At 35.9% G+C, this 72,089-nt stretch overlaps 6 protein-coding genes across 7 annotated transcripts; 3 read left to right on the forward strand and 3 right to left on the reverse strand.

Moving 5' to 3' along the window:
- Positions 1-6,269: 6,269 nt before the first annotated feature.
- LOC116002103 lies at positions 6,270-10,474 on the reverse strand. Of its 2 annotated transcripts, none has more exons than XM_031242128.1 (8): positions 10,324-10,474; positions 9,734-10,133; positions 8,674-8,871; positions 8,299-8,571; positions 7,784-7,886; positions 7,589-7,707; positions 7,298-7,465; positions 6,270-7,102 (listed from the first exon to the last, which is right to left on the reverse strand). In XM_031242128.1, exons 2-8 carry the CDS (start codon positions 10,025-10,027, stop codon positions 6,356-6,358), a joined length of 1,902 nt encoding a protein of 633 aa, XP_031097988.1. In that variant the 5' UTR covers positions 10,028-10,133; positions 10,324-10,474; the 3' UTR covers positions 6,270-6,355. The 2 variants fall into 2 exon arrangements, with proteins under 2 accessions (XP_031097988.1, XP_031097989.1); XM_031242129.1 differs by having other exon boundaries at positions 10,340-10,462.
- A 1,690-nt stretch (positions 10,475-12,164) lies between these two features.
- Positions 12,165-13,354, forward strand: LOC116000942 (dnaJ homolog subfamily C member 14; the record flags this gene model as incomplete). The annotated part of the gene is made up of 4 exons (XM_031240816.1): positions 12,165-12,206; positions 12,312-12,363; positions 12,462-12,529; positions 12,837-13,354. Coding segments are annotated over 4 exons (552 nt in total), but the record flags the coding sequence as incomplete, so codon positions are not given.
- Positions 13,355-14,005: 651 nt separating this feature from the next.
- LOC116002074 (WD repeat-containing protein 43) lies at positions 14,006-19,382 on the forward strand. Its single transcript, XM_031242084.1, has 14 exons — positions 14,006-14,133; positions 14,216-14,307; positions 14,777-14,920; positions 15,038-15,153; positions 15,284-15,438; positions 15,618-15,706; positions 15,844-16,378; positions 16,787-16,891; positions 17,063-17,226; positions 17,338-17,417; positions 17,756-17,867; positions 17,971-18,045; positions 18,134-18,280; positions 18,899-19,382. The coding sequence occupies exons 2-13, from the start codon at positions 14,218-14,220 to the stop codon at positions 18,269-18,271; spliced, it is 1,803 nt and encodes a 600-aa protein (XP_031097944.1). The 5' UTR covers positions 14,006-14,133; positions 14,216-14,217; the 3' UTR covers positions 18,272-18,280; positions 18,899-19,382.
- A 163-nt stretch (positions 19,383-19,545) lies between these two features.
- LOC116002075 (extensin-3-like) lies at positions 19,546-22,138 on the reverse strand. The gene is made up of 3 exons (XM_031242085.1): positions 21,996-22,138; positions 21,804-21,897; positions 19,546-21,423 (listed from the first exon to the last, which is right to left on the reverse strand). Exons 1-3 carry the CDS (start codon positions 22,011-22,013, stop codon positions 19,862-19,864), a joined length of 1,674 nt encoding a protein of 557 aa, XP_031097945.1. The 5' UTR covers positions 22,014-22,138; the 3' UTR covers positions 19,546-19,861.
- Positions 22,139-24,289: 2,151 nt separating this feature from the next.
- On the reverse strand, positions 24,290-33,645 carry LOC116002774 (phospholipase D zeta 1-like). The gene is made up of 20 exons (XM_031242940.1): positions 33,397-33,645; positions 32,298-32,399; positions 32,031-32,155; positions 31,787-31,928; positions 31,468-31,638; positions 30,674-30,841; positions 29,878-30,120; positions 29,676-29,792; positions 28,498-28,637; positions 28,201-28,350; positions 27,871-28,027; positions 27,262-27,789; positions 26,786-26,896; positions 26,489-26,635; positions 25,985-26,182; positions 25,736-25,837; positions 25,413-25,544; positions 25,234-25,299; positions 25,042-25,103; positions 24,290-24,949 (listed from the first exon to the last, which is right to left on the reverse strand). Exons 1-20 carry the CDS (start codon positions 33,643-33,645, stop codon positions 24,700-24,702), a joined length of 3,360 nt encoding a protein of 1,119 aa, XP_031098800.1. The 3' UTR covers positions 24,290-24,699.
- Positions 33,646-34,792: 1,147 nt separating this feature from the next.
- On the forward strand, positions 34,793-35,802 carry LOC116003105. The gene has a single exon (XM_031243277.1). The coding sequence runs from the start codon at positions 35,017-35,019 to the stop codon at positions 35,617-35,619; it is 603 nt and encodes a 200-aa protein (XP_031099137.1). The 5' UTR covers positions 34,793-35,016; the 3' UTR covers positions 35,620-35,802.
- Positions 35,803-72,089: the final 36,287 nt, after the last annotated feature.

Here is a 72,089-nt window from a genome sequence, read left to right on the forward strand (position 1 = left end):
ACATTTTAAAAAATTCATTTTTATAAATACTTTTTGTTTCGTTACCACTTCCTACATATCATATCGTTTTTGTGAAGTCTAACACATCAATGGCAATGCAAAAAGTGGCACGTGAAGAAAAGGAAACAAGAAAAAAAAACATTATTTTGAAAAAAAATCATGTCATAAGTAATTATATCTCTTTTTAGTAAAAATAGTATAAAAGGATATACAAATTTACCAAATATAAAATATAGAGCACATAGTAACAATATAATTATATCTATTTTTAGTAATAGTAAAAAAATGAAATACGAATTTTCCAAATATAAAATATAGAGCACATAGTAACATAGGCACTATTTTTTTTCTGAGTACTACTGACTTTGTTACTGATGTGGTAAAATACGTGCACCAAGTAAAACCGAAAAATACGATCTTTATTAACTCAAGGATCCAAACCCGGTTACAAGTCAATAAATGCTCAAAGGGCTCGGCAGGTCGGCAGTGGGCTTCCCTACTTTCCGAGCTCTCTTTAAGTCTTCGTCTAGAAACAGTCAAAAAGCCTCCCTCTCTCCTCATAAATGTGCTATTTATAAGGGAGGAAAAGGTACGGTTGCCGGACCTCCGGCATGGCGGGAACATGGCGCGCATGCGCCCTCTTCACTCTACGCCCAAGCGGGAAGGAGTACGTGGCAGTCCTTGGCACTCCGAGTCGTGAGCCCGCCAGGGGCACTGTTCGACCCGTGACGGCCGAGCCCACATCAGAATCCCGACCAGCCGACTCCCCGACCGAAAGCAAAAGGCCGGGTCTAGAGTGCATCCGACCGGTCCTGGAGTATATTCACTATCAGTTACAATGTAGTATTTGTTCATAACTATTTTCTCAACCTACTAAAGCACAAAGAGTCAATCACTGGCGTGATAAGCTTTATTCCTATTTAATAGTCCGTAAATCACACGAGAAATGTAAACCGCATTAAAAAGATCATATACGACAAACTCAACGACCAATAAATTATTGATAAAAATTTAACTCGCAATTTTCTGGTACTTGAGTCATGCTCTACACATTCGATAACCCCTTTCGGGGTTCATGGTTGCCTTCTTAAGTAGTGTGTAGGATTAGGTGTAAGTAAATGTATTTGTTGGGTATATATAATGGGCAATTTGGTTTACACCTAGGCAGCTGCAGATGTTGCATGGCCACTACTACTATTATTATTGTTATTGTTATTTTATTATTATTAATTATTACCCTAGTTGGACATACAAGCTGTGCCAAGATCTGAACCTCAAAGTTGCTAAACAAGTAAACAAAGATAATTAACCTGGACCAGGTATGCCAGCTAGCCTGGTATATATGCCACCTTAGCTTCATGCACTCCTCTTGCATTTAAAATTTTAATAATTATATTAACTATATTTTAATTACTAGAAACAAAATGAGGAAAAAAAAAAAAAAAGATAAAGACTTCTGGCTTAGCTTGTAACTTGGAACATTTTTGCAATTTTGCATGCCCATATTTTGGAGACCAAATTACACCCAAGAATCTTTAAATCTTAATGCATTAACCTAATTACTGTTCGAGGGTGTACACTTGTAAGAAAGATGTAAATCGCACTATCCGATAATGTGTAATGTGATGAGAAGAGATAAACTGTACTAGGAAGACTATTCGAGGGTGTACACTGAGATCTTGAGAAGAAAGGCACACTACATTAGGAACACTCTGTATGACAAGCTTGACTAAGAAAATATTGACAAGAATCTAACTCGTGACTTTCTAGTACGCGAATCATGTTTCATTCAATCAGTCACTCCTTTCAGGCTTATTTTTGTTTATGAGAGAGGAATTGAAAAAAAAAACAAAAAAAAAACTAAATGAGTTATAAAAATAAGACAAAGAAAGAAACAAACACATGGTTACAATTATGGCTAACATGTCTTGCCAACTCAAAACAAAATAACATGCAACTCAACACATACATGCATGCATGATCAATGATTCTACTTACAATGTTTTTTTGTTTTTTTTTTTTTTTAAATCAATTCAAGGACAAACCTACACAACCCCCTTTACGGCGCCGTTTCACCTTTCCTTGCTACTCTCACACCATCTAAATTAACTCACTATTATATTATACTCCTACCATATACACTACTTTTTTTTTTTTTTGAATACTAAAAAAAAAAAAAAAAAGTAGTGTATATGGTAAATGAGTTATTTATGACTTATATAAAACAAAAGATTACAATGAGATAAATCATTATAAGTTATTCATAACTAGATTCAAATCAAGAAGATCAATAAGTCGTTTCAAATGAATTAAAGTTGAAATTGTAATTTTTTGGAGTTACCCCTTATTTATTTATTTATCATTGCAACTTGTAATATATTTATTTTTTTTAAATCAATAATTTATTACTCCATTTGGGCTGCGGCAGCTAAGCTCTCAAAAAGCTTTATGCAATTAGGCTTTTCTTTTAAGGGTTGCGATTTGATTTAATCATCCTCAGAAAAAAAATAAAATAATACAAACTAAAAAATAAAATAAAATAAAATAAAATAAAAGTTGAACCAGTTGGTGTATATTGATATTGTTTCCCGTGAATCCTTTGCGTTACACCTACGGCAAGGGGTGGTATGTGGTGGTTTCAAAATTTTTAATTTAGTATTTTTATTAAATCAAAATCGAAAAGTATAAATATTGTGATTTAGTTTTAAGGTTTACTTGAAATCAAAATTTAAAAGTTTCATAATTATTATGCTTAAATATACTCAAATGAATATAGTTTGAGAAAATTTTCACAAAACAAGGACATTTTGAATTAAAAGTGTAACAATTTTGGAAGTTGAATGGACCAATACTAGTTTTAGTATTGATTTTATATTTACCGAGTGCATACTATCGATTAGTAGTTACGAATTTTCAAAGTCACTCAATTTTTTTTTTTAAATATTACTGACATGCAAAATACTTCCCATTCAGAATGTGACACGACCGGGAGATATTTGTATATTAAAATTAAACTAAATATTATATGTAAATGTGATGAAAGGACATATTGTTCCATGTCGAGCTGAGGGAGTACAATTGGAACAAGTCATTGGATTCGGTCCACAAATGAACATTGAAGATTAACCAAGATGGATATTACGAAGTATGGCTATGAATTTTATTTGAAGGGAAAAGGAATACAAGAACATTATTTACATCAAACAGGATCAATTCTTCTCTAAAGTAAAATTCCAACTTGTTTAATATTCCAAACCTTTAGGCTCATCAGCCCAGTCATTATTTGTACTATGTTTTGTGACAATGTTTTTTACTGTAAAATTATAAATGTACTCTCAAAGAGTAAAACTCTTGTCCCATGATAAGAGTAAAAAAAAATAATTGTAGTCTACTAGATGAATCAAAATATACCACATAAGTAAAGAGTACAAAATGAAGTAATTATATATAGTAGATATATATGCTTTAATTTGTATATCATTGGCTCTCTGCCTATCGCGAGTTTTTTTCTTTACATTAGTACTATATGCATTTAATATTGGACCATCACATAGTACCATCTAGAGTGCATAATACAATTTTGCACACGTAAAGATGTTAGGAAGAATATGATTTATCATAACACACAACATGTTAAAATAGTACTTCAATGAAGACCCACTTAAAGGTAAGACTTAAATAAAATGAGATCACATATAGTTAAAGACGATTGAATGAAAATTCAGCACTCAACCTCTCTCTCAAAAATGTGATGACAAAGAATATAAAAAATATATATAGTTATGCATTTGTAATGGACTATAATTTTTGATTTTATGATAAACATTCGATTCTAATATATACATAGTTACATACTAATACATATTATAATCTTTATCGACAAGTATGAGAACTACGTGGTACTATGAGAGCAACTAATAATTAACGTAAGTTCATTCAACAAACAGCATCAAACAGAGACAACAGTATATTCTCTATAACCCTTTTTCTCTCATCCATTATATAGAATAAATAATAAATAAATTAAAGCTTCACCTTCTCCACAAAATACTGTCCAAATACTTTTATTAATTAAAAAAAAAAGAATAAATATTTTATTATATATATATATATATATATATATATATATATATATATATATATATAGAAAAGTCTTTGTCAGCATCAACTTCCACGTCAGCTACAAAAAGGACCAACCATTACAAACATGACTTCCCTAAAAAACCCATTATGGGTTGTGGAATTAAATCATGTCATTTTCTCTAAATATTTTTTATAAAACGAAACAACAAGAATATTGACAAGTATAAATAGAAAGGAGATGATGAAGTTTTTGTAAATACTGAAACTAAAATTATTATTAGTCGAAATATTATATTCTCCTCTCGATTTTACATTATCGCGTAGTAATATTTAATTGATTTAGTTTATATTTAATTAATATGTAAATTCTTTTGCCACTCCCAAATGAGAGGTCATGGGTTCTAGCTCCGGTGGCTCGACAAGAGAGTATTGTTAACAAAAATCAAAACGTATAAGTGTGAGAATCATACTTCATTCAGCCAGTCGCCCCTTTTCCTGGACATGTTTTCATCTTTTTAACCTAGGAAGAATGTTGGATTAATTAATTCTTAATCACGGTTTGTTGTGTTGGCTTTTGATGAATGAGGTGAGTGAGATAAGTATATGCTTTTAAGGTGAAAAGGATACATAAGCATGCTTTCACGCGCGGGATTAATTAATCATTCAACTAATCCATCTGCCTTTAATGGTGGGTTCATCGGCTTTCAGCTAATCACGTCGCGCCACGTGGCTGTTGCATACAAAAGCTTCTGCGCTACTTGGGCTTGCACTCAACTTTTTCCTATGACTGTTTTGCCCTCCTCTCCCTCTGCAACTTGAATGATTAGTGCCATCCCACTACCATACCCTTTGGAGGCTTTTGTTTATATTTATATCATCTTTATTAATTATTATGAATGTGATGGATTAAGGGTATAAAGAAATTAAGGTTTTTTTTTAAAAAAAATAAATTTAAACTTGATTATTTTTAAATTTAATTCTTAAATTAATTTGGACTAAACTTATATTCTTTTGAGTAATTTGTGTGTCTAGTTTGATTTACAGGAAAGTTCACAGTTACTGTACGAATGTGCGTTCTTGGTAAAATTTGCCTTGTGACCCTAGCTAGTAAAATACTACACGAATGTGCGTTCTTAGTGAAATTTGCGTTGTGGCTTTAGTCAGCAAAATACCACAAGAAGATAAATCAATCTAGACTATTCATAACTAACTGATTCAAACTAAAAAAAAAAGACAATTAGACAACAGATAATTCTCATAGAGAGTCGAACTATTTGAGTGTGTAATTGACGATATAAGTAATTGGGCCTATACGTAATCCTAGGCTTGGCAAGATGCACGTGAATAGCAAAATGTAAACGGACCGGACTACACCGAACCGGTGGAAAATCAGGAACTTCAACAACCTAAATATTAGACGTAACCGTCGTAACGTGTAGGATGAACCGGAGGTGGAAAAACCGGCGACACGTGGAAAGTGGGCCCTAATCTTCTTACATTCGAAGATCGAATGGGAGTCTCCTCTTCAATATTGTTGTTATGTTGCCTATGAAATTAGGAATATGGAGAGTATGTAACCACCCACCGCCATTGGCCAAGTCCACACGTTTGTGAATTTGGCATTGTTTAATGTTGTTGATGTTCCATCTCAAGAGGGCTCATTCACATTTCTTTTTATACTATTATTATATACATTTAAAATACAAAAAATTCTTATTTATTTATTTATTACTTACGTTTTTTGACATGCTGAGTTCATTACAATAGTTGTACTTCACAGAATAGGTATAAGCCAACTCTTAAAGTATTATTCAAGATATTGAAAATGTAACTTATGAGAATTATAAATAAAGCAAAATTTATGTTAAGGATATTAGGACTCTATGTATTTGATTCAGATTATGACTCTATATTTTAGGCGGGCTTCCTGTGATTCCCTATATTCTCTCATTATATATATCCCTGTAATCTGTATCTTTGAACTATCGCATTCAATACAATTCATTCAATTCTCATCAAGGACATGTATTCAAAGAGCAAAATAGATCTATTGATGGGAATGCATCACTTGCCATTCAGCTTCAATCGGGGTGTAAAGTGATAAAATCTGTCAATTTAATCGAAACTCGGTTGAATTAGCCTTACTTCGTTGCATGAGGATGGTAATGTTTAGTGAGAAGTAATAGTAGGAAGGAATGATGCCCTATTATCCATTCTACAAATATGTGAAGTGTCAATTCATCATTCATATCATTAGACATTAACAGATACATCACAACATGTCTTCTTCGTTTTCTAATTCCCTAATCAACAATTCCATCATTTTCTTGTACATTGGCATATAATGGTCGTTTATCATTGTCTTCGACAGACGGAGTTTACTGTATAGTTCTCGGGGTGTCTCGTAGATGCCAACACGCTCTTCGTCGGTTGAAGCATCGTGACTGCCTGAGCCTGAATCGCTTGCGTCCGATGAAGGTATCGAGACCATGTGCATTATCCGGCCAGGAGGGTAGAATTGGAGGTTGTCAGAAACATCTGCGGATGAGATTGGTGTGTGGATTTCTACTGCGTCGACCAGTACTTTCTCCTCTTCCGCGATTTCTATAGCTGCAGCTGCTTCTTCCTGGCCGTGGACATCGGCCTCTTGCTCCTGCCTCTCGAGCTCCTTCTCGAGTTCATACCACAGCTCGCCTTCGGTTATAGCTGCTTCTATAGTGGAAGCAGCAATGGCTTTCTCCACCTGCTTGGTATCGTCCTCTTCGTCTGTGTCCTCCTGTCCAGACCCGCTGCTCGAAGAACAATATTCAACCTCGCTTGCCTCGGGGGCACTGGTCACGATTTCACTCACAAAAGATTCAGATGTTCTCTGAGTTATGAGGGGAGCCTCGGGCAAATCGTCTACTTTTGGGGAATGAGACACAACACGCCGCCGTGGACCAATACATGACCACGATGATAGCGTAGATCTAGTCTTAACCACTGCCTGGGCTACATCCTGTGCACGCTTCATCACAACCTGTAATTTCACTAGCCAAATCAGCTTTTGCTATGTGAATATTGAATAAGCAGCAGCAAAGTCCACTCATTGCACAAACTCATTTACGAGAGATTTAATCTGTGTTCTGAATAGTCACTACTTAAATACAGTGAGTGTTCTTAAAGGAGGAAAATCAGCAGGCTAACAGACCACACAAAGGTAGCAACCTCTTACCTGCGTACTGCTGGAGACTGGCCGCAGAAGTGCACCTGCACCAGCAACTCTTGCTTTAGCCACAGCTATTGATGGGCCGAGTGCAGTGGCAGAGCGATAAATGACTTTTAAAACTCTATTACGCTCAACTTGATCACGAAGATCATTCAACCAAGATGATGCTGTGACCTGATGAGAAATGATAACAAGATAACACAGCAGTTAAAACATTTTTCTCATGTTAGGTACAATGATTTTAAAAAAATAAAAACAGTTTCCAAAGCTGAATTTGTTAGACCAAGGTTGCCACACCTCTGTGCGAAGGACATCTATGGAAGCAGTTGAGAATGTAGGCACAAGATCAGCACCATTGATTATTGTTGTAATGAAGTGCTTTCCAGACTCCGCCAATTCCCATGTCATACAGGCAGCTGGATAAAAATCCAAAGAAATCAGAGAAGAGCATTGATGTTGTATCAAACTTTAGTTTTGCAGATTGTTCCATACCCGGTGCAAAGGTAACGCAAGTGATTGAAGATAAATCTTTCTGCTCTCGGAGGATATAGGTAAGTAGTGCAGCAGTGCCACCTCCAAGAGAGTGACCGACAACCTAAAGTTGACAAAAAGTCACGGTTGTTGAGAAATTTAAGTAGGCATTTACTTGGAGGCATAGTAAACTGGATAAACAAGAAATTAACCTCTCAATCCTCGCAAAGCAAAAGTCAAATACTAAATATTCTTGGAAACTATAACAGCTACACTTTTTTCTTTTCAATAATATTTCTTTTCATTTAGAAAAATTGGCAAATATGAGAGTGCAAATCATTTTCAAGCCATCATGAGCCATTAACTACACAGTTGCTATATACTATGACCTTTACCTACTAATTGAAACTCTGTTTTTTTTTGGATCATGCTAAGTACATTGAAATAATTTACTTAATAGAAACGTATCAAGTTACTACATGTAAAGAAAATAGAGAAAATAGTAAACCAAAATGATTAATCAGGTTGCTGCTCACCTTCACTTCATAATCAGGGTTTTCCTCAAGTGCCTTGAGAAGGAAAGGAATACTAAGTTTTGCAATCCACCGAGCAGCTGCAACCATCCCACAATGTGCATATCCCAAAACAAGATTGCCAATTCCACCATCATTTAAAACCGAATGGTGGAAAGGGACAACTGCCCCTGTTGCAGCAGTCAATGTATCCTTGATACTATGAGTGCCTCGAATTAGAAGAAGGAAGCACTTTAAGTTTTTATCCCGTAAAATTGTGAAGGCAGGCTTTAGGAGCTGCAAAAACAAATTAAAAAAAAAAAAAAAACTTAGCTTATGGGGGAAAAAGCTTTATTTTGATGAAGCAGCCCAAATATTACATAGTATACAATTCCATACCCCCGCTTTAGGCTTCTGAAGAAGAACATCTTCTTGACAGTAGCCAGCAGTCTCCAAAAATACAGGGAATGGCTTCTTTGAGAAAAGATAGCAAAGGGTCAACAACCTCAAATACTCATACAACTGTGCAATAATATCAGCACCCTTCAACTGCAAGCAATTATCACCAGCATATACACTTGCAACTCTCAAGTTACCCTGAACACAATTCACATCATCAGTTGAGGTAACATAATAGAATCAAACAAAAGGCAGGCATAAAACATCCAGGAGAGATTTGGAAAGCTCTATTTTGTAGCTGCATTCTTTCACAATAAAGCATTTCTAGTTCATTGATCTCTTTAACAATGATATTGAACCCTGAAATTTTACAGACTAAATTTAAAACACAGAAAACAGTGCAACAATTCATTCACTAACAACAAAATTTAAGTTTATGTTAGGAAGAGAATTTAATGCCATCAAAAATAGTGAGGCAAACTTGTATATAAATGTGTCTGTGGAGCACAAGTATCATAAATGTTGCAGGAAAGAAAAAATTTTAAATTCATGTTTCAAGTCTTTGCTAACACTATACAAACCAAAGTACCCAAAAAAAACTGCATATTTCACAGATAAATGCTATTTCTGGACTTGAGAATCAACAAATATATTCCCAAGGCCTTACAATCAACAAAATTATGTCACTCCACAAGTTTGTGGCAGTAAATGCCAAAAAAGGAGAAGCAAACTAGCACTATGCTATCTGGCCCAGATTCAGCTTTTCCCCAGACCATTATAACCTAGAACATCAGAAGGCTGAAAGCACCTATTTGCAAAAAGAACTCAACTTTACCTACTGAAACACATGATAAATGGAAATATTACAGTTAAAATAATTATAAAAACCATCTACTCACTAGAACAGCTCAAAATAACAGTTTGATTAGAAAACAGTCCAATCCAACTACCCCAATTTCCATAAAACTGATGAAGCATTACAACAGTTGAGAAGAAGGCGATAACTTTGAGATAAAGCAAGTAATCACAGCTAAAATCCCTCGGGGAAAACAACACCTACCTGCCTTCGGATGAGGTAATTAATCCCGAAAGCCAAGTCACCGATAGGCCATTTCCCCAGTGTCTCCGAATAAGTAAACCTAAGCGTCTCCGCCAACGTCGAAATCGTCTCTAGCCACGTCGCCGGAGCCTGAGCTGGCCTCCGAGACAGCCTCCGTTTAACAGATCTACAACCAGGCGATTTCGAGTACTCCCCGCCCACCTCATCCTCTTCTTTGGCCGATAACCTCCGACTGAGCACATAGTACATCAGAACCACCGCTCCCGCCGCCGTCGCCATCGTCGTAGCCGCCATTAGACCACCACTCCCTAGCCACTCACCACCACCACCCGATTCACAGCATAAATACGCGCAATAATGATCGCACGCACCGAATTAAACGAAACAACAGCTCTAGAGCCTAGATCACAGCTCAAACAACCCCCACACAAATTGAGAAAATTTTTAGCCTTTGAAAATCAAAATCTGAGACACAATTGAAATTGATCTAAACCACAAATACAACAAACAATTACACGCATATAAACATACACATATACAATAATATATAATATATGATATATAATATATATATACACATATAGATATACCTAATTTTGCTTATACCATGTTTACGGTGGAGGGGGCTAGGGAGGGTTCGTAGAAGGGGCGAAACGGAGTTGGGGACGACGGTGATGTGTGGGAATGACGAAAATGGGGCTTTGGGAAGGCAAGTAGGACACGGGAATGAGGGCATAACAGTAATTTAGGGTAGAAGGTGTGCTCGATATGTTGGACTTGGACAAGGCATCCATATTGGCGTGTAGGGAAGGTGGGATTTGGATTGGATTAAGAAATTAATTAGATGTGGGCCCATCAAATGGGTCGGGTAAAGATTAATCGGGTTTGGAATTTCGGGTTGGCCGAGTCCATTGTCAATTGGATCCGCGGCTCCAGCTGGATGAGACAACTTCTCTATCACAAGCAGGCTCGAGTTCACATTTTATATCGTTATAATGACAAATTATTCTGTGTATTCGGATCCAAAATACATAATTTACATATTGAATAATTTTATCTATTTAAATTAATCAAATATTTAAAAGAAATTCAGAAAAATAATGTGACATTTTTATAATATAATGATATAATGGACAAAGTTTTATAATGCATCCATTGATATTTGACGATGCACTCATAATATGCATAAGTACACTCAATTTGAGTGTAATGTGTGTGGGGAGGGGGAGGATGTTGAAAGTCGCTTGACAAGCCATGAGCCAACAAGTTTTTAGCTCAAGTTAATGTAAGTGTGAATTTTTATATTGATCCGTCGTATAATACTAAAAAAAAAAAACATAAACCATAGATTAATATATTTGGTCAAGAACAATGATATAATGAAAACAAATTTAAACATTGTTTTTTAACACATCATCAATGTTATACATGTGAAAATCCTATATTAAGAAGAAGAAGAAAGATAGATACAATTTGGTAAATATCATATATTAATTATTACTATATTATTTCTTTTTATAATGGAAAAAGGAAAGTCAAATATGTTAGCCAATATTTTGGATATAATTAATACAATGATAATAAATATGGTATGATTAATTAGAAATACATAATTTTTTGCTTGATACAAAGGACGGAGAGCAATTAAGTAATTGATAAATAACTACTAAGGTAGTTCTATTCGACTAGGCATATTCTATTCATCACGAAACAAATTTTTGTACTGACTGGTTGACAATGCAATCTTCTATGAACATACTCTACATATTGTCTTTTGGATTTTTGAGATTCCTCCTGAACGGATTAAACGCTTGTCGACATAGGGGGTATTATCCACCCTAGAGTGACAAAGTTCATATTTTGAATATACAAAATTGGAGAAATGGTAAACTTGCATACTTCAGATATTGTTCAAACAATATAACTTAAGTTAAATGTTATGTGGTTTGTTATGCATAAAATAATGGATTTGGCAAAGAATCAAAGTAAGGTCACGCAATATGTAGTGTACTAATAGTATAATGCATACATTAAAGATGAATTATTATAGCAGTTATAGTTGAGATTCCGCAAGATTATTGCGCATGCCATTTGAAATTTAAGGATGATTATATGCAAATTACTCCGGCCACATGTGCAGATTAACGTTAATCTCTCCCGCTCTCCTTATTCCCACCAACTAATCCACTTTCAAAACCCACCATCCATCTCATCTTCTCCATTCCTAACAATCCCCCCTAAATTCTTAACCGCTCCACCCCTTTATGCAACTCTGATCTTCTGCATTTCCAGCTCACATTATATTATTGCTACTCTCATTTAGTATGGGGAGATCAAGAAATGACTCATCTGCAGATGCCAAGAAATCCCAGCTGGTTATAGACATCTGCAACGTTTCTCTCCGTGCTAGTTCCTGCGCTCACAGGCATAATCATCATCGTTTTCGCCCCGAAAAACCGGGGTTTGTCGACTGGTACCTCGTTCTTGGAGTATGTTTTTTTCTTGCCAGATTATTGGTGTTGTGTTTTGGTTGCAGTTGGTGTTGTTTTTTGAGGTTTGTGTTTGTGCTTTCTGGTAGATTGATGAGAGTGCTGGGGTGGATGCCATCAAGAAACGTTACCGTGGACTTGGTAGGCTAATTGAAGTGATTAATCTTTGATTTTGCAGAGTGTTTAGAGATGAATAATTTGGGGTTTTTTTTTTTTTTTTTTGGTTGTGATTATTGCAGCTTTGCAGCTTCATCCTGACAAGAACAAACATCCCAAGGCTGATGTTGCATTCAAACTAGTATCCGAGGTAAGTTTGTTTTGTGTGTAAACCTTGTTTTGTGATCCTAACTGTCAGTCAAAGGCAAGAAAGTAAACTATTTGCCCATAGCTGATCGACTCAAACCAATAATTTGTAACCTTGCTGTTGCTGTTACCAAGTTAACAGCCTGACCAATCTGACCAATTTAGTGTGTTTGTCACGTACTTCTACGAAGACTGTTGTTGCATACACATGAAATTGATTTGTAGAGACACAGTAAATTCTGCAAAGAGCGTTATTGTATATACATGAGTTTTTGAAAGATACTAATATTTTTGGTGTTGGGACATGACAGGCATATGTTTGTTTAGCAGATGATGTCCGGAGAGCAGATTTTGATGTGCAGAGACAAAGTAGCTTCTGCAACGAGTGCTGCAACAATCCATATCTGAACTCTAACCCTCCCCAGGCAAAAGTGGTGAAGTCCAGGAATGTGTGCCAGATTGTGAGGGAGCTTAAAGCCAGATTTTCCCAGGAGGCAACAGTGATAGAGAAGTGTGTGAAGATGAATGCAAATGCCAGAATTCGGCGCGATGAATATCCGATCTTCAATCCTTCTGATTATGTGTTCCATGGCTATCCTCACCACAGGAATCAGAGTAGAGTGCAGAGTGTGGGCAAGAAGAACCAATCTCCAGTGTTTGAGCATAGAACAGAAAGGGCACAAAAATGTGTTGGTGATTAGTATGATTTTTATTTGTGTCTTTTTTATGTAGACATGATAGATACATTAGACTTCAATCAACAAAGGGCATTGGTTTTGTAGCTTTTGTTGTTGGAGCAAGCAAATAAATAAGAGAATATTTAAGGGTACTCCAAAGATCATTGGTTTATTGAATTTTGATCCATTTGGAGTTATATATGTTGTTCGAATTGTTATTTTATCTACATGAAACTTGCTTAAAAAGAACCAAATTTTTATACTAAATAACCCTAAATCATTTAAGTTGATCATAAACCCCAAAATTGTATTTAAAAAATCAAAATCACTACTCTATATTAATATTTTGCAGAATATAATTGATTTTTTAAATCTCTATACAATTTAAAATTCTAGATGTTTTTAGGTTAATATTTAATATTTTAGTCTTATTATTATTATTATTATTATTATTTTTAAATAGACGCTTGAATAACACTTAGCGATTTTTACAACTTTAATTTTAATCCAGTGAATCGAATGAGATTCGTCCACACGTTTTATGTTCTCATTTGATCATCTCCTCTCTATATATTTATAGGTTGATATGGGTGCAAATTTAATTACAAAATATACAGAGAATTTAAGATTTTAAGTTTTTTTTTTTTTGAAAGCTGTCAAAAACTTGAGGGAGCTAATGTGAAATTATGTCATTTTACGAATTGGGCTGAAGTGTCATATGGCCCAAATTACAGATCCCAAAATACAAAGCCCAAAAACTCATACTTAGTCTCTTTTTTCCTTTTCTTCTTTGCGAGGGCAAAAAACCAACGATCTTCAAGAAGACAATACTGCAACCAATAAGCAGCAGCTAAAAAATTTACCTCCGCCGCGCCGTCTGCCACTGCCCAGCGGCCCAACCACTGCACGGAACCTCTGTTTTCTCCGGCATGTATGTGTCTCTCTAGCTATATGTGAATACTAGCTGTTTACTTGTAAAGCTCTTATTTTTATTGTTTGGTTTCTCTGTTCAGCTATGGGGTCACCAAATATCAGAGACTTCTTGACGGCCTTCAGCCCTTCTCGGGACTTCTTTGCTATCAGCACCGGTGATGGTCGTATAAAGGTGCCTTTTTTTTGGGTTCCAATTTTGGCATTTATGTTATTTGTATTTTTCATAGTTTAAAATGATTTAAATTGTTATGCTTATGAATGTGTATTTACCTTTTGCAAGTAAAACTCTTTCTTATCGAATGTGATGAGGGAATGGGGTTGAGCTGAGAATTTTCCCATATATGCATGCATTTAGTTGGACCTAGTGTGTATTAGGTAAATCCCGCCTTACAATCCTAGCCGTAAAGGACCTAAAGTAGTGTAAGTTGCCTATAGCTAGCTGAACGGGTCAAATAAAAAGGCCAATAGGCCGCTCCGGGAGTTGAACTTGTAACCTTGAGGTTACCAAATCAACAGTGACCAACCTGGTTGCGCTTAGTAATTTGTTTTCTTAACGAGCTAAGTAGGCTGCTTGTGTGAATTTGTTTGTGGACTCTTATCATAGTTTCTGTAGTTGAAGGCTTTGTTTGGGTATATTTCAGATATGGGATACGGTGAAAGGTCAGATACAGACTGAGTTTGCAGATATTGAGTCTTCTGAGGTCACAAACATGTTTGCTAAAAAACAAGAAGGGCACCTTTCCATGGACTATACTTGTATGAAATGGATTTCTATGGAAAAAAAGGTTTGTTACATATTCTCCAGGCATCTACTGCTTGGTTTCAGTTCAAATTGTTTGATACGTTTATTGATTTGTCCCAAGTTCAAATCTTGCAAATTGTAAAATTTTAATGGTTTGTAGAAAAAAAGGAAGCTTGGAACTTCAATATTGGTATTGGGAACTGGCGGTGGGGATGTTCTGGCGTTGGATGTATCTGCTGGTCAGTTGAAATGGAGAGCTTGTGATTGCCATCCTGGGTGAGTCCTTTGTTTTCTTACAATGCTTTCTTTTTAGCTTTCTCTAATATTATAATCAGAGTTTGAGGGGAAATTTTGTAGGGACAACTAAGGTGATTTTCATTTTTCCTCTTTATATCTCACTGTGCAGGGGTGTCACTGCCATATCGTTTCCTAAAAGTGGTCGGCTCATCTATACTGCAGGTGCAGATGGGATGGTTTGTGAACTTGATACCATGTCCGGTAACTTGTTGCAGAAGTTCAAAGCTTCTACAAAGGGAATATCGTCTATGTCCATTTCATCAGGTTTGTACTTTATTTCTAATGAGACTCAAGTAATTAGCATTATAATTGCTTTTTGATTATCTGCAGAGACAACTCCACTTAGAAATTAAGTAGTTGACACATTACTTTTGTTTTACTAAGTCATTTTTTAACCTTGATATTACCTTATTTAATGTTGCAATTGTAATATATCATGTCAGGTGGGGAAGTATTAGCAACTGCAGCTTCTCAGTTGAAGATTGTTAACTGTTCGGACCACAAAAAGCTGCAGAAGTTTTCTGGCCACCCTGTGAGTTGTTCTGCAGTTTTCTGGCCATTTAATTTTACATCTCTTATGTTCTGTTTATTTTTCTCAAAGAAATCAAGAGCATGTCTTCTCCATTTGCTTTTTATATCTACCAATCTTATTATCTCCTTTGTGAATAGGGTCCTGTTCGGTGTATGGTATTCTCTGAAGATGGAAAGTATCTGCTTTCTTCTGCTGTTGGTGAGAGATATATTGCAGTCTGGAAGTTAGGTGGCAGCAAAAAGCAATCAGCGTGCTGTTTGCTTGCAATGGATCACCCTGCTGTCTTTTTGGAAAGTCGATGCATTGCTACTGATGCAGATGAAGCAGGCCTTTGTGTTTTGGCTATCTCTGAGACAGGTGTCTGTTATTTTTGGCATGGGAAGAGTGCCAAGGAGTTGCGCCATTGCAAGCCCACCAAGATATCCTCTGATGAGGAAATGCTGAAGAAATACAATGGCACAGTGCCTGGTGTTTTTGCTGCAAAATTGGAGACTGTTGTTAAACCTGCTTCTTGCCATGTGTTTCTGGCCCATGGTTTGCACGTAAAGCCATCTTTTGAGAAAGTTCTGCTGCAGTCTGGGACAGACCTAAAGTTAAACAGTTCACTTGATGGACTTCTTCTTCCCATCAGTCAATCTCGCAAAAGAAAATTGTCCAAATCACAGAATCAAGGTAACTGAATCTAAGTTCCATGCTTTCTCCAACTATCCCCATTAGCTTCTAACTTGAATATTGTTGCATTCCGAGACATATTTCTGCTCCCAACCTTACATCTTGGGAATTTGAACCAAATTCAACAGAAATAGCTCAATATGCCTTTTTCTGGAAATTTTTTGCTTTGCTGGATTTGTTTTCTTTAAAGAGATATGATGAAGTTGTTTCTTAAATATCTGCATTTCATTTAGAACTTGGAATTTGTATGTGATTTCGATTTAGGAAATTCATATGCAATCAATTTCAGGCAGAATACATATGCCTGCCTTCTTGATACGTACATTATGTAGTCACATTTCTTCTGCCTATGGTTGATTCAAATTCTAATCCTTGCGTGCTAATAACAATTGTATTGCTTAAAAACAGTTACTGCATTGGATCGTGCGAATGCGGAGGGTGCCTTACTTCCTATGCCTCATATTCTTGATTTGCCTGGTGCAAAGAGTGGAGCTAAGCTAGTGGTTAGTAAAGGTATGCTAAACAATCTGTTCTTTATTGTTAGTAGCCTTCTCAAACTACTACAGATTTCAAGTATGCTAGTATGATATCCTAATATTTCTAAACTAGTCTAATTGTCATGAAGCTCAGGTTCTTTTCAAAAAAAAAATAAAATAGATGTCTGATTATTTCTTTTGCATTCAGATGACGAGTGCCAATATGATGCTGATACTGTCACAATATGCATGGAGGAGCAACTGAGATCCATGGGGATTGTTTGTGATAATGATGATCCCACTTCTAAGCCAACTTTTGAATCTGACAAAATCAGTGGTATCAATCTTGAAGTTAGTATTCCGCAGAAGGAGGTCTGAGTTTACGGATTCCTATTTACAGAGATTAATTTCTTACAAGTTATAATAACCATCTCTGAAAGATTTGTGTGCCAACACTGTTTTTTCAATTTTTTCTTTTTACAGATAAAGAAAACTGTTTTATCTATGGAACCCAGTGATGCATGCAGCTTGTTAGAAATGCTGATTGCTGGATGGCATTCCAGGTCTGGTTTTGCTAATTCAATATTTCATTATCTAAATGTTTTTAGAGTATAACAACCCCAAGTTATGCTACCCATCAAAACAAAGGAGAGGAATCCCAACTTAAGCTAGGAAATTTTTTCTTAAAAACTATGTACTAATAGTGATTGAATCTGATAGCATATTGACATCGTTTGTAGCTTTTGATCTTTCTCTTCTTTTTATTTTTTTGCAAGAGGTGGAATATCCGTTTCGAATAATAATCTTCATATTGACAAATATTGCTTCTCAAACTACATGATAATTAAATATGTGTTCTCATTCAGTTATCTTTGAATATTTTAAATTTAATTCTCAACAGATTGTACAAGGCAAAATATATTCTTCCATGGATATATTGTATAATGGCCAATCACCATGACTATCTTACATCTCAGGAACCATATACCCATCTTCTAGATTCCTTATATAAGGTATTATACATTTGAAGTTCTTTCATATCCCTCCCCCCATTCTTTGCTTATTTGTACATGGTCAGGTATTTTACGTAGTCTGAACTCTAAATTTCCTTCCCAGCTTACGAAGTCTAAAGGAGCGGCTCTGAACTCTTTATTGCAGCTATGTGGGCGTTTGCAACTTGTAACAGCTCAGGTTGCTAAATTCAGAATTCAATTAAAATTTTACTTCTTTCAGCATTTTTATTGATGCTATTTTGGCTTGTGCTTGGAATCTGCTACAGTTTGAGAAGGCTACGAATAGCCAAAGCAAGATGTTACTACGTGATGAACAAATGGAGGAAAGTGAGGATGAAGATGTTGAAGAAGTTCGTTATGGCTTGGAGGATGAGTCACAAACTAGCAGCGACAACGATGATTAAGCAAGTTTTGTAAGTGAATGTAGGCATTTCATTAATATTAAATATATATTGATTGTTCATGCAAATAAATTTATGGAACAATGAGTTTCATCTCCAATAAGTATGATGCATGCTTCTAGTTAAACATTTGCATGTGTTTATCTTTGCTGATTGGTAGTTTATTACTTTATTTGCTTGCAAGCTGCAACTAAAGGACTGTATCTGCTAGTAGTTTGCAATCCCTAGTTCTCTATAGCTAATAGTCTATCACTTCAGATCTGTTAAATAATTAAAACTTGGAACACTTGGAATTAGTTGGAAATACATTTTATGTAGGACAGTTATATATTCTATTGGAAATATGTTGTATATTGTATTGCAGACAGTTAAATATTCTATTCCCAAGCCAATCCATCTTCATAAAGACAGAAAAAGGGAACAGTAATATGAAAAGGAAGATAGTGACAAATTTTTTTTTAATAAATAATAAAATGGTGATTGCCTTTGCAGTGATCTCTATTTATTTGGACTTTAGGAACATTCAGTTGATTTGATATTTAATCTTATGAACCCAATGTTTGCTGTTTCACTGCATATCTAGCTATCTCTTGTGGTTGGATCTTGTTTGAGAGTTTTTCAATCTTGCAGGGTTTATTGCTCTTAATTCTCTAGTTTTTTCAAACCTTGGGCCGCCAAATGCATTAAATATGTCCCTCTGATCCAACTGCTCAATAGCACAGTACGTGAATTTCAAGGACAGCTGCTTGAATTGTCTACAATCTTCGGGATTTGTAAGATTCCCTCTTCTGCTGGTATTGTACAATTACTTCGCACAAAATTTGGAACTACCACTCTTGAGCCCGCAACTTCTTTCCACCATACAGTGCATCGATGCCATGTCTCCTTATTGTTGAGCAATTTTGTCTGGCATTCTTTCATTTTTTTTTTGAAATATTTTTGTTGGGAATGATATTTACATCTTGAGAAAGTTCATCAAGAATGATAAAGAAAACTGCTTCCTGAGACCAGTGTTTGTGTTTCAAATTAGGATATTTTAGCTAAATTTTTGTTGTCTTGTCTTAAATCATTTAATACAAAGTTTACATATAGTTAACAGCAATACATTTTACCAGAATATAGTGTTTGATCTTGCCTGCTTGAATGATTTGATTATTTAGAATATAATCAACCGACCTTGATTTGATGCAAAGAAATAAGATTCCAGATTCCCCATTTCCCCATTTCTACACCTAGCAAAGTAAAAAAAATAATAAATAAATATCAATATTCCTTTCTTTTTGTTTCTAAGCTCAGATGTACACTGTCTATTAGCTTTATTAGCAAAAGATGGCCATTTGTAAGAAAATGGAGCTGCGGAATCTAATCCAAGAATAAAGTGACTTTAATTGTTTTCTTGTACATGAAATGAATGCCAGGCAGTATGCATTGCCAAGGCAAAGTGGACTGAAGAATAAATTCCATCTGCCTTTTGAAGCTAAGAATCTCTTCTCTTGACAATTTCACACTATTCACTCAGTAATTGTCAACGAGATGAGTTTTGGCACTTGAACAAGTTATTTGAAATCAGTTATACAGACCTTGTTGTCAATCCTATGATATTGTGCATGCATTAGGATTTTCTTCACTGAACATCGAGGAGAGATTCCCGTTGTGGTAGTCCTCGGAGTAATGCTCTGGTCTACGGTAATCCTGTTGTGTGTAATGGTCGTAATTTGTGTATCTTGGAGGCGAGTTATTTGATTGGACATAATCATAACCTGTGTAACGCCTTGGTCTAGGGTACATGTCCTCCGTGTATGGATCAGGTCTATTGTAATTCATGTATCTTGGAGGTGACCTAGCATATTCATATCCAGTGACATAAGGCGATGGCTTGTAGGTGTTGTAGCTATGTGAGACATAAATGGGTTGTGGGAACTCTTGTCTAAATCCTGAACCATTTTGATATGGAGGGGGCTCGTTTTTGAGTTCTTGACTGTAGGATGGTGGCGGTGGTGGGGGTGGTTCTTGTCTGAGTCTTGAACTACTCGGGGGTTGAGGCGATTCTTGCCTTAACCCTGAATGTTTGAACTCTGGATTGTAGGTCGGTGGTGGTGGTTCTTGTCTGAGCCTTGAACTACTCGGGGGTTGAGGCGGTTCTTGCCTGAACCCTGAATGCTTGAACTCTGGACTGTAGGTCGGTGGTGGTGGTTCTTGTCTGAGTCTTGAACTACTCGGGGGTTGAGGCGGTTCTTGCCTGAACCCCGGATGTTTGAACTCTGGATTGTAGGTTGGTGGTGGTGGTGGTGGTTCTTGTCTGAGTCTTGAACCACTCGGGGGTTGAGGCGGTTCTTGCCTGAACCCCGAATGTTTGAGTTCGGGAGTGTAGGTTGGTGGTGGCGGTGGTGGCTCTTGTCGGGATCTTGAACTACTAGGGGGTGGAGGTGGTGGCGGCTCTTGTCTGGTTCTTGAACTACTAGGGGGTGGAGGTGGCGGTGGTTCTTGTCTGAACCCCGAACTGTATGGTGGTGGAGGTGGTTCTTGTCGGAATCCTGGATTGTGGGGTGGTGGAGGCAGTTCTTGTCGGAATCTTGAACCCCCGGGAGGTGGAGGCGAAGGCGGCTCATATCTGAAAGATGGACTATTGTTTGCCGCAAATGGCTCATGTCTGAATCTTGAACCGAGAGGCGGTGGAGGCTGGTCAGGTCTGAACCCAGTACCACCACCCGGGTGATAGTAACCCCATTGTCCACCATAGCCATGGCTAAAGCTTGAGCCATAGTTATAGTCTGGTGGATAGTGGTAAACCACATGAACCTCTTCTACATCCTTATGCTTAGCAGGCTGGTCTGTCTGGATTTTGGCCTCAGGACATGGCTTTTCCTCTGCAGGATGATGATTTTCCGGCCCCGGGTCTTTGGGTGGCTCCTTCGGCGGCTCTGTAGGCTGTGCCGCTTCAGCTGGCGGAGCTTCCGCCGGAGGACTAGTAGATTCACCCTCACTGCCTTGCTCCGGCGGCTGAGGTGGCGGCTCCGGCGGCTCTGCCTCTGTATGAGAACATATGACTGCACTCTTTCTGGTTTTCTTAATTGCCTTCACTATTTTCTCAGGGTCTGCCCATCCTACCAATGTAATCTTCTGCCCAGGAAAATCAATGTAGAGATCAGAGATACCTGCAGAAAGATGAACCATTCAACAATCTCATCTTCAAACAAGAAAAACAAAAAAACAAACTTTACTCTCACAATCTGCAGAAATATGAAGCCTCCCACAATACCATCTTCAAAAACAAGAAAAAAATTACATGGGCAACCACAACTAAGCTGGTCGGGGCTGGTCGGGCTGTTGGCTTGGTAATAACAAGTTAAGCCTATTGATTTTCTTGGTTTAAATTGTGTTTACCAGTGCACCCCTTTCGGGTAATAGATGCAGGTTTTCCTCGTCACCCAAAAAAAGGGAAAGAAAATCAGAACTTTTTTCTGGGTTATCCTCGTCACCCAAAAAAAAGCGAAAAAAACCAGAACTTTTTTCTGCAGAATCATGTAATACTCACCATGAATCCCATGCAAGGCCTTCTTGATTTTCTGGACACACCCATTACAGTCCATCCTTACCTGAATCTCAGTGATCTGAGTTCTCTGCATTTTCTGCACACACAACTTCACAAATCAGAAGATTGCTACACATCTACAGATTAGATTTTCACATAATATGACATGCAAGTTGATAAACTAAGCATATATACCTGCGATTGAAGCGCCATAAGCGGAGAAAGGGAAATGGCAAGGTGGGGTGGGGGTGATTGTATGGCTGGAGTTTATGGGTGGAATGGGGAATCCATTAATGGCGTGTGTGTGTGGATGGAGATTGAAGATTTAAAAGGAAGCTAGTGCGGGAAGAATCTGCTTTTCAATGTTGAAATTCTTGTTTTTGCCTCTCCCTTTCAACAAAGTCGGTATCAGACCGTAAATGCAACAAAGGCACGTTAAGGGAGAAGATGAAAAGGAAGGGATATTTCTGCTAGGCCTAAAAAAATTAAACCCCTAGGGATTTGCTTTAGTTTAGGAATAATTTCCAAATTGTAAAATCTCAAATATATTTGGGTAGATTGGTAATGATCCTTCATTTCAATTAAACCGTTGTTGTTGCCGGCATGGACAACTCGGTTAATACAGGGGTAAAATTTCGGAAGAAAGATCAGGGATCGAGTCTCACTAGCAGTGTTAGTGTCAAAGTGCGAGGAGCTCATTGTGCGCAATAACGAAAGGTCCCGTCTATGTGTTCAGCTAAGTAACCATAGGTTCAACCTCCAATTGTGCTTGACGACAGTTCTCCTTTGTCATATCCATCACATACTATTAACTTAAATTTTAATTTCTCGAGAAAGAAAGTCAATATGCTCTGATGCGTGGCATTTGAGAGTGGTGTTTATGAAGATGAAGGATACGCAAAAGTTATTAATTGTTCATTATATTATAACCTAATAAAAATGCGATGTTTAAAAAATTCGCTTCATTGGTAAATATAGAGTTTAGAGTTTATAAACTGCAAATATTCGAGGTGGAGTTGGAGTGTTGATTTTTTACATCGATTGAGTGTCATATCAACCAAGAATATAAACTAAACAAGTTTAGAAAAAAATGAACAAATTTTGCAGAAAAATAAAATAATGTTGGACCACAGACAGACATATTGTCTTTACAATTCACATCTTCAATGTACAGTATCAATTCCTCGTACAATCATGACTACTTTGTCATGGGCTTTACAAATAGCAAGACTGTCATATATACTTCTCCTTTTACATACCATGATCACTTTTGGTTGGTTTGCAAAAGAATTATATAGTTCTTGCAGGATTTTTTTTTAAAATTTTTATTTTGATACTATGGAAAAGAAACTATAATGTAAAATGCTACATAAATTTAGGCAAAAAGCATCAATGTTAAACCTTTTGGAAAACTCTAAAAATATGTAAATCACGATGAGAGATTGTAATGTGTTGTCATCTGGTCTATAGAACAATTAGATTTTTTATGAATGTGTTTGGCTGAATAAATTCAATCTTGCTTGATGACCTCTTTAATTTAGCTCATAGAATTAATATAATGAACCATATTACACTACACAAATATAAAATCACTATATTATCATACAAAAATTATCATGTCAAATAGTGAAAATATAAGCATTTTTCCAATATAATCGCATTATCTAAATATATAATAATAAAAAAATTTTTATCCGTGTATCCAACGAGTAATTTACTAGTTTATTATAAAATAAAATAGCAAAGATTGAATGACAATCAATGCATTTTGATAGTTTTGAGTTATCTCTGCATTTATTCCAATTTTTTAGTTTTTCATTCTTCATTGTAGACTTAATTTAAAATTAAAAATATAGAAAGCAAAATTATTTATGGCCCGTTGCTTTATGGTTGAATTGTTTTTTGCTTTTAGTAGCTTTCTTTATGGGGTTAGAATATTGGATATGATGACCTAAAGAATATGTGATTTTCTCTTTCAAGGTGAGAAAAGCATGCAGCAAACCTCCGGCACACAATTCAAAGGATTCTTCTTGATGGAGAGTGCCAGGCCAATGCAATTGTGTAATGTAAATGCTCACCATACCAAATTATCATTGTCACACCAATATTTCACAATCTACCGCTACCCAAAAATGCATTCTAAGTGAAACTCATCTTGTAATCCAAAAAGATTAATAGGTAGTCCCACAGAAAGTTAACTTGAAACCTTGGGTTACTATTCAATGGTGTCAATATACTAAATTTAATATTACTCTCAATGATATATAAATAAATAAATATTATAAATAAATATTTTCTTTTTAAAATTATTCACGGCACATTTTCATACTTTGAAAACGTTACGCTTCCAAACACATCTCTTTAATAAAAATAATCAAGCAATCATTCATATATGTATGAGCAATAAACATCAAAATTTGAGTGAGGTCAATTAACCCCACGGCTCCACCATGGTTATCAATCCAACGGTCATGCCAACTCAGCTAAAATTACCCCTATTTATCTATAACTTGAACAAATTGTATAAAACACAAATCAAAGAATATAGATTTATTCATCATGGTATGATGGCATATTGAAACAAACAATCTGCAAACACTTAGCTATACAATCCATATGTATGAAAGATGATTCTCCTTTGCAGAAGACAGTCCATTATCTGGTTCTGCATTCCCTTTTGTTCACTGAAAACATTGCAGAAATGCAGAGCTTCCCAAATCAAGAACCCATCTCTTCTGTATGTATCTCAAATGAGACGAGGCGGCATAGGAGATGTGTGTCTTGATGTGAGATGGTCCATTCTCCTTTATATGTTTATGCAATGTGGACAGTGGCATTCCAAGAACCATAGCATTTGACAATTGACAAACCTCTTTGATCTAGCCCTACAGAATCGCGCCTAATGGAAAACCTGAGGTGAAGCGTAGTACTCGCTCTCATTGAAAACAGGCCTCAAGTCTTCTTTGGACATGAAATCCACTGGGAAACACACGAGATGGCCCTTCACAGACTCTAACCGTGCCATGGGATTTGTTCCCTTCGCGTCTCTATCTTTCTGACGCTCTAGCTTATCTGGAGCTACTCCTAAGTCTATGGTAGCATGACTGATTTTGCCTTTCAATTGCGCTGTGCACTGTCGAAGAGCAGCCCTGCAGGATGTATGAGGGGTTATATATTACTGCTACTTGAATGAAAGACGAGGGAAAGTAGAGAAGGATGAAAGATGGAAGTTATGCCATACCTAGACTGTATAAGATCATTTGGTATGCAGGAGAAAACATCTTGGAAAATCATGGTATTTGTCTGTAGATGACAAAACTACCAGGTTATTTAAGAAGCAGAATGCTAACAGGAGGGAAAACAAGAAAAAAGGATCATTCTGGACAAAGATGTATAAAAAGTTCAGAAAACAAGAAGCATTTACCACTCTTACCTTTGCAGTTGACATCCATATATCCTTGTACGTCGAATCAATGACTGGATCGTTAATTTTACCAACCTAGCAAATGAGAATAAATAATCACTAACAGCGTACCTACAGCTCATAATCCCCGCCCCCCTTCTCTTCCTGAAGAAGGAAATAATAAAGAGGTGTGGTTAACAGAGTAGAACCTCCTCAGCATGAAGACAAAGATGCTCAGACCATAGTGAGAGCCGAAGACTTGATGCAAATTTCCCAGCCTTCCATGGTTTGCCTCCCATATATGAATCAACAAATTCTTTGTCCTCAATGATTAGACCAATCTGAAAGAGAAAAAAAATCTTATAAACTATAGAAGAGTTCTTTCAATGCATATGCATAGGATAGACAGCAGTATAAGCTAACCACATTACACATTATGTTCCAGTTAAGTTGATTGGCTTCATACATGAAATAACTTTTACTCCGTAGTTTATAATTTGAAGATGTAAATTTCAAAGAGAAAAATGCATACCTCAGAGTCTCTTGATCCAAGCAAGCTCCGGTCATTTATATTTGCTGATCCAATCAAGGTTGTACAGTCATCAATTATCATGATCTTGCTGTGCACATAAATCTAGAAAATTGGCAAACACATGAATCCACCGTGAATGAACAATAGCTATGAAAACTGAGAAACATGAGAGAGGAGAAGTGGAATTCAGAAAATAGATGCCACTAACATATATGAGCAGTGAGGTGGAAGAAAGTTTAAAAACAAAACCTGGCTAGATACCAAAGGACCACCATCAAACAGTCTACCGTAGGCCCTGAGACCATAGAATGATATATAATCATTCACTCTAGAGCCAATCCGATCGTGAAGATTCTGCAATATTGAACTATGTCCTCTGCATATTGTTCGATATTGCCAATGCATGATAGCTCTGACAGATGCAGCACCACTATCATCCAATCCACCCTGTCAAAACTTAATACATTAGAGTAAAATATGTATTAGAATAGGTTGGGTATTCCTATGTGGAGTTTAAGGAATGTTTCCTAAACTCAACTTAGGAATTTGGGTTTCCTTATACCTTAGGAGTAGATTATAAGATTCCTAGTTTCACTATCACATGTCCCATAGTTTAGAATAAATGCCAGTGAGCTATTGTAATTTTCATGCATTCCAGATACATTCACGTTATATTGGAATGCATAGTTCAGTAATATTTCTCTGTTGTTAATATTCCAGATACATGAATACATCCAGCAAGTGTATCCATACCTGAAATCCAGGAAGAAGAGGTATGATAATAATAACCCTGAAACAATTGTTCTCATTATAAGCTCTCATGATTCGCTTATACAATGCATCTAACACACGATTCTGTATAATGTCATCTCCAGAAAGACCTGAAATGAAAAACTGGTTCTGCAAAAAAAATCCCATCAAGTTCAGAAAATATTCAAGAGTTGCTTATATGTCTTGATAACCTCAAGAGCAAAGAAGATTGCAGTATGAAGACAATTTATAATCTCTTCAATTGACAAAGATTCTTTAAAGAAAAAGCATATTACAAACCTCTATATAAACAAAGTGTTCTGCCTTCTCAATTAGAGAGCAGTAAGCATTGTGTATGCTTCCTTCAATTCGGCTTGTTCCAGCAGACCATTGACTGACACTCCTTATAACCTGAAACAGAAAGCCATAGCTAATCAAGAAAACATAATATAGGAAGTAGACTTGGGAGAATAGTAAGCAACAAAAATCACGCTTTCATTGTAATGTTTCTATGTAAAAGACTAGAATTTATACCAGAAAATTTGGCTTAAAATCAGACTCTTGGTGTTCCATACAGAGCATTAAACAAAAAACTAAAGCATAGCCCATGATAATCAGAAACTTGGAAGAACAAATGAAATTCCTAACCAGTTTAGACACTGAATGTATCTCGAGCATTGAGCAAAACAGTACAGAATAGCCTATGGTAATCAGAAGCTTGGAATAGCTAATGGAATTCCTTAATTCCTAACCAGGTTAGACTGGTTGTATCTCACCTGACAGTGACATGGAACACATGGTCCAACTTGCCCAGCTTCATCCAACAAACCAACTTGATCGTCTTGATCCTGTGCTTCCCACAAATCTCTATCTAAGGATTTGGTGCCACGGTGCATCAAATTGGAAGACAAATCCTGCTGAAGATCTAACACATCAACTCCATTTGCAAATCCTTTCATAGGCATGTCTGGTACTAAAGGTTCCATTTTACCCCTTCGGAGAGAAAGAGATCTAATCTTTTTGCTTGGCTGTCTATGAAAATCATGTACTGTACTGAACCCACTCAGTTTTGGTTCACCATTGATATCCATCCTATCAGCTTCTTGGGGAATCAGCAAGGGAATATCTTGGAAAGACGACCTGCATGAAAATGACTCTTGTTCTTGTCTCTCAATGTCCTGAGCAATACTAATATCTTTATTTGCAGTGTGTTCCTCTCTGAATTTTCCCATGTAATGAGGAATAACCATGTGGTGCTGAGGCATAAGTAGTGGAATTGCTTGCTCATTTGGGGCTTTATTCCTCTGAAAGATGACATAGCACTATTAAGGTTACCAAAAAAGTTTAGATACACTAGTAATAGTAGTTAAGAGCAAAATATGAACCTTAGCATAGTTCCAGCGCTGAACAAAATGTCGAGCAACATCACGGCAAGGTGGTCCCCAAAGGGCACAATGGACATCATGCCATGGCATGCGGGGATATTTTCTCCTATCCAATTCATCCTTCATAGTATCTTCCCATGAATTTGGTTCAGACTCCCTGAAAATAGATCTGCATGAGCAACTTGGAAATTCCTAGAAAGAATGGTGCCTGCTAAAGGGCCTTTAGTTATTTATTTAAATATTTGCTTCTTGATCAAAATTTTCAAATAAGGAATGCAACATAAAGATACAATGAAGGTAAATGCCATTTAGTAGAATGTGAAATCATACCTGGGATTGTAGTAGTCTTTTCCTGGCCAAGTAATAGGAGGGCAATCACCAACTTTATGTTCTAAAGAATCGTACCGACCAAAGCAAAGATCTAGTCCCCCAATAAAACAAATCTGATGGTCAACGATCACAATTTTTTCGTGATGAGACCTATACATATGCATAAAGTAATATCAGCAGCTGCATATATGTTTGAGTAATAAGCATTCCCAGATTTTTCAAATAATTAACCAAAGTTTCCAGTTCCAAGAAACAAAGAAAGGAAAGCCTAGTGGATTTTCCTTTAATAGTGCATACCATAAATAGACACCACTAGAAAAATGATCAGGATAACGAAGCACTTTGATATTTTTGTGTATGCCTAAAAACTTCTTCTTGCTGTACACACTGTTGATTTTTAAAGCAAGAGCAACCTCCTTGTAAAGCAGAATATGAATCTGAAGCAAAGATATAGGTCAAAACCATCAGCCAATAAAAAATATAGAGCTTCAGAAAGAGAAATAAGTAACTACCTCATGAGTCTGAAAGTAGGCTAGTTAAGATGCTATGGATGAATGGTGAAGAGGCAATATAGCAACAGCATTGAGACAGTATTTTACCAGACATGTCATATCCATAAATTGCCTATTGACAAGCCAATTGAGAAAAGGGATAATTTTAATCAAACTCACATTGACACACCCGCTTTTTCAATTGTTTACAAAAACCACACCAGTAGAGTTTGTCTCCTAACACCATTGAAATAGGATATGAAATGATATTGTTGTCATCACTTTATAGTTAGAAATATCCATGCCATTCTTTTCCATTCTCCCTCTCTCACTAGATCTAGGCATTGATGAACATAGGTATATACAAAAATGTTTATGAACTTGAGTGTAAGTGGTTGGACTAGATCTATGCATGGATCTGGGAAAATCTTTTGGCATTTGGAGGCATTTGGTTATATTGAAAGATGGGAACTTGCATGGAGTTGGCCATTGGCAGTATTGTAGCTTGAAGACAATGAATAAGAAAAGGAAGGAAATAGGGGTGGAATCTGCAATTTAAAAATACAGGGGATGTAAGTTTTGTTGCCACCATTACTTGGAAACAGATTATGCACATGCATAGAGATCAAATAGTGACTGCTCAAAAGCCCCAACAACAAATGCTTGATTGGGGAACAAAATTAGTCAAACTAACAAGACCTCAAATCTGATGACACTAATTAATGAACAAAATATGAAACATGCATATCAACAAAGATGATCTTGAAGTATGTGTGCATACATATTGGGTTCAATAATGAACTAAAAAGCTGAAACTGGAAGGCAGGTTTCTAAAAAGTTTAACAAACTGAAAGCACTTTATCATATAGCATACTAGATATTTGAGGTTAATGAAAGACAAGTACTCTGTATAAATACCACTTCCAGGATAAATATGCTACATAAGAAACTAATTGAAAATTAGCATGAGACTATGATATGTACCTGAACACCTTGTTTGGCCTTTGCTTCCATTAACAAATCAAGTCGAGAAGATAAATGACTCTGGAAAGGGCGTCGCAGATACAGCTCTGGGCAAAGCCACCAGCCACATATAAATATCTGCACTCTCGAATGGCCCACAACATCCTTAAAAAGAGGTATAATGAAGAATTATGCATTCATGAATTACAAAAAAGTAATGCACCTCTGATTTTGCTTCCTCAATCGCCAGAGCAATGGCTTCAAATGCTGCTCGACCATCTACAAACCACTGAGCCTGGCTGCCATCTTCTGTAAACCCACGAGGAGGAGCAAAAGAACCAAAACGATGAGGATGACACCAACCTTCACGTGGTCTAAACCCAGCATCATTAATTGCAGCAACCCAATCTTTAACTTTAGCATCACTCTTTACTCTTAGTTTTATGCTACGAGTTCCAGAAGACACCTATTTTAAATTCAGTTAGTTCTGAAAAATGCAATTTCAACTACAGAGAAGGGAATTTCCAATGACATAGATATGGAATAAAAGTAATTATAGAATCTTTTCATTCACTAAGATCTTATGTCAGGTAGTGAGGTGTCGGCATGGAGGCAATAATGACAGGGAACACACATCATAATACCTTTAAATAGGTTACACTGGGATGTGTTAGTTATCTCAAACATGAATAACATAAATGAGTCACAACATCTGCACCTCTTTACAGTCAGATTCCATAATTGATCTATAAATTCAAACAATTAGGCGTGCAATGTAAATATGAGAAAAATCATTGCACAACTTCCTGGGGCATAAAATTGTACCAAAACTTTTCCAGTTCACTACTATAGAAATTCAAATCTACCCACAGACCAAAGGGCTATTTCAGTTCTAGCACTGAAATGTAAATTTCTGATTTTCAGCATGACACTACAACAAAATGAAACTAATTGAGTTAAAACACAGCCTTCCAAAAGGTGCTTCAGAACAGATAAGCATTCATACACCTGTTCCTTACCCTGAAATAATGGCGCAAGGGCTTTCCTTCATTTAATTCTTTTGTTAATGATACTTGACCTTCTCCATCTGACCCTGGTAGAATGTCAAAAACAACAATATCCAAAGGCACATTGTCAAAAGGATCTCTAAGAAAAGCCAAGAATCCAGGCTTCAGCACAGCCCATACCTGCAAATTACCCAAATTGATAATCAAGGAACTTGAAAGGGAAAGTTCAGACAGGAATTGGTAAATGAAGCCATATCTCTAAGAAACATGAAACAAGCATGTTCATGACACAAGTCACCATAGAGGAACTTAAATTATCACTACCGGAAAAATTAAATCGAGCATTTAATTCAAGGTAATAAATATTACATACAATACAACAACCACCAAATGGTAATTATAAGAAGTATTAGGATGGTAAACTGATAATTGAAGAGGCAATTAAATAAAATGTAGAGAACATAGTTATTTTCATGTTTACAGCTATACTCTCTTAGTCATGCAAATAAATGCAGCAAATGCCTCCATTTCTATAGTTCTACACACAATTAATATCACCAAACTTTTTGTGTAATTTTCCTCCTAATTACAACTCAAAGTAATACAAGTATTCAAGGAAAATAAGAAGGTAATTGAAGCTCTAACAGAACATACAAAGGTGAACCTGATGGGAGCAAGATGTACCAAAAGGATAAACTTCACCTTTCAAGGTTGCACTTAAAACACAAAAAGATCCTTAAAATACAGAAAATCCAGTTCAAGATTATATCAATCTAAGGGTTAATTTCATGAAATAATTGTGTTACCCTCTGCCAGTTGTCTTTACAACAACTGAACCAGTGACATGAACACCATCTTCTTTTATCATCATCACTTTGTATCTTGGGCAAATGTTTCACCATAAGATAGTCTTCTTTAAGCTTAGGACCATATTCTGGAGAAAAAGATAATTTCGAAACCTCCAAAAACTTGCAAACCTACAAGGCATAATTCCTTGGCATGATAAGTTAGGGAAAAAAAAAGAGTATTCCAACAAAAACATTCACGAGGAAACACAATAGCCTTATTATGATTCATGGCATATGAAAACTAAACAACTATAGAGTAAAAGATAGACTAACATACCTCAGGAGAATTGACAATATCCATATTCCCAAGAAAATGATTTAAATACCCTTGCATGGCAACTTTTGCTGTGTCTGACATAGAATGTTGCCTTCCAAGTGTGGGGCGAATTATTGGCAGAGCAGCACTAGAAGGAACATCTCTGAACAAAAAATCACCTGTAAGAACGATAACTATTATAAGGGGAACAATGAATCTAATACCTTCTTTCTACTATGAAAAGTCACACTGAATGAAAAATCACCTGTTTCTGACACTTTCGTCAGTACGCATTGCGAGAGACTCATCATCTGGGTCATCATCTTCATGCATGGTTGGTGTGTGAGGTATGTTCTCTCCTAATCCCAAGTTTTGAAGTAATTCTTTAACCTTTAAAGTAAAACACCAGTCATAAATAATGAAAACTTCACCGTTAAAGCAGATATGAAAATGCAAGTAACAGAGCAGCTATTGAGGATTAAAATCTGTAACAAAATGGAGTTTTAATTATAGACAGACAATTCAAATATACCTGCTCTTGCTTCTCAGTTATCTCCTCAATAAATAAGCGCTTCTTTAATGTAAAATGTAAATAAAACACTTGAGGAGCTTTCTTGACTAGTTGCCAATTGAACTGCATGGTAAAACGATAGTATAACATATGAGACATCAAATATAATTTTTAAACAGGAGCCATCCCTCCAACATACGAAAAGGTAAACACTGCGCGCAGATAATGATATGATGAATTATGTATAGAAAAGATTCAACCTAATATTCTGGGGGAAACTGTTCTCAAAAAAAAAAAAATATTCTGGGGGAAATGGGTTATAGTTAGCCAAGGGTGTTTAACTGGAAAAACTATATCCATCATTGATGGATATTCTTCTTCTAAGCCAGTAAAAATCCAAATTGCATCCTGATAATATTGAACATCACTTTATTTTAATCACAAGCCACACTTGATCGTTCAATCTCAAAAATAGAGCACCCCTAAGCTCCCACAGCTCTGTCTGCTAATCCAGAGTTGAACTGCCATTGCATCCCATTAGGGGAGCTTTCCTAATCCCTGCTGCTCCATTTGCGAGTTCAAATTTGAGACCTTGTTAAAGGCAACCAAACTCCTTCCACTACTTGGACTATAGGCTATCAGTAAATTTATTATATATATAGATACATATACATATATATATATATATATATACACACACACACACATATATAGACACACACACAACAACTTGTGATTTCTTACTTCAGATCTCAAGTTTTATGCAATTATCCCGTTGGACAAAAGGCCTTTCATATCATAGTAATATATTCGTACCAAATTGCCCACCTATCTAATTTGAGATGGCGTATTGATTGCCTTTATGATCCAGCTTTTGAAGTTCATGTGAAATGTGTTTTCATATTACATTAGAAAAAGTTCCCACCACCTTAATTAGCTAGGAGCTTTTGGAGTGTAATAAGATTTCCAACAGTTTAAGCTCTTCTTCATACAAAATCCGACTCCTAGAATTCTAAACATCAAACTTCTTAAGCATCTAAGCTAAGTGCTGATTGTTGAGTGATATACACACATGCACGAAAAAAAATAGGGAACATACAAGTAGTGCCATGCACAGAACCTGTTTGTATTTGAATTCAATGGTGTAGGTGAGGAGCAAGGGGCTGATATCGCTGGCGTCAGGGCGGGAGACATGGACGATAGTAGCCTTCGGCAGCTCATCGAAAATCCGAGTCAACTCGGAGGTCGTCTGCTGGTGGTGATGCGGCAGCAGCGACGAGGTGACCGACGGCGAAGGCTCCGATTGCATCTGCACATACTTTGTCCCTCCTCTGCTGGGAGCCGTCGGCTGCGGCGGTTTCGACGCCATTTTCAATGACACTAATTAATAATTATAGCTGCGTATGTATAATTAAGATCATCATCATCATTGTAGCCTATTAATTTATTAAATGTGCATTTGAGCTCGAGATTAGATCTAGAAAGAGAAAAATGGATGATCGATCGGAAGAAATAGAAATGCACGGCGAAGAGAAGGGTTCTTCTTGTGCGGGAACGCTGTGATCGGAGGAGGAGAGGTTAAGTTAGTTTGTGATATGGCATGCAACGAAGTCATATATAAGCGGGTTCAGATAGCCCGATTTATCCGGATCACATATACATTAATTGCAAGTTATACTTTTATTCTGAAACAATTGTCTCTATATTTATTGTAATTTTTTTTTAATTTCTAATTCTAGATTTCTAGTGTATCTATAATCTATGTAATTATATTAATTACAGACTGACATTATCAAAGAATTGTTTTTCTTTTGGATTTATTTTATAAACAAAATAATTATTTGAATAATGATAATAATAATAATTGTATAATACAATAAAGTTTCATGCATGTTCTAACATAACTGTCATGCTCCAATTTATATTATGATTTTTATTTATATAAAAATGATTTTATTAGATTAAAATTTATATAATTATATTAATTAGTTACAAAGATTAACCATGACCATTAAGATACCAAGTATGGAGTATTAGTCTAGTTTGTACTATATTAGTGACAAAATGTTGATTATGTAATATTAGAACAAATTACAGTATTTTATAGATTCAAGAGATCTTTATGAAATATTTTTTTAGTTAAAAACTTAATTACAATATTTTTTGAAATTTTATCAAAAAGTTATTCAAAACGGAATCAGAATCGTTCTTAATCACGTTAAATTGAAGTAGTCCTCATAGGCAGTTCAATTAGTCACATGAATAAAATTTGAAAATAATGACTTAAGATCGAGTCTCACCGTGATATAGTTCCTGTGTTCAACTGAATTACTATGATTTACATTCTCCTATTCTATCGAGTCACTGTTCAACTGAGTTACTATAATTTACATTCTCCTGTTTTGTCGACCGGACTTAGGACCCTTAGAGAGTTGTGGATTCCACCTTTGGAGCAACAACGTTGGGTTGAAGTATCCTTTGACTTCCCCTAAACAACAATAGTTGCCTAACGCAGTAGGGCGGGCGGAGGATGCGTGGTTGTCTATTGCTTGCCGCCTGAGATTTTCTTAAGAATCTGACCATGTTTTGTCCGTTTCAACAAAAATAAATTATATATCCCAACTTTTTCATCCAAACAAAAAAAGGAAACATTTTTCTTCTCCAAATTTCCCTCGAAAATCACCAATTCCTTTCCTTCGAAGCTCTAGTCTGTTCAATTCGGGGTTCGGATCCAAAATCAATGGAAATTTCTGTGTTTTCCGATGCGATAACGGCGGTGGCCTCGACACACAACTCGAAATTCCGTCTGAATCGCCACCACGGTTTCACCTCAAACAATGTCGTGTCTCTCTCCGACGATCAGCAATCACTACCGTCCTCCGCCTCCGCCTTCGTCCAGATTTCAGCGGCGTTCTCCCCTACGGACGCCGTGGCTCCGCCGCCGGTGAGATCGAATCGGACCAGAACGGCGCCGCGGAGACTCGCCCGCAAAACACGGCGCGTTAGGCGGAAGTTGTTGGGCGGCGGCGGCGGGGAGGATGACGGCGGGGAGTTCGGATTTTTCTTCGATGGCGGAGACGACGATGGAGCCTTCGGCGGCGGGAATAGCTGGGGCGGCGGGAGCGGGTGGAATTTCGGCGGATATGGCGGGTCAAATTGGGATGAACCCTCGTCCAATTCAATATCCGACCCGGCTTTTGACTTCGTGTACGAGGTCTTAAGCTGGATAGTGTTCTCGAATTGCTTACATTTCGCGTTCAAGAAGGTGGTCAGAATTGTGGCCGGTGGACTTGGTGATCCGGCAAGGGAGAAGGTTCCGATGAGACTGACACCTGTCTGCTGAATTGGTAAAACTATCCACCATCCTTCACTGAATTCCATTCTTGAATTTCATGATCCAGTGCTCTGATTCATTGTTTAGAACACATTTCAATGTACATAATGTATATATTCATTCCCTGAACATATAATTGGCTCTTGGATTTGAAATATATTAATTGCAAATCTGGCTTCAATTCACTTTCAATACTTGCTTCTATGGAACTCCAATATGATGGCGTATACGTCTCTGCTCTGTCTACTTTTGAGTTTTGATCCCAATCCTATATTTGACCAAGTTGGAGTTGGTGGGTAGGTGAGTAGGGGTTACTTTCAACTATGAAAGTGACACAAGGAGTTAAACCAGTCTAGGCTGTATATAGTTGATGGGCTCAAACTAAGAAGTCCAATAGGCTGCTTCCACGGAAAGTCGAACTTGTAATGTTGTGGTTACTAAGTCAATAGTCCGACCAACTTGACTGGGGTTATCCCTGAAGTATAGTGTTCTTGATATGTGTTGTGCTTGTTGATGAATGGAACATTTCTTTGAGGATGTTTCTTTTACATAGTATTATGGAGCATAGATTTTTGAGTTGTGAGGACTGAAGAGTTTATGTTTGGGAGAGGGCTGCAGGAATTCATGTTATCTAAGTATAAGATATTCGGTGTGAAAGACATGTTGGCCTATGTTTTAGCTATTAAGGAGACATAATATGAACATGGGGGTTGTCCATTACTGCTTTAAAGATTGCAACTTGCCTGTATTCAAGCTATATGTGAAGAACGGTTTGAAGGTGTTAGGATGTAAAACGAATAACCTCTGTTTTTGCCTTCAGTTTTTTTGCATGGGGTTCATTTGGATTGAGAATTTGAGACTTGCCCTTTTACTCTATCCTAATGGGGATTCTGCATTGCTTTTTGGACAGTTTTCGATGTTTCTTTGATCAATAACAGGGAAATGGCTCTTTTGGTGTCATTAACATGTTATTTCCTTAGATATCGGCCTAGCTTGTTTAAGGTAAGGAACCTTGTGCTCTGCCCGAATCCTCGGGCTATGGAAAACAAGTTATTATACATAAAAACACACCATACAAACAAGTTAAGCTAGTGAAACAACCATACAAGATATAGTGATCTTTCCCCTGAAGATCAGAGACACACAAAACTCGAACTTGAAGCCAACCATCAAGCTAGCTTTTTGCTACATACTACTAGAAAAGATTGATGCTTGAAAGAGATGAAGACGACCCGAGAAGCTAGTAAGCCTGCTTCTTCCTAAACACGGCCATTTTCCTCGGGAAAAAGTAGTCCTTCACCACCACACCTCCATATGCTTTGGCAGCGTGATTGCAGTCCATAACATTTTTGGCAGCAGCTGGTGAAGGCGATTCTTTCGCTGCAGGAACAACAAAGTTCCACCAGTTATACCTCTTACGAGGATATTCCTTGTCCGCGATGGCAAAGCCTTCCATCCCGATCTTAACCAGCTCTGCCTTGTCTGCTGGACGACGTGCCATGGGCATGCACCAAAGCAACACTCGAACACACTGATATGTAGAGTTGTGTTGTACTGTATGTTTCTAACACTATGCAGGTTTGATCCTTTATATAGGACTGGGAGTGCATGTATATAAGTTGCTAATATTAAATTTTAGGATACGCTGTAGCTTTTTTGAGGTCTATATAGCTTTGATGCTGGTCTATAGATAGATTTTTGGGAATTTCCATGGAATAGCAGTTAAGTATGGTATCCCTATTATATAATGCTTCATTTTATGGGAAGGGTTCAGGCCACTGGCTCAATCGAAGCGGGAGGGTGGTAGGATGAAATTGTAATTCCATTCTTACCAAACTTCATGAAATTGCAATTCCACGGAATTAAAATTTGAAATACTAAAAATTTAAAATCAAATAGGTTAAATTCAAGCTCAAAATTGAACTCGAATTCGAGTTCGAGCCTGAGCTCGAGCTCGAACAAAAATTGCCGAGCTTGAGCTCGAACAAACGAGCTGCTCGCGAGCAGCTCGAAAATTGTCGAGCTCGAGCTCGGCTCGACTCGTTTACACCCTTAGGCCAGGGTGACCCTAGGAATTGCAATGCCGAATTGTATTTCCATGATAAATTACTAATTTATCCTTCTTATGATTATTATATTATTATTATACAAGGACATTTTAGTCTTTATTCACTTCTTCCTTTTCAATTCTCAATCATTCTATTCCTTGTAACCAAACAATGTAATTTGAATTTTCACTTTATTTTTTTTTTACGGAATTATAATTCTTTCCCCCCTAATTCTCTCTTCCCAACCAAACGTCCAGTAATAAAGGCCATAGATGGAGGAGTTGAGTAAATAAGTGAATATTATAAGTTGAAATCATGAGGGGAATATATGTATGTAGTATCACTTTTTTTGAAAAAGATACCGTATTAAATGATGAAAACTATAAGAAATGTCATAACTTTTTATACAAATTGTAACTCAATAAATGATCTATTTCAACCATGATTCCACAAGTTGACGAGGCAAATTAAGCTAGATCACTTATTAGTATAGTGTTTGACACTAAAATATCGTTACATGTGAGATGTCCATTTATTATAGTAAATTCTAAAGCATTCACTTTGAGAAATCCTAAAGTGTCTTGAATATTCAATATGCATGCATTATATATATTATGCTCCGCAGATTACTTAGGAATACCAAGAGAGGTGGTCTTATACTTTTACTATTTACAAGATATGGTCATGTAAGAGTAATTAAGTATACTAGTAAGTTATACATTAAGTTTATGTACAAAGGACGACTATTTACAAGGTATGGTCATGTATATTACTTATTTTGTAATATATTTGTATTACGGAGTAACAAGTTATATATATATGGTAAGATACAAAATTTTTTTTCGTTAGACCATGAGGTGTCCTAAATAGGTCCGAACTATAGGAGGACTGTGTTGATCCAATTAAGGGGTAAAATATTAATTATATTGATTTTTTTTTATATGAGAATGACTCTTAAGGAATGAGAGCACACAATCGCAACCAAGCTGGTTATATATGATATAATATGATTAAGGTTGAGAAGAGTGAAGTGCGCCGGCCAAGAATCATTCCCAGTGTCGTGGGATAGCACCGGCCAAGAATCCATCCACTCCCAGCAAAGTGCAAACAATCATGTCGCCTGAGGAAAATATTCACTATTTCTATAATGGATCCTGTTATGAATACAATATATGTCACGTGAATTCTGTCATGCATGGAGTGTTGGGGAGGAGGTTAGGAAGGTCGAGTTTAATATTCTGTTATTAAAATGTACGTAATTTTAATTGCTACACAAATATAATGAAATAAAGTTGCATATTTGTTATTATAATTTTTGGCATAGCGATAAGCATATGTATAACTTTTAGTATAATAATAAGTGGCTTGATCTTGACATAATGATTAATTCATCAATATTTGAGTGTAAATATATTCAATTCTATTTTTTTCCTACAAAAATACTTCTTATCGTTTATTTTGTATACCAGCTTTTTAACGTAAATTAGACAACAAATAGAGGTCTAGAGTGATACTATGAAGTAAGTTAGATGAACGTGACGTGATACACTATAATGAGAGGAGAGAGTGATTGATTAATCAACGACTTAATATGTACATGATTTTCGTTCCGAATCTTTATTTCTTAACTTATAAACCAAAAGCAACTGGATTCTTTACAAGATTGAGAGGGTATGATTATAGTGTCTTTATTCCAAATTAAAGGTCACAATAATGGATAAAATTTAAATAAGGAGCATGTATCCCATGCAGCATCAATACCTAGCTAGCTAATGATTAAACAATGTATTTATAAATTATTATGCAGTCCCGACCACTTAAGTTGATTCTTTAGGATACATCAAATCGGGAATGTCATATATACTATAATACATGGAGCTATTGAATTGCTACGGACTAATAAAATATTGTCCATGTTTAATTAGGTCCGATCCTTTGTTGCAATTAAGATTAGTAATTATATTTTATTTCATTCCATTTATTTCTTCTATTATTTTCTTAACATTATTCATACATGATATTCAAGCCTATCTTTAATATAAAAGGCATGCCATCATAAAAAAGAGAAAAAGGCAAGTTAATCTTAATAAGTCAATAGAGATGAAAACATGTTAAGTTGCGAAATGCCCAAATGATGCTGGAAAATCTAGATTGAATCCCTTATGCGCACATGAAGACTATGATTTGCATGCAAATTATGCTTTAGGGATGGAGTCTTGTGGGCTTATAATTAAGCTGGCGAAGCTGTGATCAACTAAATTAAAAAGAATAAAATATTGTGCCACTTGTCCTGATTGAATATATGATTGGATGCACTCAACGTAACCTCGGAGGGTTGATGCATACGTGGAGGGTAACCTTTGGATAGGATCGAATATTATTGAGATATATTGTATATTTTTAACTTAATTACCTTTGATCAAATCTTATTAGGAATCTGATTTGATAGGATCGACCACTTTGACCCTCCGTCGAAAAAATGAAAAAAAGTCATTTTTTGTGACCAAATTTTGGGGTTGTCGGAAATGAGGTCGGAAAAACACTAATTTCCAGAAGTGATATTATTAAATCCTTGTTAAAACGAAGAACATTAAAAAATTAAAAAATAAACAAATGTCAATTTAATTTGTATTTATGATTGTCGGGTTAAAAAAGCATATATACAAGTGTTAAGTTGTTGTAAGAAAGGTATCAGCATAAGTGCATAACGCTAGCTACTAAGCAGTAAGCACTATTTGTTCTAGTAGTGAATTAGTGATTCTCAGAGTAATATTAGAGTAAGTATACCAAATTACAAATATATCTAATTTCGTTTTAACTATAAGATTAAATTAATAATTAGACTATAGATTTATGTTTGATATATTATGTGCTCAAAACATGCTCTTTAATTACAAAGGAATAAGCCTGCTTATAGAAGCAGGATTCAAATTCCACATACACTGCCGTCTCCAATCATGAGCATTCGTGACCTTTAAATCAGGTGACGAACCAACTACGCTAAGCCCGGGAGGCGACACAAGAATATGTTAAACAGTGGTTTAGAGGGTTAAGTCGCTATTGAAACATGACCCTCACAACTAAATAAGTATGAATAAGTGTCTAATTTAATTATGGATATCATGATTAAAAAAACATTATGGATATTAAAACATGTCAGGAGTTTGAATTTGACTTAAGTGTAACAACTTGATCATATCAATACAAAACATAAGTATATTGTATATATATACGATCACTAAGTAGCATGCATGCATGCATGTATTGGTACGTAATACATATATGTAACTAAGTATACTAGCTATACATTCAGTGCTGGTTGTAATAATTATCCATAAGGGTTGCGCCGGCGCCGGCGCCACCTAGTAATTTACCGGCAGCTTCATAACCCGGGATCACCGTCACCGTTTCTATCGTCGCAGCAACCACCGGAGTCCAGCAAACCAGAGATTCCGCGGGCGAATAATGATAGCTGCAAATCTGCTGAAACTTCCGCGAGTTGCCACCGCTACTAGCCGCCGGAAACCTAACACCCATTGACGACGGCGGCGGAGGTTTTGGACAGGAAGTTTCAGCATAGGCGGCGGCGTAGTTAGGCCGCGGCTCCCTCTTGCTGTAATAGTTCGCAGGTGCCATTTTTTTTTCAAGCTAAGAAATGTGTGCAGTGGGGGTGGGTATATGAAGGAGATGATGAGATGTTTGTGGTCTTTGATGGAGAAGAAGATTATGAGGCAGTGTGTTTATATACTGGACTGTTCAGACTCAACAACATACAAATTAAATTAAATGTGAATTGAAATTGATGAATTAATTCTGGGGCGGGCGGGGGGAATTGAAATTGTTAGTTAATTAGTTGGTTTCAGACGGGTGAGATAAGGTTGGTGCGCTTTCGACGAAGGAGATGCTGGGAATAAGTGCGTGAAGAAACTAAATAATACTTCTTCCTCAATTCCAGGAAGCATGCATACAATTGAAGCATGTTTATATATTATATGTTCAACACGCCCCTTCACGTGTACAACTCCAAATAATGTGGATTATAGTCTTTTTTATTGGGTGATTCCAACATATGATCTTTGACATGAGATTAACTCTGATATCATATTAAAATGTGTGTTTCATCTCAACTAAAAGGCTGAACTGATAGTTGAATTGCATATTTATGTTTGAGTATGCGGAAGATGGTATGGTGAAGGTGTTAGTTGACGGTGGCGCGTTAGGTTGTGCTTTCGGCGGCAATTTGGGTTGGGTTTAATTCAAAGATTCTTGCATGCATTATTCTTGTGGAATTGAATGGCATCAATTTTTAAAAACCTTGACTTAGACCAGGCCAGGAGACTCTTTGATTTAGAGGAATCAGGTAGTTGCTACTTAAATAACCACTCAATGTAGGCCAAGCCTTGTTATTTTAGTGGGTAAAATATTAAGATGATAAATTAGTTTAAGTTGCCGTATTTAATTGGTTTAAATAAAAAAGATCAATAAAGTTTATGATTATCAAATCAATTATTTTAATTTAGACAGGAATTTGATTATTATGGTGGTGGGAAAATAAATAGCTAGGGCAAGAATTGAGTAATTTGAATGATTTTTAATAGGATTTTCACCTCTAGTATATCTTATTGATTTTATTAAGTTAAAATGGTAAATTAAATTAAAAAGGCTGAATAGTTAAAGTATCTTTATTGAGAATTTTACATATATCTATGTATATACCATGGGCATCATATCCCTTACACAATTAGTCAAAATTATATTCAAATGTAATTAATATAATATTCTAATTGAATTTGTGATTCCAATTGGTCATCATTAATTGTAATCCATTTTATTTACCAAATGTTATCTATATCAAAATGAGTCACACTTGTATGAGACCATCTCGTAAATATGAAAATGTAATATTTATACGGAAAACTGTAATACTAATTAGGAATAAAGTGTCCCTTATAAGAAAAATTACAATACTTTTGAGGATAAATAATGTAATAATTTTTTATTTTTTATGAAAAAGTATTACATTTTCTCTTATAAGTAATGTTAGAGAGTGTTTGTTAGTTTTGAGGAAAAATGTAATACTTTTAAATCAAAATGTAAAAATATTACATTTTTCTTTAGAAGTATTACATTTTCACATTTAAGTAATAAACATTATATTTCTATTAGTATTACATTTTTCAATATAAATATTACATTTTATTTTGGCTCAACGAACATGTCTACGGTTTCACACAAGTTTTTGCCAATCAAAATTAAATAGTAAGGAAATTAGTCACTATGTTTGACACTAAAAACTCTGCGTTACACCCCAAAAAAGTTAAACAGTACAGAACCAGAATATGAACACAAGATTTACATAGTTTGGCAGTGTATCTACTTCTAGAGGAGCAAAGAGTTCAGATGTTTAAGGTTACAAGGGTATCCTACCCTAAAAATACCGCTTCATTTGCTTTGTATTTGTTTAGGTAAATAGGTTCTCACATTTGTCACCTCCGGATAATATATGAGACATACACCATAATTTTATTTTATTTTGTTTTTTGTTTTGTTTTTGTTTTTTCCTCGTATGGCGACAAATTCAAAATTGTAGATACATGTGCTATTAGTTTAGACATGGTTTCTTCCTTAAAATAAATACTTAGTTCGAATTATTCCTATTTTCTGGTAGTAGCTACTAGCTACGTACTAGCTAGGTTAGGCTGCGTATCCAACCTTTAATTTGCATCTTCTCTATTATATGCAGTTATGCACCATAAAAGATTGTTCAATGTATACATGGCCATACATACCACACAATTGCATATTATATTGCTTACCCATTTTTATTGACTAACAAATCTTCTAATAAACAAATTTAAAAATAATCAAATCGCCAACAACAAGCTTAAGCTAATTATAAAACTCTTCATAAAAGTTCTCAACATAGATTTTCTTTATATCTATACTGTTCAACTCCGTGACAAAAACGCATTGTCCGAGTTTATATTAGTAATTAACTATAAACATTATTGTTACATGCAAGCAAGGCCAAGATAAACCTCCATGCATGGCTACCTGGTGCATATGTTACTAAATATACTGGTTTTTTTTTTACTACTGGCTCTATTACATTGTAGTACAATATATAATAATAATAATAATAATAATAATTATAATTATAAAGATCATATCGCACCACCGGAAAATTTTCCTTTCTCATTGTAACCACGGATCACCGTAACGGTTTCCGCCGTGGCCGCAACCGCCGGAGCATAACAGACGAGAGATTGAGGCGGTGGGTAACGGTAACTGCAACAGTTTTGAGCCTTTCCCGAAACACCGCCACTGCTGCCGGCTTTTGTAAAACGATTACCAGCAATGACGGAAGTGGCCGCCGCCGGCGGCGGCGGCGTCGACGGACGGTATGGACCATAAGTTACCTTGTATGAAGAATAAACATAATTGGGTAGGGTTTTATGCTTTCGTCCACCGCCATAGAATTCATCAATGAGAGCAAAGCCCTCCATTCCAATCTCTGTAAGCTCCCTCTTGCTGTAATAACGATTAGCGGCCATTATTTCTTTTGGAAAATGGGCTGATTTATTTTTTTTTCTTGAAGAAATGTTTGTGCTTGTGATGAAAAAACCTAAGCGGCATCGTGTTTATATATTGGACTTTACGAGGTTAAGTTCAGGGTGGAGGGCAAATGTGAAATTGATCAATTATTGAAGAACAATATTCCTGATTAGTTCTTTCAGTTGGATCAGATAAGGATTAGGTATATCGAACGTCGTAGATGCTAGGAATAATGTTATTATTATTATTATTTTTAGATGACATGGAAAATCTGCCTGTTTGATAGTGGAGTCAATACCGCATCCACTGAAGCTCGAACCCATAACCTCCTATTTAGGAGAGTCACTTCATGCCGAGAAAATTATACCATGGACCAAGGTCTATCTTACATTGTAGACCTTGATCTAAAAATAACCTTCAAATTCTGTATATGTAATTGACACATTTTATACCTGCGGTTGACCGTTTATGTACCTGTAGCTATCATATTATGTGTCAATAATTATCAAGTTATTTGTTTACATGTATAAAAATTGTTAACTGTAGATACAGAATGTGTTAACTGAATGTACAGAATTTTTGTATCAGGGTTCATAATGCAATATGAACCTGGTCGTGGTCCATGGTATAACAGTTACTAGTAACACATGCCACTTCACCACGAGTCATTAGCATTATTTAACACAAAATTTCATTTTATAATCACTTTACCATTATCAGACATAGTAGTTGGGGGAAGAAAACAAAAAGACTTGGAAACTAGTGTGTTTAGGGCATATAGTAATAGTGGGGTGGATACATTGAACCACATTATCGTCATATTCGATTGAAACAGGAATCAAAGAAGCCAGCTATAGTGAATCTGATTTGTTGACAACATCGGAAGCCTACACAGTATGTTGTGCTTTCGGCGGCATGCATTTTCCTTTTCATTTCGTTTCTAATATTCTTACATTATTGGCGTGCATGGTGGCAACAATCTTCACCTAATTAGACAAATTAATTTATAAGTGAGCTGAGTCTTAATTGATGGGGTAAATGCTTTTAATAAATAATATTGGGATCTCAAGTTACACTTATCAAGTCTAAATTTTGGTGTGTGGTGACTACCTTAACTACCATCCTATCATTAGAATGCATGTGACATTGGTTGTTATGTAATTATAAGGAAATATAGTTACGCTTTAACTACAAGTTATATGGCAATTGATAGCATGTCCCAGGGTGCTACACAAGCTGATTGACTCAAATCTAGAAGACCAATAAACAACTTTCACAATAAGTCATATACTTAAACTTTGTAGTTATCAAATTAACTACTGTATCACTCTACTTATTCCAATATGTACAATTAGAAAATATATGTTGAAATTATTTTAACCAAAAAAAATAAAAATCACTTAACATATATAAGGCGTTGTGGCTGCTAACAGTTAAATTAAAGATAACAATCAATCTTTCATGGTGGGTGCCAAATGGTGACGATAAACATAGTGATGTAATCTTGAGGTGGTGCAGCATCTTAATTAAGCAAGACACATCTGCACCAAATTGTTCATTAAAAAGTCTTGGAATCAATGAAACAGTTTTAGAAGTCATTAGTCCAAACCACTGAACCAGAATATAATAAAGATATTAGAGCCAAATGACATGTAAACCGAGTTCTAGCCAAATTTGTTAGGTAATTAGATAATTATAAATTTCAAGTTTAACATATTGTAAGATCTATTTACAGACATTCTTTAATATTTGAGACGATCACTTATGAGTAATCTAAACTGATTTACTTTTTTTGAATCTTTATTAGAGAATTACAAGACAGACTTCACATTAGAGTTCACATTCGGTAGCAGTAGGGTCAGGGAGGAATATAATTAAAGCACACAACTTGCTATCTCTGCTTTCTTCTTAAAGCATAAAGCATCTGAAAATAATGGTCACAACGAGGGAAAATAACAGAAACGAAGCTTCCATTATAAGTGCAAAATTTATAAGTGCATGCATCTTGTGCATGGCAGGTTGACGACGTCAACTTATGCGGGTTGCCCAGTCAACGGTTTATTCGATTCCATCTTCAAAAACATACATTACTTTTGTGTTCGTCAACAATATTTTGCTTATGGAAAACCATTGTATAGGTTACTATCGTGTTGGTTTTTTGGCTACTTAGGTTAGGGGTACCAAAATAAGGAACCAAATTTGTTTAGGTAATTATATGTTTTGACCATTATACATTTCAAGAACAAAACTAGATTTTAATTTTATGTAGAAACTCGAAAGGAAAGAGGAGTGAGTTTATATTGTTAGATATAAATAATCTAACCATACAAAATAGTTTACGAGAAACCTGACTCGTAGTAGCGGAAGCGGATCTCCAATCACAGCTGATGTAATGCCTCTTGAACGGTAGACTGTACGTTAGCCATATTTGTCTTAAATGGTGTTAGCCGATGGTGTACTGGTGTCTACTGAGCATCATGAGTACCGTGAACTGTATGTGCTATATAATGTTTATCTTGTATCCTATCAATACAGGTTTATATAGGCACAGAATCTGATTGAATAACAACTAGTAGTTATTTAGTTCAACCAAACCACTTTATAAGCCTAGTTAACTTGCACCAATTAATTAAGACCTTAATATATATATATATATATATATATATATATATATATATATAAAATTATTGGAGATGGATTTGTATGTTTAATTTTATATTAGTTGTTTTAATTTAACATTGCTCTATACTCAAAACGAATGATCAATCCTTGACTTTTGATTGAAGATGAATGAATATTGAAAGAAACGACACTAAATAAAAAACATGTTCTATCTGATCTACTCAATCGGTCACTCAGTTCAAACAAATTAAACCATTTTAAGCAAGTTGAGAGGACATATATATCCTCGCTACAAGTCTTAGGAATCAATGAAATTAAACAAGTTTAAGAAGTCTTAAGCCCATACCGGAATAAATATGTATACGAGAGACAAAGAAAGTTTCCGACGAGGAAGGGAAGACTTCAGGGCGGTCAAGGGTCGACGGATCGGGGATGGTAGCCTTAAATCATTGTCATCTCTACTGGCTTTCGTCTTTAAGCATAAAGCATCTGCTAATAATGGTCACACCTGAGGAAAATAACTGAATTAAAGCCAAGCTAAGATTCCTTTGTCTGCATAATTTATCAGTACATTCAACGTTGCAACTTATGGCTGAACGTTTTAATTACCTACTCAATTTGATGAATGCTTAGCTTAAACTAACTACTATACATACATGCAATTATTATCTGTTATATGTATATATAGGGTATACTTCTATATATAGAGTATACTACGTTGAAGTGAGAATCACCCTCGTGAGAGAATTATGAACCAAACAGAGTTATCGATTTGAAAAAATACAATGAATTTGAAGTTAGGGAAAAATTGAGATGACATTTTTATAAATAAATCAAGTTTCAAATTCTGAATTGTGCTTTGCAGCATTATAACGTTCATTTCTCAACAATATAGTCCGACTCAACCAAACTAAAAGAAAATAAAAATTAAACCATAAATTCTAAAAAGACTTTCAAATTTAGTGCACTTAAGTCTGCAACTTTATTCAAATGTGCTTTATCCAAATTGTTCCCTAATACGTAGTATTAATTTGGTTGGGATTAATTTTATCCAAACTAATACTACGTATTAGGGAACCTAAGACGATTGAATAATATGCCATATTCTAAAGCTTCTTAGGTTCCCTAATATAATTAATTGGGAGTAGTATATATTTTAATTATTAACATCATTTTAGAGCAGAATAAAGAATTTTATACGAGTTCAAGACAAAATTGAATTGTTTGAATTTTGAAGTTTGAACAGCCCAATGTATTTTAATCCTTTCCAAAATTTTATCAATTTATGTTTAAATTTTTTTATATATGTATTTATAAATTAATACTTAATAATTTAATGTAAAATAAATTAAATATGATATTTTGAATAAAAAATTTAATTTTGAATGATCGAGTACAGTTAAATTTCAAATAATTGGCCGGTTATTAATTCACTCATTCCTTCTCTTTTTTTTTTTTTTTTTTTTTTGGAAAACAATTCACTCATTCCTTTTATTTTACCTAGTTCACTATCGAAAACGTTGAATTTTAATTTGACTATAGAAAAGTAGTCAGAACCTATAGTTTGCAATTAGAAATTGAATTTTCAATCACATTAAGTAGTCATAAACTCTGGATAATCTAGTCATCAGACGGTAGTGAGTTTTATGGTGGTTGATTATTTATTTATTATTATGGAATATGGTTGCCAACATTTTTTCCAATAGTAAACTATAGCATACCCGTTGTGGCATATAGAAACCCAACAGTTAGCAAAGATTTGAAAAGTCAAATTAAATCCAACATTTTTTCATCTAAATATGATTTTGATTAATATACAAGTATAATGAAATAAAATTGTATATTTATTATTAGTTATAATTTTTAGTGTAGCAGTAAGTACAGTGTTTAATTTCACAATAAAACACAGGGAATTTTATTGATTCACAATAATTACTACAGAAATATAAAGCACAATTAAGTATAAACGGATAAGATTATGTTACAATTACACATATTTATTCCCTTGAGAATTGAACACACAACATTAACGTTAAGTTATTTAGTATTTGAAGTCATCCATAAGCATCTGGGTGTCATAACCACCACCGTGGACCACCGTGGTAGTGGTCTCCGTCGTCACGGCAACCACCGGAGTAGTCCAACAGACGCGGGATTCCGCAGGAGAATAACGATGATAATTATAGCCGCCGTGTTGATGACGCCAGCTCCGGGAGTTGCCACTGCTACTAGTAGCAGTGGCATAATGATTGATAGCAACGACGGAAGTGGGGGCCACCGCCGCCGGCTGCGGCGGCGGAAGTGGACGAGAAGTTACCGTGAATGTAGCATGGGCGGCGCCGCCGTAATTAGGCTGCGGCGGCGGCGGCAGCTGCCTTCTACCCCTTCGTCCTCCGCCGTGAAATTCATCGATGAAAGCAAAGCCCTCGACGACGCCCATGTTCCTAAGCTCCTTCTTGCTGTAGTAAGCCATTTGGATCGGCAGAAATTTTGATGAATGTATGTATATATATATGATGAATGTTGAGTTGTTTTTTAGATGGTGATGAAGAAGGCTATGAGGGATGGGGTGTATATATAGGGGATGATGGAGTATGTAGTGGATGCTAAGGGAAGTGTATGTGGAATAGGTAAATTCAATGGAAATTGTTAATCTGCATGCCCTGCAAAAGTTATAGATTATATTCATATATGAAAATGATGTTAGTTGGGTATGTTAAATGATTCTTTTCATATGGATAATTGCTGGATAAGGTTTTAGAGGGCAAGTCCACCATCCTGCTGTTGAAACGCAGCCCTGGTTTCGCTACGTTAGTATAAGAAAATGAAGTTAAACCTTCACTTTTTTTGATATAGTTTTTGGCTTAGCAATAAGGGTTTGATCTTAGTTTTTGGATGTAATAGTAAGCGTTCTGACAATCATGATTCTCGATCAAATTAATTCTCACCTATCAATTCACCCTAAATGAGTCCTTAACTAGGCAAAAATTACTCAATTTAATCTTAGGGTAATTAAGTATCAAGAACTGCCAAAGACCTTGTGGTCTAATGGCACCCGATTGCACTCTCACATGGGAGGGGTGGGTTCGTGCCTCAGTGGACGATATTACATTCTAACAGAGTCAATAATACTCAAAAAAAAAAAGTATCAAGAATTAAAATAAGTAAAATTCTACATAATTAAAAGGTGATTTAATTTTGAATAAATTAATAGTTAAGAATTATCAATTGAGAAATTATGAAATAGTTAGGGAACATTTTGCGTATGAACTCTTATATATATATATATATATATATATATATATATATATATATATATATATATATATATAGTGTCCTTAAGAATCTTTCTGCTTTGACTTATTTTTTTTTTTAAATGAATGTTTAGCATAGGCACTCAAAATTTTGTCATGATGTGTAAATTTTTGTATGATTAATTTTTTCTCTTTTATGTATTTATTTATTTTTAATTTCAAATCCCGAATTATTAAAAATTGAAAGAGTTAGTAGAAGGTATAACGTCAAATTCTAGAATAAATTACGGGAGACCTAAAATTGCGATAGATTTGATATTGCAGAAGATCTGAAGTTTTGAAAGACATTACTCATAAGTTATGTTTATAAAAAATTTATTCAATCCGTTATAAATTTTTGCTTAACGGGACCAAACATCTTGGAATCAAACTAACAATAATCTTAATAGTGACAAGTCGTCCAAACCTACGAATAAAGATGTGGGAGACAAATGCCTGAGAAGCTGCAACGTAGGTACATTTCCGACTAGTAGGGTCCACTGCGGGTCAAGGGTCCACGGAGGAGTATAATAAAGCAGTATATTCTCAGAGCACTACTTAAATACTGGGAATCCATCATTATCATTTCAAAAATACTAGATGGACTCCCAAAATTATACTCCCAACTTTTACTTTCAATTGTGTTCAAATTTGATTGGAGGATGAATAAAAGGGAATGAACAAACATCATGGCCCCCTATTAAATTGATCAATCAAAGCATGCCAACTCATATGGAGTATAAAATGGGAGTGTGAATCGGGAGTACATGTATAATTACTCTTATCATTTTACTAGCTTTCTTTTCTTTTTTCCTTTTTTTTTTTTTTAAATTTAATAACCAAGTTTTCATTATTTAAAATTAAATGGAGTTGGATAGTTATAAATTTTGGACATGTATCTCCAGGGGTATGTAGTTGAAAAATTCTATTTTGTGACCATAGCTAGCAAAGAATCTAGTATAACTGATTGGCTCAAATTAAGAAAGTCAATAAGTCCGGGTATCGAACTTATAATATATATATAATATTGTGATTACCAAGCGAACAACTTGACTAGCTTGGTTATGTTGCCCCCAATTAATGTTTTTTAAGTTTAGATGACACTAAAATTGTGTAAAGATAAGTACTTTAATTAGGGGGTCAACTTAGCAAAGTTGGTCCGATGATTGCTTGGTAACCACAAGAGTTGTTACTAATTCACTCTCATATATTCCATTTTTAATTACTTGAATTGCTTTATTAAAAGTGAGTTGAAATTTTTATTGTTAACCCATGAAACACTTGCAAACCAGGCTGAAAATGAACCAATAATGAAACTATCATTATATATATATCCAATCCTTGCACAATACATATATATATTCAATTCGCTTCCCTATTAATATGTTGTATGCTTGATGAAGTAGTAGTTATAATTTTGATTTTGTCTAATAATATATATATAGTAATGCAACTATTAATGTCACTCCATCCATTTTATATTAGATTTATAGCAAATTTTTGCCGAACAAGAGAAAGGCTGGTCAAATTTCAATCTTATGGAAAAACTCGCAGCCATTATCAAAAAGTGTGCTCAGAATGAAATCGAATTCAGATAAGTAAGCAAATATATTAATATATTAATTAACATTAAGTATATGATTGTTATCAATTAAAAATAATAACACTTTGACATCGCTGTCTACAGTAACTAGGTGCCCTAAATTCTCTCTCGCTGTCTTCCTCTTCAATGGCGGCACCGCCGGGGGCCGCCGCAAATCCACCGCGATCTTTCGCTGATATCCTCTCCTCTAGCTCTAATGAGGCACCTATCCGAACGCCAGAAAGATACAAAGGCATGCCAGCAGTCACCTTCTCAGATGAAGATATCCACTTTTTTGCTTCCGACTTGAGATTTGCACTGATAGAAAAGTTTATGAAAGGGCGCCCGTCAATGGCTATTCTCCGCAAATCCTTTGATCTTATTGGATTTGGAGGAGCTTTCAATCTCGGCCTCATAGACCATCGACATATTCTGATCAATTTTGACAGGGAATAAGACTTCCAGCGCTGCTGGTTAAGAAAATCTTGGTCGATTCAAGGTTTCATCATGAAGATATTCAAATGGACACCGGACTTCCGACCAGATATGGAATCCCCTATTGTTCCGGTATGGATTGCTTTAGAAGGTCTGCCTGCTCATCTCCAACATAAACGCGCAATCTTCACAATAGCGAGCCTTATAGGATCTCCCTTAAAAGCTGACTCCTCGACTCTTACCCACAATCGCCCCTCAGTTTCCAGAGTCTGTGTTGAGCTTAATGTGTCCAACCCTATTCCGGAATCTGTTTGGATCACAAATGGCTCGTATGGAGGTTTTGCTCAGCCCGTAATATATGAATATATCCCTTCTTACTGTCAATCTTGCAAAAGATTTGGTCATCTGGCCCCAGATTGCAAAGTAGGTCACTCTTTTACTCAGCAACAGCGTCAAGTAGATGTTTCTCTGCACCAATCAGTCGCAACCCAAGAAACTCAAAAGCAGCCAGTGCCCCCAAGAAAGAGATGGCGCCCAATTACAGAGCCAGTGACAGAGCAACCACCTGCAGAGCAAGAAAAATCCAGCAATCACTCAATGGTTAATCTAGAAGCCAATGCTGATACATCACAGGAACTTGTGGTACCTGACAACAACTTTAATCTTGGACCTTCCCTTGTAGATGATCAAAGGCCGCATGTTGAAAGCAGAACTGATATAATGACTGGTCATCTCTCAGACGGTGAGGAAATACATGATTTTACTCAGATACCTATTGAATCCTGGAAAGAGGCTAGTCGAAAGTTTACAGCAAAATTATCCAAGCCAGATCTGAAAGGATTCATCACTATCACCCACAAGAAGCGTAAACCAAGAAAAGATTACTCAGCCCAATCAACTACAGTCACTACTCGTTTGGCAGCGGGTAAGATCGCGAGAGTTAATTTCTCTCACAGATTAAAATGAAGATTCTCTGTTGGAACATTCGGGGCCTGCTCTCCTCGTGTCGTAGGCTCAAACGAATTATCAGACGCGAGAATCTTGGTTTGATTGCTATTATGGAGCCTTTCCTTTCTCCTAACCGTATTGAGGATTTTGCTCGGAGGCTTAATCTGCAATTCTTCTTTGCTTCTACCAAAAGTAAGATATGGCTTTTTTGGTCAGGGGATTTCTCTATTAACATTGTCACAGATGCTGAACAATTTGTCCACTGCAAAGTTTCATATTCTTGTTGGAATTTTGACTTTGATTTTATTGCAATTTATGCTAAACACACCCGAGCCAATCGATACGCCTTATGGTCACATCTAAGTACCTTAATCTCTACCACGGAACCGCTATTGATTGGAGGAGACTTCAACACAATTTCCACTATTTCGGAACACCGAGGTAATGCAACACCAGATTTGGGAGGAATCTTAGACTTCTCAACGTTTATCTCAGATCAATCGCTTCTTGATATAGCAACAACAGGTGGTCTTTATACTTGGACGGGCATGCAAAGTACCGGGAGGGTGTGGAAAAGACTTAACAGATTCCTCATGACAGCAGCTTTCCGGGATTTTTTCACAGATAACTGAGCTAAGAAGTAGAGCCACTTCGAACCACTCACCTATACTACTTACGGCAGACAGGTCTGATTTTACTACCCCTAAACAGTTCCGCTTCCAAAATATGTGGTTATCTCACACTGGTTTCAAAGAAGTGGTATCTTCTAATTGGATTCAACCTGCTGATGGAGGAGGCATGAGAGCACTGGCATATAAACTCAAACGTTTAAAGCAATCTCTTAAATCTTAGAACAAGGAGGTCTTCGGGAATATTTTTGATCGTGTCAAAGATCTGGAACTATCTGTTGCTAAAGTAGAACGCCAGTTCGATGAAGATCCAACAGAGGCGAATCGAGAAATCCTAAGTAAAGAACAAGCTTTACTTCTCCAGGCTCTCTATCAAGAGGAAATCTTTTGGAAGCAAAAGGCTAGAATAAAATGGCTTCGTGAAGGAGATGCAAGTACAAATTTTTTTCATGAAGCAGTCAAGGACAGGCATCGTAGGCAGCGAATCAGTTCAATAAGGAATTTCGATGGCATCATACTTACAAACCAGCTGGATATCCAAAATGAAGCAGTCAACTTCTTCACTAATTTATTCACAGATGAAGACTGCTCTGGCCTTGACATAGCGCTGCAGTCAATATCAAATGCTTTGACAGATGAAGAATCTATGATGCTCACATCAACAGTCTCCCGCCAACAAGTCAAAGAAGCAGTTTGGGACTTGGACCCTGACAGTGCAGCCGGGCCAGATGGTTTCTCAGGTTCATTCTACCGAAATTGCTGTGACATCATCCATGAAGATGTATACATGGCGGTCTTAGACTTCTTTGCAGGAGTCCCGATTCCTAAAGCAATTGCAAGTGCTCAAATTGTTTTAATTCCCAAAAAGAATAACCCAGATTCTTTCTCTGACTTCAAACCAATTTGCTTATGCTTCTTTGCCAACAAAATTTTCACGAGAATCATCACCACGAGACTGCGGCAGATTCTCCCCAAGCTGATATCCCGGGAACAGACAGGCTTTGTTGAGGGACGAAGTATTCAGGATAATGTGTTATTAGCCTCAGAATTGATCCATTTTCTAGACAAGAGATGCCGAGGCTCCAATGTTGCAATTAAGTTGGATATGATGAAAGCTTTTGATAGACTAGCATGGCCTTTTTTAAAACAACTGCTTATCCGGTTTGGCTTTCCAGATGTTTTTGTTCACTTAATTATGAACAATTTGACAGCCACCAGACTCTCAATCATGGTGAACGGAATTAGTTGTTGCTACTTTCAACCTACTCGGGGAGTTAAACAAGGAGACCCCCTTTCTCCAATATTGTTTATTCTAGCATCGGAGGCCTTCTCACGTATGTTAATCAACAACATTGGGATAGGTTTAATTTCCCCATATGCAACATCTTTGGGCTGCCCAACTATCTCCCACCTCGCGTTTGCAGATGACATCGTTATTTTTGTCAATGGTGGAACCTCATCACTACGAAGGCTATCAAATATCCTTGAAATATATCAAGCAGCCTCGGGTCAACGAATCAACTACCATAAGAGCTTCTTTGTCACCTCCAAGCATTGCTCCACACAGCGCATTAATGCCATGGAACGTACTCTTAAGATGCAGCGATCGACTCTACCTTTCAGGTATCTTGGCATCAACTTATTCCGGGGCAGAAACAGAGTGCTTTACTATCAACATATTTTGGAGACAATTGATCGCAAACTGCTGGGATGGCAACGAAAGCTCTTATCTCCGGGTGGCCGTCTGACTCTCATAAAACACGTGCTTACAGCTATCCCTCTCTACTCCTTGGCGGTTACCCAACTCCCCAAGCAAATAATCAAAAACATCGAACAGCGTATGGCACGCTTCTTCTGGGGAAACCTTGACGGGAAACCAAAGCACCACTGGGCCTCTTGGACTAAGTTGTGCTATCCTGTGGAAGAGGGAGGTATGGGAATTCGATCACTGACCGCGGTTCAACAAGCAAATACAGCTCGGTTATGGTATAAATTCTGTAATGATTCATCCATATGGACGGATTTCATGCGGATTAGATATGCTGATGGAGTGAGACATTCATCGCGCTCCCATGTCTGGAAGAGAATGGTTGATATATCTGAGACTCTTGACAACTGCATGATCACAACAGACAACAGCGTTATCTGGAAATTATCAAACTCTGGAAAATTTACAATGGACTCAGCGTATGAATTCTTCCGTCCAAAGGCAGGCATCACAATGTCATCAAAAAACATTTGGGTAAAGCCTCTTCCAATTAAAATGTCCATTTTCATGTGGAAACTCCTCCGCTGACTTATTCCGCTACCAGACTGTTTGATGTGTTTTGGAATCCATCTGCCATCAATTTGTCCATTTTGCTGGAATGCTGAAGCAACTATGGAGCATCGTTTCTTTAGATGTGACAAGGTAACATTGATATGGTCTTACTTTGCTGCAACCTTCAATGTTTCTTGTCATAATGCTTCTACCATAAGGGATGCTTGCCACTGTTGGTGGTTGGCAGAATCACCATCTCCAGCGTCAGGTACACTAATCCTTTTAATGCCATCAATTATTCTCTGGTTCATATGGTGCTCATACAACAATGCCATCTATGATGGAACATCATTCTCCACAAGCTCGCTGATTAAAATGGTAAAATGAGAATTCATGTTACTCTCTGTTGCATCTCCTCTACGCTCAAATGGTACTTCTGATTTGTTCCTCATTAGAGAAGGTTTTGTTGCCTCTTTCTCTCCCCCAAAACGCAGAATCACGACCTGGGTCAAGTGGTTAAAACCTCTATCGCGAAGACTAAAGCTTAATACGGACTCCTCCTTCACTAGCTCAGGCGCTGCAGGTGGAACCTGCATAAGAAATTCAGCAGGTAACCTTGTTGCAGCCTTATCTTTTCCCCTTGAAGCTACATCAGCTCTGGAAGCCGAAATTTTTGCTCTTGAATATGCTCTTTCCTGGTGTGAATCTGCTTAACATCCATCTCTGATTGAGATTGACTCTTTTAACCTGGTTCATTTTGTAACATCTGATCTGCTGCACATTCGATGGAAAATCAGAAATGCGACCCACCACATTAAGAGTTTGCTTGCTTCATGGACTTCCTCTTTATCTCATGTTTATCGTGAAGCAAACCATGTCGCTGACGCACTAGCTGCTTTTAGCATTCACCGTTCTCACCCTTCTTTGTTTTTGGACTTTTTCTCTTTACCAGCATCTGTGCAAAACACTTTTATGTATGATTTCAGGGGATTTTCAGCCCCACGTCTGATGAATCAATAAACTTGTTTCTTGTTAAAAAAAAAAAAAAAATTGTTAACAAGAGCCTGGGCTGGCAATTCTATTGGAAACCAGGCCACAAGAAACCTGCACCCAATCATTAAGTACATACCCATACATGCATATTACATATGTTCCGTTCCTAAGTATATATAGAGTATTTATTCTCACGTGAGAGCATAATAGAAGATTTACGTTATTTAGTACTTATAGTTATCCATAAGGTTGTCGGCGTCACCCGCTTCATAACCACGACGGACCACCGTAGTTGTCTCCGCCGTGACGGCAGCAGCCACCGGAGCCCAACCGACGTGAGATTCAGAAGGCGAATAACGATAATTATAACCCTGGTACTTAACCCTTCGCGAGTAGCCACTGCTACTACCTGTGGAATAGTGATTCCCAGAAACAAAGGGAGTGGCCGGCGCCGCCGCAGGCGGCGGCGGAGGAAGTGGACGGTGAGCATTGGCGCCGTAATTGGGGTGCTGCTTTCTGCCGCCCTTTCGGCCGCCATAGAATTCATCAATGATAGCAAATCCTTCGAGTCCAATGTTTTTAAGCTCCTTTTTGGTGTAGTAAGCCATTATATATTTGTGCAGAAATTTTTTGGGGCAGATTTAATGTTATCAAGAAATGTTGGTGTTTATGATGATGAAAGTTGAGTTGTTGTTTGTTTGTGGTGAAGAAGGGTGTGAGGCATGGGGCCTATATATATAGATAAGATGAGAGGAGTAGTGGAAATGAAGCTAAAGGGAAGTGTATGTGAAATAGGTAAATTAAATTCAGTGAAAATTCTTAATTAATTAATCTGCAAAAAGTAGTTAAATTATATTATTATATTTATAATATATAATCTTCAATTCCGTGTTTTGAATGATATGATTCTGTTCAAATGGATCACAACAGAAGTAGTCATCAGTCAATAAAATTTTACAGACCAAATGTCTCAAGATTCTGCATGCTCTACTGCTTTCCTTAGCTTGCTAATTAATTTGCATGCATTTCTACCATTCTTCCATCCATCTATCATTATTTCTTTTCTACCCTTTCAATTGTTAAAGAGTAGAGATTATATCTTGAATCTTATAAATGCGTCATTAATTAAGCATATTCTTCCTAATGTGATTTACTTTCCAGACCATTTCACACAAAAAAAAAAAAATAAATAAAAAATGGTGAATGTGTTTACCATCCACATCGGAAGCCTACCTTCAATATATATTTCTAATATTCTTCCATTATTGCGGCTGTGGAAATTAAACAACCTTGCCTTAGAAGAATCAGTATGTACTATCTCCTTAATTAAATTAGTGTTTAAATTTTACTCCTTTAGCGCAGCATCATTTTAAAATTTTGATACTATGCAAAATATTTTTTTTTATATCACTAGATCGAAATGTAAAATTTTATATATACACGAAGATCTATCGTGATCCTAGTTAATAATAATAATAATAATAATAATAATAATAATAATAATAATAATAATAATAATAATAAAAAATCTGAACTTGAATTGCAACGAGCATCTTAAGGCCGGTGTGAGAATGATGACGACAAATCCATTGATGTAATCCTGAGGTGCAGCATCTTAAGTAACACATACATATCTGCCTTAAAACATAAATCTTGGAATCCACGAAACTAACTAACAATCCTAAAAGTCATAAAGATATATTAGAGAAATCGGTACATACCCTCAACTCATTGATTCTAAAATAATAAATTATAAGTAAAGAATACATAATGCGCAATAAGTAAATGTCTAATTTCTATGTTCAGTTGAATTACCCTGGTTTACATCCTTTCAAATGTTCTGTCGGATCGGGGCGTAGGGGCCTTGGAGTTGGGGATTTAATCTTAGCTTTTGATCGAGAAGAAATTAAAGAATACATAACTTAAATTTAGTGTTTGTAATGTAAGAGTTTTATCTAATTAATATAGTGATTTTTTTCTCAACGTTTAATTCTCCCATCAAGTTAAATGAGCTGATTGAGACATCGTAATTTATTCATTCATTATCTTATTTGATTAAGATATGAATAGTGGGGATTAAGAAATTTTATTTTTTTAGGCAAGATATCGGAGAGAAAAGATGGTAGGTTTCCGAGTAGTTAGGCGGTGCAGGTCAAGGGTCCACAAAGGATGGAATAAAGCAGTATGTAGTACCATATATACCTACCTACCTACATTCCCACACCACTAAAATCCAAATTAAACCCATTATTATCATCTCACCTTTGTTTTTAAGTTTTTAATCCATAAAGTGTAAGGTATAATTCTTAAATTAAGGGAGAATAATTAATTAATAAATAAATGAAGATCAGAAGTGCCATATCATTAATATAATTAAAAGTGAACCACTTTATTTAATTTTAATATTAATTTTTTTAAAAGACAAATTATGTTGTTATTCTCTTGCCAAGGACCTTGTAGTCCAGTGGCATCAAACCTTTCTCTTTATACCGGAGGTGGTGGGTTCGAGCCTCAGTGGAGGCAATATTGATTCTTCAAAAAAAAAATTGTGAACAGATACTGCATTGTAATAGAATCAATTGTATTAAAAAAAAAATTGTTGTTATTCTCTTAATAGTCCACGTGTCCTTTTGTCCAACCTAGCCCTGACCTAACGTTTTGCCAAACACCCATCCTAGGGCCGAGACCGGGGCAAGAAAGGTTGGGTCTCTGCCTGTTAGGACCATGAAAGTATATGGACTATACCTATATATGTACGTGAATAATGAAATTAGTATCTTCAATTATATTTAGACTAGCTAATAAGTCAACCAGCAAATCATTGTAGTATTACTCATATATATTCACAATTATTTGGTGAACAAATTTAATTGATTATAAACCGTTGTTGTGAAAATTATTTTAAAAATCAACATAAACAAATATAATATGTTTAAAAAATATTTATTATAAATTATTTATTAGCAATAAAAAGTATCACCCTGAGTAGATCATATCGTAGTTGTTATATATAAATGAATATGAGACACATAATCCATGTATGACTGTGATCCTAAGTACTTATCCATACTTTAATAGCGGAGGGATTTGATCCTATTTAATACTACATATATTAGGGAACCTAAGATCGGATAGAATATGCTGTCATATCATATTCTAAAGCTTCTTATTGTATGGGATAACATAAAACATACATTTGTAGATGCTAAATGTCCGTTTGGACGGTTGCTTAGCAAGTGGATCAGAAGAAAAAATTGAGGATTTTATCACTTCTACATGTTTTTTAGTTACAAGAAGCTCACAACGGTTAGAAAAATGTATGCTGGGTGAAACTTGTTTTGCATTGTGACCCTATCTAGCAATTAAAATTAGAACATATAATTAACAAATTGACACTGAAAATTCAAATAATATTATCGGACCGTGACGGATAATGAGTTATTAAATTAATTGCTTTAATTAATTAAACTGGACTAATGTTTATTTAATTGAGTTGATTAAATAGCCCAATAAATAATTGGTTGGTCCAATTAATTAATTTAAAGTAATTGTTGCTGAACTGCTAGCCCAAACTGAAGGAATATTTAATTGAATTGGACCAGGCTATTGGATCAATTGGGCTGCTCAAATTGACGAGCTTTGATTTGGTTTGGCCCATCAACAATATATGTGGATCATATAATTTTTGAAGAAATTGTGGATGTTATAAATTGGTTCAAAAATATAAAATCATGAACCTGGACGTGATAGTGCCCCGATACATTCCTTATATTTAATTCAAATAATTAAATTAAATATAAGAATTATCCAAATAGGTAGAGTTGGTTAGATTTTTCCTACCAACTCACCACTATAAATAGTGGTCTCATTTTTTAAGAAAGGGGGCTCTGAATATTTGCATACCGAAACTCTGCCGAAATCTTGCCAGAATATTGTTTGGAACACACTTGCAATTTATTTGCACCGAGGGATACGCCTGCAATTTATTTGCGCCAAGTAACACTTCCAGTTGGCATACCTCCAACTCGGTACACTTCCAGTTGGCATACTTCCAACTCGGCACACTTCCAGTTGGCATACTTCCAGCTCGGTACACTTCCAGTTCAGCATACTCTAAACTAGGTACACTTCCAGTTGGCATACTTCCAACTCGGCACCCTTCTAGTTCAGCATACTCTGAACTCGGTACGCTTCCAGTTGGCATACTTCCAACTCAGCACACTTCTAATTTGGCATATTCCGAGTTTAGTGCAGTTCCAATCGGCATACTTCCAGTTCAACATATTCTGAACTACGCATACTTCCGATCAGCATACTTCTAGTAGAGAATCAGAGGACTTCTATACAGAGATTGTACCCCTTTTATCGTTTGATACATACTACTCATTGTAACCGATACTTTGAATTTTGAATATATACAATTCTAGTTTTTCGCGTTTACACAACCGTTCGACTAACTTGATTGGGGTTGCCCAGATCTGGACATGCTTTGATTGACTATAAAATTTGGATATGTATGTATAAATTAAAAATGAATATTCAATGCATATTGTAAAACAAATATAATATGATATAATACTTTGAAGCAACAATTGGGTGGCAGTTCGAAGAGCCGAGTTGAGCCAGTATTCTGTCACCGAAACGTGACGCTTAATGATTACGTACTACCCCAAGTGTAAAGAAATAAAATTGGGTCTTCATTATTAACTATAACTTTTGGTGTAGTAATGGTATAAGAGCACGTTGTCATTGAAAGCATGTTGTGTAGTAGTTGATATGATGCTAGTGATTAGTGGTTCAAAGAGTCGAATCCAACATCCAATAGCAGCATATAACTCAAAACATAAGGAGAATGGTGGTACATCAAACTTTAATTTATATATTTATAATAATAATTTCTGCAGAAACATTAAGCATAGGATTGTTACAAGCCTGGGCTGGCAATAATATTGGAGACCAGACCACAAGAGACCTGCATACATACATGCATGCACCGCTACGTACATATACACATAGTACATATATATGTTCCTAATTAAGTACACATAAGTAGTTATTCCGGTGTGAATGAACGCAACCTAGAAGATTTACGTTAGTACTTGTACTTATCCATAAGGATGTCGGCGTCACTCGCTTCATAACCACCACGGATCACCGTAGTGGTCTCCGCCGTCACGGCGACCACCGGAGCCCAACCGACGTGAGATTCAGAGAGCGAATAACGATAATTATAGCCCTGGTACTGAGCCCTTCGCGAGTAGCCACCGCTACTAGCAGTGGAATAATGATTATTACGAGCAACAATAGGAGCGGCGGCCGCCGCTGGCGGCGGAGGAAGCGGACGGACATGGGCGCCGCCGTAATTAGGCAGCTGCTGATTTCTGCCGCCCTCTCGGCCGCCGTAGAATTGATCAATGAGAGCAAAGCCGTCGAGGCCAATGTTTGTGAGCTCCTTCTTTGTGTAGTAAGCCATATCTGCAGAAATTTTTTGGGGAAGATTTAATATTTCAAGAAATGTTGAGTTGGTATGGTATATATGAAGGAAATATGTATATATAATTAATTGAATATGAAGTTGTTTGTTGGTGATGAAGAAGGGTGTGAGGAATGGGGTGTATATATAGGGGATTGGTGGAAGCTAAGAGCGAGCTAGAATTGTGAAATAGGTAAATTCAGTGAAAATTCTTAATTAATTAATCTGCAAAAGTTAATATAGATTGATAGATTAATTGATATATGAAAATCTCTTTTATTTCATTTATTTTCAATCTTCCGTGTTTGAAAGTTTGAAATTATTCCTTTCAGATTATTGATCATAACAAAATGTGGACGGTGTCATAGGGTGACGATATATTACGTGATACGTTTCCAAGTAGGATGCCCGCCGGCCAGCGCAAGTCAAGTCAAGCCGTCAACGGTCCACGGAGGACGGGAGGAATATAATATAATAAAGCAAATTCCTAAGTACTAAAAATAATTTTCCACACTTTAATTATATGGACTATACCTATATATATATATATATACTTGAATAATGAAATTATTAGTCTCTTCAATTATATTTGGACTAATAAGAATACCGGCCATACCATACCTACCTGTACGTAAATCATTGTTACTCAATATTCACAATTATTTGGTGAACAAATTTATTATAAACCATTGTTGTGAAAATTATTTTAAAAATCTAACATAAACAAATATAATATGTTTTGAGCGTTATGCTTTAACAAAATATTTATGATACATTTTTTTATTAGCAATTAAAAAGGACATACTCACATACATGGTATCACCCTAAGTAGAACGTAGTTGTTATTGTTATATATAAATGAATATGAGTCACATAATCCACGTATGGCTGTGATCGTAAGTACTTATCCACACTTTAATAACGGAGGGATTTTATCCTAATTAATACTACATATTAGCTAGGGAGATCGGAGAGAATATGCTGTCATGTTATATTATATTCTAAAGCTTCTTATTGTATGTGATAACATAAAACATACATTTATAGATGCTAAATGTCCGTTTGGACGGTTGCTTAACTTAGCAAGTGGCCTGGATGAGAAGAAAAAATTGAGTTTTTTTTTTTTTTTTGTTTAATATCACTTCTACATGTTTTTTATTTACAAGAAAGCTCACAAACAGTACAAAAATGTATGCTCTAGGTGAAACCTGTTTTGTGACCCTAGTTGGCAATCAAAATTAGAACATATAGTTAGCAAATCAATTGTCCGACCAACTTGGTTGGGTTATCCCGATCTCAACATGCTTTGATTGACTATAAAATTGTATCAATTTGTATTAAATTTTGGATATGTATAAATAAAAAATGAATATTCAATGCATATTGTAAAACAAATATGATATTATATATATGATTAATTTGAAACAACGATTGGGTGACAGCTGGAAGAGTTGAGCTCCTGCCATCGACACGTGGCACTTACTACTAAGCAAGTATAAAGAAATAAAACTGAATCTTTATTATTAGCTATAACTTTTGACGTATGATATTAGAACACGTTGTGGTCGGAAGCATGTTGTGCATGTAGTAGTTGAGGCTGGCGACTAGTGGTTCACATATATAACTCAAAACGTAAGGAGAATGGTGGTTCATCAAACTTTAATTTATATATTTATAATAATAATTTCTGCAGAAACATTAATGATGACTAAGCATAGGATAGGATTGTTACAAGCCTGGGCTGGCAATAATATTGGACACCAGACCACAAGAGACCTGCATACATGCATGCACCGCTACGTACATAGTACATATATATGCTCCTAATTAAGTATACATAAGTAGTTAAATTATTCCGGTGTGAATGAACGCAACCTAGAAGATTTACGTTAGTACTTGTACTTATCCATAAGGATGTGGGCGTCACCCGCTTCATAACCACCGCGGATCACCGTAGTGGTCTCCGCCGTCACGGCAACCACCGGAGCCCAACCGACGTGAGATTCAGAGGGCGAATAACGGTAATTATAGCCCTGGTACTGAACCCTTCGCGAGTAGCCACTGCTACTAGCAGTGGAATAATGATTATTACGAGCAACAATAGGAGCGGCGGCCGCCGCTGGCGGCGGAGGAAGCGGACGGGCATGGGCGCCGCCGTAATTAGGCAGCTGCTGATTTCTGCCGCCCTTTCGGGCGCCGTAGAATTGATCAATGAGAGCAAAGGCGTCGAGGCCAATGTTTGTGAGCTCCTTCTTGGTGTAGTAAGCCATTTGGATCTGCAGAAATTTTGTGGGGTGGGGAACCAAGATTTATATATGATTTCAAGAAATATGAAGTTGTTTAATTTGCTGGTGATGAAGAAGGGTGTGAGAAAAGAGGTGTATATATAGGGGAGTGGTGGAAGCTAATTAAGAGCGAGCGAGAAGTGTGAAATAGGTAAATTCAGTGAAAATTCTTAATTAATCTGCAAAAGTTATATGAAAATCTGTTTTGATTTACGGATCGGAGTAATTTGAATCTAGCTTCCGTGTTTGAAGTGATTCGTTTCAGATTGATCATAACACAAGTATAGTAGTACGTGAAGAACATTTGACAGAGAGGAATATATACCTTCTAATTTAGATATATGAGACAGAAATGAGAGAGAAGCTGCAATAATGTACGTACGCATCCGAGTAGGATGCCCGCCGGCCAGCTCAGGTCAGGTCAAGTCAAGGACACGGAGGACTGGAGAAAGCAGATTCCCAGGCCCGGTACGCTAATCATTATCATCTCACCTTTAATTATCACAAATGAAGCTTCCCTCTTATCTGCAAATTAAAACGTATCATTCCATACATCTTTTGGCCGGTTCATCCATGCCAACTTATTTGCTTCACTTCAATCTTTCATCAACACAAATTAAAGTTGTTTCTTACTTTATTACCAATTCAATTTTCTAAATTTATGCCAAGCATCTCATGCTTAATTGATACCTCTGTGCTCTCTCCTTAAGAGAATGTTACAGGATCAAGAAAAAAAATTCAATATTTATCAGGAAACAATTTTATGGTAAAAATTAGTTAATATATTTATTATTCCCTTTTTTTTTAATACTACAATTCAATAAGTTGTATTTTCATTGATCCAAATTCTCTTAAGTCAAAATACTTACCAAATAATTATAAAAAAAATAAATAAATAAATTGCCTACTAACAATTTCTTAGCCTAATTGAATGAACCTAGAATTTTTTCAGCATTTTTGGAATGATGATATTGGTAATGACATAACAACATTTATCATTCGTTGCTTGAATGAGGCAACTTTCCCCTCCATTTAAATGATGCAAACATTGTCCATTCGATCCCAAAGTACCAATATTTGAGATTTTAGATTAGTAAATTGATGCCAAGTTGCCAACTATTATGTAGCTAGTGTGATGCCGCCTCTGCTAATCATGAGTGTTTCATGTGTATTATAATATCCAATAATTGGACTGTATTTCTTTTCAAGTGAGTAACAAGCTAGGAAAATTCGCAACCATTATATGAGAGTATACACGGAATAAACTATTGCCGTGTGACCATATATAGCATGCAATTAAAGACTACAAGGACCAGATCAACCTAAGTTTTTATAACTGACCAGTTCAAACGACTAAAAAGATCAATAAGTTAAGCTGCCCCGCTAGAACTGAAGTCAAACTTATTGAATTGCATATTTATAATCTACATATTATATGCTTTAACATAGTATATGTCTGAATTTCAATTCTAGTAAATAACAGTTTTCGTTCAAACAACTCAAACTAATACGAGAATTGTTCTTCAAACTTGATATATATTCGATCACAATAATAACTGCAGAGAACTATTATTAATCAAAATTAAGTATATGATTGTTACAAGCCTGGGCTGACAATCCTATTCGAGACCAGACCACAAGAAACCCGCAACCATCATTAAGCACCATACATCCATAGTACATATATATGTTCCTAGGTATACACTACTTATTCCCACCAATACCACGTCAACATACTATATTTCCATTACATTAGTACTTATAGCTATCCATAAGGATGTCAGCGTCACCCGCTTCATAACCACCACGGACCACGGTAGTCGTCTCCGTGGTCATGGCCACCACCGGAGCCCAACTGACGTGAGATTCAGTAGGCGAATAATGATAATAATTATAACCCTGGTACTGATGTCTTCGCGAGTAGCTACTGCTACTAGCGGTGGAATAGTGATTACTAGCAACAAAGGGTATGGCCGCCGCCGTCGTAGGCTGCGGCGGCGATGGAGGAGGAAGTCGACGAGAAGTTACGACGTAGGAATCATGGCCGCCGTAATTAGGCTTTCTACCCTTTCGTCCCCGGCCGTAAAATTCGTCAATGAGAGCAAAGCCGTCTAGCCCAATCTTTGTAAGCTCCTTCTTGGTGTAGTAATTAGCAGGCGCCATTAATTTCTGCAGAAATTTTCAAGAAAGAATAATGTTGGTGTATATGTAGTATATATTCAATGAATGTTGAGTTCGTTTCTGATGAAGGAGCCTGGCTGAGAGGTATGAAGTATATATACAGAGGAGTGGGAGGTAAGGGAAGTGTGAAATAGGTAAATTCCATGGAAATTCTTAATCTGCAAAAGTTATACAGATTGATATATGAAAATCTCTTTTTTTTTTTTTAATACTACTGACTCTATTACAATGTAGTATCTGTTCATAACTACTTTCTTAACCTATTGAATTCTCTTCCGTGTTTTACAATCAAGATTATATTCGTTTCAGATCAGAATATGAAAATCTGTTGGTTTCTATATATGTATATATTTTATCAGTAGTCTCTAATAAAGAATCTGTTCTGCTTTCGGTAGAATAATGCATGCAATTGTATGTATTAATTAATTTCTAAGATTCTTATAAATCTTTCATCATTACTTCCTTTAATTTTCTATTCTTTCAATTATTAATAGCATCCACTAACTACAACAATAACTAACCAACCTTATTCTTTAAAAATTGATATATATAAACTATAAAATAACTAACCAATCTTATTAAAATCATTTTTTAAAATTGATATATATAAACTATGCAAAAGATTTTTTTTATATAAGTAAAATCACTTTTAGTACAATAAAATTTTATTAAAGTAAGTTATATGCATATATATATATGAAAGACATGATAAATCGTAATAAAAAAATTTATTCAGGATATGTAACAATTAGTCTAAATTAAACTTGAGGCGTAACATTTTAGCCTCTTAGGTATAATTGAAGTGGCAAAGCTAAGAATTGGAGTGTTACGTTGTAGTAACAGTCATGTTAGAAAGTGTGCTGGATCAATCTTCACCTTAGATAGGAAATTTTGTTATGTGCATCAATGAATAGTTCTCAAATCCTACTTAGTTACTCGAGAGATACATCATGATTCAGTGATTTACCCTTTTAGAGCATCCATAGAAGTAGTTAATTCATAGTTTTTTAGAAAAAAAAAAAACGCCAACATGACAAGAAGGAGAAGAGGTGAGAGAATGCAAAATTATCTCCGGCCAAACAAAGCTTCATTGCAGAAAAGTAGGCCCCACACAACATTTATCCCAGCCACGCATAGCTTGCGTGGCTGTCACTTATGCGCCCAGCGGGAGCGTGCAGTGCACCGGCGCGCCTGACCCATCTGCTATTTAAATTTTCTTATTTAATCATATTTGTTTTATTTTTGTTCTCCCCCTCACTTTCTCTTTCCTAATTACACATACAAAAACTTTTTAAAAACCGCAAATAACTCCATTGATAAAGACGCTCTAATCTTAGTTAGTCATAGGAGCTGAGTGAGGAGCTAGGTGGATTTGGGTAGGGGACATTTGAGGTGTAGCATCTTAAGGCCGGTGTCAAGTGATGCGAAATGCAAACAGCATTTAATGTGGAGGTCCAAGTATTGGAATCAATGAAACGAACTAATAATCCTATACTAAAGCCATAAAGATATGAGAGACAAAATAAATGAGCGATCGAGAAGCTGCAATGTACGTACGTTTCCGAGTGGGAAGCCTGCCGGCCACCAAGGAATATAATAAAGCAAATTCCCAGACCACTAACTAGTAACTACTTGCATGCTGCCCGGCCGGCCGGCCGGTAATCATTAACCCATAATTAATGCATCGTCTTCTAATTAATATAATTATCACAAAATTAATTTCTCAAAATGAATGTATCAAAACAATTTTGTGGTGAAAATTACTCCGTGCAGTGGTTAATATGTGACCCCATTTACTTTTTCATATTACAATAAATTATATTTTTATTGACCCCAAACTCAACCTCTCATATTAGGCCGAATATTCACCATACCAAATATGATAATAATTTTTTTTTACTACTAAACAGTCCCTTAACATGATGGAGTGGCTATGATCTGGATTTTTTTAATAGCATTTTTGAGTGATACTAATAGTGATATAACAACATTTATCATTTGTTGCTTTAACGAGGCTACTCCCGTTTAAGTTTAAATGATGCAAACATTGTTTCGATCCCAAAGTAACCATTATTTTAGATTTTAGATTAGCAAATGTGTTTATTGGTTTGGCTGATACCTAAATTAATAATTGAATTGTACACTTATTTATTAATATATTTGTAAAAGCCAAATTGCCGTAATTCAATTATACAAAGAAAATTCTTCATCAAACTTGATATAAATACTCATAACTGCTGAAATATTCATAAATATTAAGTATATATATGATTGTTACAAGCTTGGGCTGGCAATTATATTCGAGACCAGACCACAAGTAACCTGCAATCATTACATAATACATTTATATATATATGTTCCTACGTATACAATATTTATTCTAATATTTCCTTTGAGCATATAATATATAGTATATAATATATAACATAAATGTGCAGTCTAACTTTTCACATTTATGTTACATTAGTACTTATAGTTATTCATAAGCATCTCGGTGTTACCGTCTTCATAACCACCGCGGACCACCGTAGCCGTCTCCGCCGTCATGTCAGCTGCCGGAGCCCAACCGACGTGAGATTCAGCGGGCGAATAACGATGATAATAATTATAACTCTGGTACTGATGCCTCCGCGAGTAGCCACCGCCACTGCTACTAGCGGCGGAATAATGATTACCAGCAACAAAGGGAGCGGCCGCCACCGCGGACGGCGGCGGAGGAAGTGGACGGGAAGTTACGAAGTAGGTAGCATGGCCGCCGCCGTAATTAGGGAACTGCGGCCTTCTAGGGTTTCGACCTCTGCCATAATTATGGTCATCAAGGATGGCGAAACCCTCGACACCAATCTTTGCAAGCTCCTTCTTGCTGTAGTAATTTGCAGGGGCCATTTCTGCAGGAATTTTCAGGAAATGGGTTGAGTGGTTTGATTTGTTAAGTTTGTGATGAAGAAGGATGCAAGGCCGGAGCGATATATATAGAGGAGTGGAAGGTAAGGGAAGTGTGAAAAAGGTAAATTCTGGGGAAATTCTTTAATCTGCAAAAGTTAAGGATGGTGCGGCTACTCACCTTAAGCTTTAAAACACACAGCTTAAGTACACAAATCACACATCTTAAACATACAAATCACTTACCTTAAGAACACAAACCACACATCTAAGATTTTAAGGCACCTTAAATTTCAATAACTCACGCAGCTTAAAAGAAAAACAATTCACTTAAAAAGAAAAATCACTCAACTTAAGATTTAACACTCGCACACTTTAAGCATATAAATCGCGCACCTTAAAAATAAAATTGCGCACCTAAAATCACAGCACAACCGCAAGGGAAACACCCCACCACACGGGAACTATATATATATATATATATATATATATATATATATATATATATATGATTAATAGTCTCTAAGAATATGCTTTGCTTTCGGCGTGGCATGTAAATATTGGATCGATTTCTAAGATTCTTCAATTCCATTATTTCGTTTTCTATCCTTCCAATTATTGGTAGCATATTAAATGATATCGAGTTTTTTTTTTTTTTGGGAGTAATTAAATGGAGTGTTGTGTTTATTGGGTTCTTTCTTTTATGCCTATGATTAGTATAATTCTTTTTTTTGAAATCATTAGTATAATTCTTTTAGGTATTCGATTTTTGTCAATACCAATTTGATAGTTTATCACATATGATCATAGTAGTATAAATTACTTTCTTTATGTGATTTATCAGCTATTAACATAAGTACGTATTTACCTCATAAATGTCTAGAAGCTAGGTAATGGCAATAGATTTTCCTTGTCATTCAAAATTTTTTAAATTTTAATTTTACTAACCATTGCATGAGGTGGTTAGAAAATTCAGTATCAAAAATATAATCACATACCATTGGCTGGAAATTAAGTGAACGTGCCAAAGACCTAATCGATCAAGTTTTTCTAACCTTTATTGATTAGTTGTCCGTGTTATCAATGACTTTCAATTGGTGAGTGATAATAACTATGAACAAATTTTCAAATCCTCAAAATGGTTAAAATATTTATCAAAAATATTATTTTTAATTACTTTCTGTTGATTGAAAATCTCAAAATTTTTAACCTCACATACAAATTAAATTAATCAAGTAATTAATTCACACAAAGGAATTAGAGACGAAACTCGTAATAATTATATTTCCTAATCTAAAGTCACACTTTGGCGAATCAAACGCTGATATTAATCATAGATAATCAAATTATGCAATAATTGAGTAGAAGGGCATAGTGCCAAATGATGACGGCAGAACCATGACATCATCTTGGGGTTGGGCATCTTGGAAAGGTGCATGCATGCAGCTTGCTTATCAATCTCTAATAAATTACTAATATTGTTAATTGCAACTCCGATCCAAGCCATACTCGATAAGATCAAGTTTTGGAATATTTTTAATTAAAGTGGTAATACCAAATCGGAATAAGGGTTTATATATTTTTTTGAATACTAAGGGTTTTATATATATAAAAAAGCAATGTATACAAATCAGAAGCTGCAACGTAACGTCTCCCATTGGGAAGCCATGGGTCTAGGGTCCACATAAAAATACTACTCGTAAAAAACAGCATATTCCCAGAGCACTATTGACCTTTGATGGAAATTATTATTCACTTTGCTTTCTTGTTAACCAGACAAAGCATAGTTCTATTTTTTACTCTATTGAGATGTCACGATCTGATTGATCTAAAAAATATAATGAGTCATTGTTTTTATTCATTCACTTTTTTAATTCAATAAAATTTGTACTATTTGGCCGAAGTTATACCCCATAGGAGTATATTTATCATTTTTTCTATGAGAATCAATCTAGTTCATTAAAAAACATATCTATGGATGAGATCAATTGGGGTTTCAAAATTTGTGTGTGCATATGAGACATGTGATGTGTGGAATTAGGTGACTCAAAATTCGAGTATGCATATTAAGCATGTGTTGTGTGCAATCAAGGAATTCAAAATTCGCATGTGCATATTAAGCATGTCCAATCTTTGCAACCTCCTTCTTGCGGTAATAATTAGCAGATGCCATTTCTGCAGGAGTTTTGTGGGTAGCTAAGCTAGATGGGAAGATTCAATATTTTCAAGAGATGTAGTTGGTGTTGGTATATAATGGAGATTGAGTTGCTTGTTGCTGAATGCTGATCAAGA

Source organism: Ipomoea triloba, chromosome 13 (genome assembly GCF_003576645.1).
Source record: "Ipomoea triloba cultivar NCNSP0323 chromosome 13, ASM357664v1".
NCBI classification, from domain to species: Eukaryota; Viridiplantae; Streptophyta; class Magnoliopsida; order Solanales; family Convolvulaceae; genus Ipomoea; species Ipomoea triloba.

Coding starts and splice junctions, on each gene's coding strand:
- LOC116002774 (XM_031242940.1), bottom strand. CDS start 33,645: ATGGCGTCGAAACCGCCGCAGCCGACGGCTCCCAGCAGAGGAGGGACA. Junction 28,028..28,200: donor AAAGACTACTACAATCCCAG/GTATGATTTCAC, acceptor ATCTATTTTCAG/GGAGTCTGAACCAAATTCAT. Junction 25,104..25,233: donor TATGGATGTCAACTGCAAAG/GTAAGAGTGGTA, acceptor TGTCATCTACAG/ACAAATACCATGATTTTCCA.
- LOC116003105 (XM_031243277.1), top strand. CDS start 35,017: ATGGAAATTTCTGTGTTTTCCGATGCGATAACGGCGGTGGCCTCGACA.
- LOC116002075 (XM_031242085.1), bottom strand. Junction 21,424..21,803: donor GGCCTTGCATGGGATTCATG/GTGAGTATTACA, acceptor ATCTTTCTGCAG/GTATCTCTGATCTCTACATT.
- LOC116002103 (XM_031242128.1), bottom strand. CDS start 10,027: ATGGCGGCTACGACGATGGCGACGGCGGCGGGAGCGGTGGTTCTGATG. Junction 8,572..8,673: donor TTCAGAAGCCTAAAGCGGGG/GTATGGAATTGT, acceptor TTGTTTTTGCAG/CTCCTAAAGCCTGCCTTCAC. Junction 7,887..8,298: donor ACCCTGATTATGAAGTGAAG/GTGAGCAGCAAC, acceptor TGTCAACTTTAG/GTTGTCGGTCACTCTCTTGG.
- LOC116002074 (XM_031242084.1), top strand. CDS start 14,218: ATGGGGTCACCAAATATCAGAGACTTCTTGACGGCCTTCAGCCCTTCT. Junction 15,154..15,283: donor GCTTGTGATTGCCATCCTGG/GTGAGTCCTTTG, acceptor CTCACTGTGCAG/GGGTGTCACTGCCATATCGT. Junction 15,439..15,617: donor GTCTATGTCCATTTCATCAG/GTTTGTACTTTA, acceptor ATATCATGTCAG/GTGGGGAAGTATTAGCAACT.